At 42.1% G+C, this 60,948-nt stretch overlaps 5 protein-coding genes across 10 annotated transcripts in view; 4 read left to right on the top strand and 1 right to left on the bottom strand.

The window, feature by feature from the left end:
* The first annotated feature begins 986 nt into the window (after positions 1-986).
* ppm1kb (protein phosphatase, Mg2+/Mn2+ dependent 1Kb) lies at positions 987-7,209 on the top strand. The gene is made up of 7 exons (XM_072462568.1): positions 987-1,091; positions 2,051-2,557; positions 2,634-2,734; positions 4,156-4,321; positions 4,410-4,554; positions 4,721-4,855; positions 4,977-7,209. Exons 2-7 carry the CDS (start codon positions 2,103-2,105, stop codon positions 5,106-5,108), a joined length of 1,134 nt encoding a protein of 377 aa, XP_072318669.1. The 5' UTR covers positions 987-1,091; positions 2,051-2,102; the 3' UTR covers positions 5,109-7,209.
* A 610-nt stretch (positions 7,210-7,819) lies between these two features.
* abcg2d (ATP binding cassette subfamily G member 2 (JR blood group)) lies at positions 7,820-14,641 on the top strand. Its single transcript, XM_072462359.1, has 15 exons — positions 7,820-8,346; positions 9,149-9,208; positions 9,291-9,405; positions 10,042-10,194; positions 10,272-10,429; positions 10,530-10,681; positions 10,764-10,865; positions 10,937-11,187; positions 11,983-12,065; positions 12,475-12,564; positions 12,658-12,779; positions 12,871-13,025; positions 13,101-13,190; positions 13,845-13,951; positions 14,328-14,641. The coding sequence occupies exons 1-15, from the start codon at positions 8,108-8,110 to the stop codon at positions 14,473-14,475; spliced, it is 2,025 nt and encodes a 674-aa protein (XP_072318460.1). The 5' UTR covers positions 7,820-8,107; the 3' UTR covers positions 14,476-14,641.
* Positions 14,642-15,211: 570 nt separating this feature from the next.
* pkd2 (polycystic kidney disease 2) lies at positions 15,212-21,813 on the bottom strand. The gene is made up of 15 exons (XM_072462357.1): positions 21,036-21,813; positions 20,827-20,940; positions 20,396-20,529; positions 20,060-20,310; positions 19,755-19,979; positions 18,802-19,030; positions 18,551-18,721; positions 18,290-18,471; positions 18,085-18,205; positions 17,897-17,995; positions 16,968-17,089; positions 16,524-16,641; positions 16,262-16,425; positions 16,013-16,160; positions 15,212-15,430 (listed from the first exon to the last, which is right to left on the bottom strand). The coding sequence occupies exons 1-15, from the start codon at positions 21,448-21,450 to the stop codon at positions 15,224-15,226; spliced, it is 2,700 nt and encodes an 899-aa protein (XP_072318458.1). The 5' UTR covers positions 21,451-21,813; the 3' UTR covers positions 15,212-15,223.
* Positions 21,814-43,226: 21,413 nt separating this feature from the next.
* On the top strand, positions 43,227-49,508 carry g3bp2a (G3BP stress granule assembly factor 2a). Its single transcript, XM_072463976.1, is given in 12 exon segments — positions 43,227-43,493; positions 44,826-44,944; positions 45,027-45,108; positions 45,224-45,397; positions 45,596-45,686; positions 46,115-46,220; positions 46,293-46,473; positions 46,590-46,691; positions 46,797-46,899; positions 46,969-47,229; positions 47,551-47,669; positions 48,104-49,508. Coding segments are annotated over 11 exon segments (1,593 nt in total). The 5' UTR covers positions 43,227-43,493; positions 44,826-44,849; the 3' UTR covers positions 48,383-49,508.
* A 2,573-nt stretch (positions 49,509-52,081) lies between these two features.
* Positions 52,082-60,948, top strand: part of uso1 (USO1 vesicle transport factor) — an 11,813-nt gene continuing 2,946 nt past the window's right edge. For 2 of the 6 annotated variants that reach the window (XM_072463255.1, XM_072463258.1), the window contains exons 1-21: positions 52,082-52,324; positions 52,738-52,824; positions 53,338-53,402; positions 53,484-53,560; positions 53,712-53,723; positions 53,904-53,948; positions 54,510-54,610; positions 54,680-54,782; positions 54,868-54,923; positions 55,008-55,128; positions 55,203-55,381; positions 55,453-55,593; positions 56,110-56,198; positions 56,279-56,433; positions 56,892-57,097; positions 57,207-57,227; positions 58,956-59,066; positions 59,179-59,297; positions 59,814-59,995; positions 60,070-60,191; positions 60,545-60,683. In XM_072463255.1, the coding sequence (XP_072319356.1) occupies positions 52,259-52,324; positions 52,738-52,824; positions 53,338-53,402; positions 53,484-53,560; positions 53,712-53,723; positions 53,904-53,948; positions 54,510-54,610; positions 54,680-54,782; positions 54,868-54,923; positions 55,008-55,128; positions 55,203-55,381; positions 55,453-55,593; positions 56,110-56,198; positions 56,279-56,433; positions 56,892-57,097; positions 57,207-57,227; positions 58,956-59,066; positions 59,179-59,297; positions 59,814-59,995; positions 60,070-60,191; positions 60,545-60,683 (2,197 nt within the window). In that variant the 5' untranslated portion in view covers positions 52,082-52,258. The remainder of the gene's footprint in view (positions 52,325-52,737; positions 52,825-53,337; positions 53,403-53,483; positions 53,561-53,711; positions 53,724-53,903; positions 53,949-54,509; positions 54,611-54,679; positions 54,783-54,867; positions 54,924-55,007; positions 55,129-55,202; positions 55,382-55,452; positions 55,594-56,109; positions 56,199-56,278; positions 56,434-56,891; positions 57,098-57,206; positions 57,228-58,955; positions 59,067-59,178; positions 59,298-59,813; positions 59,996-60,069; positions 60,192-60,544; positions 60,684-60,948) is intronic. The other 4 variants (XM_072463256.1, XM_072463257.1, XM_072463259.1 and 1 more) reach the window with 4 other exon arrangements.

Here is a 60,948-nt window from a genome sequence, read left to right as displayed (position 1 = left end):
CAGACACACGTACACGCGTACACACATACATGCACAGACACAAACGTACACACAGACACACACAGACACACACAGACACACACACAGACACACACAGACACACGCACACAAACACAGACACACACGCAGACACACGCACACACACACAGACACACACACACACACAGACACACGCACACAGACACACACACAGACACACGCACACAAACACAGACACACACGCAGACACACGCACACACACACAGACACACACACACACACACAGACACACGCACACAGACACACACGCAGACACACGCACACACACACGCACACACACAGACACACGCACACACACACAGACACACACACACACACACACACAGACACACGCACACAAACACAGACACACACGCAGACACACGCACACACACACAGACACACACACACACACACACAGACACACACACACACACAGAGACACACTCACACACACACACGCAGACACACGCACACACACACACACACAGACACAGACACACTCACACACACAGACACACACACACACACACACAGACACACACACACAGACACACACACACACAGACACACGCACACAAACACAGACACACACGCAGACGCACACACACACGCACACACACTCACACGCACACACACAGACACACACACCCAAACAAACACACAGACACACACACACACACAGACACACGCACACAAACACAGACACACACGCAGACACACGCACGCACACTCACACGCACACACACAGACACACACACCCAAACACACACACACAGACACACACACACACGCACACACACTCACACGCACACACACACACACACACAGACACACACACACACGCACACACACTCACACGCACACACACAGACACACACACACACGCACACACACACACACAGACACACACACACACGCACACACACTCACACGCACACACACAGACACACACACCGTGCTGCCGAGAGACCGAGGGCGGTGGTTTCTGGAGGTTTGGTTCAGTCTATCGTCATCGGGTCCGCCTATCACACATTACACAGAATTTAGGGGTTTTACGGAATAGCTGAAAGGTAAAGTATAACTTTCTTGTCAAAATAAGATATTGGAGTAATAATTGTCCGAAGATTCGTGGGGAAAATAGCCAAATCTATTTCAGGCTAACCATAATAAACAACAGTGCTAGCTAGGCATTTGCTGCGCTAGCAGAAGGAAAACAGCGAGCTAATAATAAAAGCGTATCGTTTCAAGGTTCTGTTGGTTCTTGGATTTATTGTTTTTGTACACAGCGCATGAACTGTGCAAGTATTCCACTAATTAAACGATACGTTGCGGTGATTAACCCCATCGTCCTTTGCGTGTCAGTTAATTATGTTGCATCATACTTTTTGCATCTTATTTGTTGCAAAGGCTGTTCGCCTTTATTAAACGATATGTTTTGAGTACATATATAATATACTATATTCTTGTGCCTGTGGTACGCTTTGAATATGATGTAACTATGTTTACATATTATTTATAGCAACACTTGCATTACAAACCGTAGTTTATTTTATTGTACAGAATGCAATCAATGTTCCATTAAAATCTTTAGGATTTCGGTTCCACAATTATTGATTAATTGCATTATATTTGTATTGTAATCAATTTAAATTTATTTGTAAACCTATAGCACAATTCATTCTAAAAGCCGTTCAAATAGCTTTACAATTCACTTTAAACTATTAAATGGATTAGATCCGACTATTATTCAAAATCATAATACAAACAAGGAAAAGCATAATAATATAATACAAATTGCAGTTAAAACTCATTCAGTCATAACCTAAACTAAACATGACAAACATATTTTGCACCTGGATTTAAATATTGCCTCTTAGTTGCAGGATGACTCTTCATCCGTCTATATAACGTTACAGACATAAGTGTACTTATGGTAAATATTTCATTATCAGTTTACTGCTGCATTTATACAAAGGAATATGGTAAATAACTGGGGGATTTTGTCATGTGCTTGTCTCTGTTTCAACAGAAAACTCTACACTTCTTCCTCAAGCTTCTCCTTTGTTTGCACCAACAAGGTGATGTCCAGAGTCTGTCTTGCCCGTCTGGCCAGGTGTACCAGGCCTCATTGCCGCAGCAGGCTTTTGCAGATGGCACTGATCCAGAAGCCACTTCAGCAAGACCGTCAAATACAGAAGAGACTTTTTCATAGCTCTTCAGAGAGGCGTCCAAGTAGCACTCGCTTTGACCCGGACAGTAGTGGCAAACCCACTACATGGGATTCTTTTGGCATTTGGGACAATCGTATTGATGAACCTATTCTGCTGCCTCCTAGCATTCGCTATGGAAAGCCCATTCCCAAAGTGAGTTTGTCCAAAGTAGGCTGTGCTTCACTCATTGGTCAACGCAAAGAGAACGAAGATCGCTTCCAGGTCTCTCAAATGACTGACAACATTATGTACTTTGCTGTGTTTGATGGCCATGGAGGGCCTGAAGCAGCTGACTTCTGTGAGAAATACATGCAAACCTTTATCAAGTAAGAACTATTTTGTGTTAATTTAAGTCCCTGTGGCTCTAGTGTGAAAGTTTATGTTTTTGTTTGATTGTTTCAGGGACCGTGTGTCAGAAGAGGAGAATTTGGAATCAGTTTTAACTAAAGCTTTCCTTGAAATTGACAAAGCTTTTGCTAAGCACCTTCACTTCTTTCCCAATTGTAAGTTCTGCCATGTCATATGTATATATCATGTTTAATACATGCTAAAAGGCTTAAAGGTTACATTACTGTCTATAAATAGGCCCAGGAGTTCGCACTTGTGTTTTGCAGCTTTGCAGTGTTGAATACAACAAGAAGCAAGGGTGACAAAAAATATATATCAAGTGTTGATTATCAAAACAATTTTGTTTTGTATCATTGTATGATTAGTGGAAGTGGAAATGTAGAATGCATCAGTAGCGATCATAATATACACAGCATTCTGTGTTATTATTAAGATTATAAGAGTTATTTCTAAGTTATCTGTTTTTATTATTGTACTTCTGTGGCTAATCTGCTTCTGTGCCTAATCTGTTTTGCAACACCGGAATTCCCCTATTGGGACAAATAAAGGTTATTCTTATTCTAATGGATTTAGGACACCCACTTGGCACATAAACCATTAACTATGTGGGAATTTAAACCTGTTAAAAGTAAACACGCTTCCTTCAAATTGTCATCCTTGTTTGCATAAAAAAACTGCTACTTGTAGCTGTTGAAGTCCTAGTGAAGTGTTTTTAAGATAACTGAAGCAACTCTTTGATATCCTCTCTGTATTGACAGCTAGTGTACCTGTACGTGGCCCTTCGTTGGCCATGCTGTATGAAATGTCCCAATATGCCTGTGTGTGTGCATGTTATCTATGACAGTTGCTGAACCAGCTCAGAGCTGGAGGCCCTTGGCACCAATGTGGATGACGAGAGGCTAGATTTTGAAGGAGAGTCCAGCGGGTCCTAAATCCTGGACTACTGGAAGGTTCCCTATCTTTCTCTCAGTTCTATCTATCTTCCCTTTTCTTTTCTTCTCTCGCCAAGAGTATGCAAGCATCTTCAGAACCAGTGCATCAGTTTGATTATGTGTCATGTGTTAGTCTCAGAGCCAGTCCATGCCCTCTCTTATGGAATGGAGGTTTATCATTGTCTTTTACTCTAATGGTCCACTTTATAGTTTTATAGCTGCAAAGATTGTCTTGTAAGTTGTTAGACTTCTGCAACTATCATTCCAGCTTATCATTACGAAACGACAATAAACAATGTGCAATTAGTCCACACTAATAGTACGTTTATAGTAATTGTCACCGCTTCATCTTGTCTCACTTACCCAACATTTATTATTTTTTATTCCTTGAACAGTTCTACAGAATTTAAATACTATTTTAGCACTACATATATCACATCAATTGCCAGCTACATCGTGTGGAGATGTAGCCAATTATTTAACTGAAAGATTGCATGTTAAAGCGGCTGTTGTTGGCTAGCTCTTGTGTTCCCTCCCGCTCCTGTTTTGTGGATATGTGAGATTCACCATATGCTCCATTGAGCAACAACTCTTTGTTTAAATGTTTTGTGGTGCATTATTTGATTGTATAAATGTTTCTGTAGCCCCTGCCACAAATGCAGGCACCACAGCCACTGTGGCGCTGCTCAGGGACGGCATAGAGCTGGTGGTGGCCAGTGTGGGTGACAGCCGAGCCATGCTGTGTCGCCGGGGAAAGGTCCTGAAGCTCACAGATGACCACACCCCAGAGAGGAAGGACGAAAAGAGGAGGTAAACTGAAGTTACTTCACTTCCATTCAGTATGTATCCTGTTATTAACCATTAACATGTCCTTCTCTTATCATGTGTTTGCCAACAGAATAAAGATGAGCGGAGGTTTTATCACCTGGAACAGCCTGGGGCAGCCAAATGTCAATGGCAGGTTGGCAATGACCCGCAGTATTGGAGATTTTGACTTGAAGAACATGGGTGTGATTGCTGAACCTGATACCAAAAAGATAACCGTAAGTTATTTGTCATATTACTGCACTACACCACCTAATGGAGAAGAATAATAACTCAAAGAACTCAAAGAAAACATTACACATTACAGGAACATGTATACACATGAAAGTAAACATATCCAGTAAATGAGTCTGCTCATATCTTGCATAATATTTATTTCTTCAGCTGCACCACGTCCATGACACATTCTTGGCACTGACAACAGACGGCATCAACTTCATAATGAACAGCCAGGAAATCTGCAATGTCATCAACCAGTGCCACGACCCTAAAGAAGCTGCCCAGAGGATCTCAGAACAGGTTAGAATGACCCCGAGCCTCAACCCCAAATAATGTGAACTATGTAGCTGAATGACCAGTAGGGGGCAGTGAGGTGTAACACTGCAGTACCAGCTGACTGAAGTGGACGTTTCCCTTTCAGGCGTTGCAGTACGGCTCGGAGGACAACAGCACAATCATCGTGGTTCCCTTCGGCGCTTGGGGGAAGCACAAGAGCTCCGACTCCAGCTTCTCGTTCAGCCGCACCTTTGGGTCGAGCGGTCGCTGGGCGTAGCCCCCGGAAACTGACAGAAAGTGAGGTCCGTGGACCCGACAGTGTGTGCAATACTCAGTGGTGCTCTTTGTGCTCTATTCTAAAACGCGGTTTGCCCAAACAACAATATTTAAGGCTTTCTTGCATTTAGAGTAGCATGACGTGTATTAGTCTCTGTGTCGTGCGAGGCGGTGAAGTCATTATGTGCACTAAACGCTACATTCGTACGAAGTTTTATAGAATTATAAGCCAGCAATCTAATGAAAAGTTCCCTTATAGCAGTAACTCTGGGGTGAGAGAGCGACTTTAAACTACTGCCCACCATTTGTCATATTGTCTAAAGCTTTGAGTCAGTGGACGCGACGGGTATCATGGCAACGGAATATCTTGGGTACATTATTTCAAATTTGTCGGGTCTAAAATGATGTCAAACGTTCAAGTATCTTCCATTGAGATTTGCAGCTCGGCGTTAAAAAAGGGTTTTAGCGTTTATTTTGTCATTTTCTTTTTTCCCCGCGCACCCGCTGCTATTCTGCTAATTTACTTGAGCCAGCGGAAACTTTCTAACACCCCAATTGCACAAGTTTGATGGCCTCGGAAGTGCTCGCGAGTCTAAATGTTTTATATTTTGTATAACTGGAGCGTTTGTGAATTGTCGGACAAATCTGTATTTTTATTTTTGTGTCGTGCTTCGTGCAATTAAAGCCGTAACTATTCGTTTTGCCGTGACCACACTTAATAACGTTGCTATAGTACATTTTTCTAAATACGCGGCTAAATGGTATATCGAATTAAATCGTGGCAAATGTATTAATAGTTGCTGCTTTAACTTGTACTATCTGTAAATGTGAACATCAGTGCTATCTTTGTGAAGTGTTATCTTGAAGGCACTTGGAAACATAATGTAAAGAAATGTATAGAAGAGGTTTTATATATCGTTCTATTTATGTACATTGGAAAGCGCTCCGCTACGTAGATGTACCAATGGAAACGTGCCTGTGTTTGAGCTGCGTTTAACCCCTTTGTTGTATCGAGTCCTTTCTCATGTCGTTTGTGTGATTTAGAACCAAACGAAGCACTCTTAAAGCAGCACTTGTACGACATCGTGAATGTTCGGGCTGCGCATCAACAAATGTTTTCAAACGGCACTGTATCACTTGTAATAGTCTTTAAATGTATAGCTTTTAACAGTGTCTCGGAAAAAAGAACTACCGTATTTTCCGCACTATTAAGGCGCACTGGATTATAAGGCAGTGTCAATGGTCTATTTTCAATCATTTTAAATCCATATATAAGGCGCACTGTCAATGAATGGTCTATTTTCAATCATTTTAATCCATATAAGGCGCACGTCGTTATTTGAGAAAATTATAGGCTTTTAAGTGCACCATATAGTGTGAAAAATACGGTAGTTACACATTCCTAGTTACTTTTTAAAAATGTAATTAGTTCCTCTACTTCCAGAATGCAACTTATATACTTAAACTTTGGGATTGCTTTATTTTTTAATAGTGTATAAATCAATCAAATATGGCCTTTTAGAGTTTATTAATCACATTTAAAGGAGGTAAACAATAAAAATGAGTTACAATTCTGCTACAATCACTTTTAGTACATGCAGCGTGCCCTTGTTTAGCCTGTATTCTTACAGAGTAATGTTGTAAGTCTGGTCTCCCAAGTAACTTGAGTATTTTGTTAGTGACTTAATTACAAGTACCGAGTTAGTTACGGAGACTTGGTATTACCGAGTCACACCCAACACTGTTTTGAAACAATAATACTCCAAATTCAGACACTTCAAATCGCCTCAGACCAGATTACCATTAAATTTCAGGTACTATCATCAACCGTTTGAACAATTGTGTGTTTTGTAAGACTGTGCAGCCCGTTTGCTTCTCTGCCGTCCCAACTTTATCCTGCTTCTGTCACTCAAGCTCCACGTAATAATAATCTACAATCTACAATCACTCTTTCCTGTTTTGTTGCATAATCTCGTCCTCATGTCTGATTTTAAGCCTTTAGAATCCTCTGGTCTTGTCTGTATTCTTTCTTCGTGACTCTGTTGGTACATAGACCTTGGTTTTAAAGTATTTCTCACAATAAACATAAGCGTTAAATCAGATTGAGACGTGTCTGTGGGGATTTCTGGCTTTGCTCATATTGGACGTGTTAACTGGGCTGGATGTGCTGCATGTTCCCTCGGTAACACAAGGGTTAAACCTCTTGCCTCTTGCCTCAGTCCAGTGGGGCGGCCGCTTGGCGCTCGGCTGTGTGGTCAGGCACCTGTCTTCTCTGTCATGAACTGATGCTAGTCATTTGGGAGCAGCTTAAAGACGGCGAGACCGCTCCAGTCCTTTCAGTGTGTTTGCACCGGCGCTCTCGGCCTGGTAAGACCCATCATTTGACACATATTCTCTGTGATAATACTGTAGGATTACTTGTTTTCACTGTGGCAAAAACAAAACAAAAAATCTATTTGGCCAGTTTACAAAAAGCTTTTAAATGTTTGTTGCAAAGAAAGCGATGAATTTAATATAATCACCAGACAAAATGCGTTGGATGTTCAATTTTGAAAACAAATCCAGAGCTAAACTGTAAAACCGACCTGAAAAAAATTATATATATCAGCAAGCTTATTACAGAAGCATAATTTAAAATAATTGATCTTACTTTTGCATCACCACTGAACTGATCTTTTTAGTTTTGTTACATAAAATGATGGACAGTTTAATACACTGTGGGGGGTTTTCTTACTGTTTTTAGAGATATTTAGGTTCAAAAATTTGCGATCGTTACTGCCTATTTGCTGAATGTCTCTCTCTCCCCGTCTCATACTTAAGCTCTTCAATCCAATAAAACCTTAAAAAAACGGAACCACCTTTAAGTTTTTTTGTGTTTTTTTAATTCTTTCTGTACACAACAACAACAACAACAACAAAAAGAATCAGCAAAACTACTAACACAGCAGTATTTATTATATCATGTAGGTATCACTCTGTTTCTATTCATTCTCTATTGGAATGTGTAAGCTCTTCTGCAGAAACATGGAACGAGCCCATCACATAAACATTGCGATGGTGGAAGACGCGGGCACCAACGGGACGCGCCGCGGGCCAGAGGTGCGCGCGGCCGCAGAGAAGGACCAGAAGCCCCGAGGCTCCACCGTGAGCTTCCACCGCCTCCAGTACACGGTGCAGGGCAAGAGGGGCCCCCCGTGCGAGCGCAAGACCCCCGACCGACAGATCCTACTGGAGCTCAAGTCAGTCAAATACTCAACATCGCTTTAACGGGAATATAATACAGCATACTGCATTTATCTGTTTATGTTGTCATTTAAATATTGGTTGAAATGCATGAATTGTTGATTTAATTATTTAGTTTAGTCTTTATTTAAAGATTGGGTTAAGCACAATCCAAATCACTCATCTTTAAATGTGAGAGCCCAGGAGAAATGAAACAGATTACTACAAATAAACACCTGGATTGGTTTAAAATCCCAAAATAAGAACCAAATATTCGTCTCTGGTCATGACACACAGTCAGTTTCTTAACATAGACAACATACATGAAATAATTAATGAAAATAAACTGACTATTGATTAGACAGAAACTCTCCTTTGAATCTTTATTTTTATTCAATTTGAAATTAGTTTTATGTGATTGCTTTTTTCTATGGCCATTGTAGGCTACCATATTAGTGTAATATTGGAGTTTAAAAGTTTGCTTTAAAATAAATTGCAAAAATACTTTCAGTTTGATATGTCTTTATATGTATTTTATGTGTGTAATTTGTTGCATCATATGAAGTATTTTGGGGGGAAAAAAATATATAATTTGTAATGGAGAATGCTGAAATTATGATAAATGCTGAAAAAATATATAATAATAATATAGTAATAATATAATAATAATAATAATAATAATAGTTTAAAAAAAAGTTGTACTATGAAAATATACCACAAATCTTTCATAAAAATAATTATAATATAACATAACTCCTATGGGCTGTTTAAGTGAACCTCTACAATTTTCTCTGAGCACTAAATGTATTTGTTTTGCAGTGGGATAATGAAACCTGGTCTGAATGCGATCCTTGGTCCCACTGGCAGCGGCAAGTCTTCGTGAGTAGTCTGTGTTTCTCTAAAAGATCATTACCCTCATTTAAGCAGAAACAGCAGAGTACGTTTCTTGTTCCACTTTCAGATTCTTGGATATTTTAGCAGCAAGGAAAGATCCCGCTGGTCTCTCTGGAGAAGTTCTCATTGACGGAGCGCCTCAGCCTCCAGATTTTAAGTGTCTCTCTGGATATGTAGTGCAGGTGCTTCAACAATCACTCACCTACAGCTTATTATCTTTGAAAGCAAATAGTTTTGACATTTATTACCTTTTTTCCCCCTGTTTTTTCTTTAAATATTGTAAAGTGTGAGCTACTGTGTCCAAGTAATTTATTGTAATTGTGGTTTAATGAAGTTTGTTTCTAGATCTAAAGCAACTGGCATCGTTCGTAGACCTTTAATTTGACATGTTTTCTTTCTTCTTCTTTTTTTTGTGCTGTTTTTATTTTTTATTAGAACGTAGAACAAACAAAAAACAGAGCAACAACAGACAACACACACACACACAAAACACACAAAGAACGAGCTTGACCGGGAGAACATAGGGGGGGGGGAAGAAGAAGAAGAAGAAGAAGAAGAAGAAGAAGAAGAAGAAGAAGAAGAAGAAGAAGAAGAAGAAGAAGAAGAAGAAGAAGAAGAAGAAGAAGAAGAAGAAGAAGAAGAAGAAGAAGAAGAAGAAGAAGAAGAAGAAGAAGAAGAAGAAGAAGAAGAAGAAGAAGAAGAAGAAGAAGATAACGATGATAAAGAAGAGGATGATTAAGAAGAAGATCTGAATAATTGTCCCATTTTTTATTTTATTTGAGTTATTTTTAGTTTTGAGTTTTCCTCTTTTTCCACAGGAAGACGTTGTCATGGGCACCTTGACTGTGAAGGAGAACCTGCACTTTTCTGCCGCTCTAAGACTGCCCTCATCTGTCCCGCCGAGTGAGAAAGAGGCTCGGGTTAATCGCCTCGTCAGAGAATTAGGCCTCACAAAAGTCGCGGACACCATGGTGAATCTTACGGCTATTATCTTATTGTCGAGCCTGTGATGACCTGGATTTGTAAAAATGGATTGGTGATGTGGCAGGTGGGCAGTCCAATGACAAGGGGGATATCGGGAGGCGAGCGGAAGAGGACAAACATCGGCATGGAGCTGATCATTGACCCATCGGTGCTTTTTTTGGACGAACCGACCACTGGACTCGACGCCAGCACGGCCAACTCTGTCCTCCTGTTGCTCAAGAGGTAGCTCCCCTTTCAGACGAATATATTAAACGCATAAACAAATAATAAATAAATCAAATCATTGGGTTCGTGTAAAAATGTTTATTATGTCCTTTGGCAGAATGGCAAGTCACGGAAGGACCATAATCATGTCCATCCATCAGCCGCGCTACTCCATCTACAGGCTGTTTGACTCGCTCACGTTGTTGGTCGGTGGTAAAATGGTGTACCATGGACCTGCACCCAATGCCCTGGACTACTTTGCCAACATTGGTAATATGCAATCATGAATTGAATTGCTGTATAGGTTATTATCCGTTTTTTGTACGTTGATGAGGTAATGACATGTACATAGGATTCGCATGTGAGCCACACAATAACCCTGCTGACTTCTTCCTGGATGTTATAAACGGAGACTCCACAGCAACAGCGATGATAAAACTGCAAGGTTCTGAAGGTAATATTTCTTCAACATGTCAAATGTAATACTACGGCCTGTACATCTATGTGTACTTTGTGTGTGCACAGATTTGAACTTTGAAGAACTGAGCAGCCCAAGGCAGAGTATTGAGGATCACTTAGTTGAAGAATACAGGAACAGCTGCTATTTCAGCAACACACAGTGTGAACTTGAACACATTGACCAAGACAAAAACTGCATCGCACGACCATTATCGCACGCAATTACCTACAACAGCCCGTTCTTCCATCAGCTGCACTGGGTGTTGAAGAGGACCTTCCAAAACCTTCTGTTGAACCCTCAGACATCTGTGGCACAGGTAACACGCTTGGCTTAGTCATCCCCCTCAGTCACGTCCATTGTACTGACAATGACTTATGTAATTATACATGTATGTGCCAATCAAATTTGTTCCGAGAATGCGCAGAGGGATGCTATAGTTTTGAACACGTACACAGACAACAGGTCAAGGGTCAACACTTAATGCTCTCATTAGTCGTCTCATGGCGTCAAAATGCCGTCAGAAGTATCCTCACTTTAAGAATTATTAACAGCTAATTGGCCCTAGATAAGTCACAATAATCCTTCAAAAGTGGCTCCGGACGGCATGGGCGTCCTAATCGGCTTTGGTGACTGTTGTGACCTGCTCTTGCCTTTCTGCAGAGGATCTGCACTGATATCATATCTGGCCAAAGCCCCTTGGCCTCTCTGTGAGTTCATCACATGATGGCGCCATGACCTATCAGTGCAGTGGCCTGCTTTCACATGAGAAACCAGGGGGAATGAGGTGAAAAAGGCTCACCCTTATCAGCTTATCTCCCTCACCCTGGGAACTGCTTTGCTCTGTCATAATCTGTCAATTGTTGGGATTAGAACTCATATTGCGTTTTGTTTTTCTCACTCTTTCCCTCATTGCCTTTGACCACGTGCTCATGTTGTTCTATCTGATGAAGGGATTTGGGGACCAAGAATGATGCACACTTCCAGCCTCCAGTACTAATGACCATAAAGAAAAAAACGACTATAATAGAGGCACTGGAGTAGACAGAACTACAGTTTTAGTTCAAGATTTCTTTGATCTCAATTAATTTTTACATTTTTTCCCCTCCAACAGCTGACTGTCCACATTTTTCTTGCTTTAATTGTGGGAGCCATTTTCTACTCCGTCAAAAACGACCAGAGTGGGATCCAAAACAGGTACAAAGGTGGCTAAACCTTTTCACACATACAAAAGGGAATTAATCTCCCTATTCGTTTCCTAAATCCTGGCACGGAACAAATCTAACACAACAGAAACCGCTCTCCGTCTTGTGCACGCTTCAGTGAAATATAAGGCCTTAATGTCATTATGGTCAGTGCAAAGGCCGTATAGCAGACTCCAGTGTACGCAGCTTAAGTGTCTGCCGCCTCCCTATGGAGTCAAGGTCACGTATTTGGCCACAGCACAATCTCCTTACAGTGATAATCCTCTTAAGGTTCAAACAAATGTGATTTTATGAGTTAAATTTGGAGCACTTTTTGAGTTGTAATACGCTATTATGCATTTGTTACATTTAATTACGTAGCATTTCAGCAAAACATTGTCTAAAGCCGTCTACTCTTTTAGGATGGGTGCCCTATTCTTCATCACCACCAACCAGTGTTTCAGCACAGTGTCGGCAGCCGAGCTTTTCATCATTGAAAGGAAACTGTTTGTGTATGTTTAGTCCATTTATTTAAGTATTGTAGATCATTTTCATGTCATTTCAAGTGCTGTTTTTCATGTCGTCATTTCTTTCCGCATCGGCAGGCATGAGTACATTAGCGGGTACTACAGAGTGTCCGTCTACTTCCTGTCTAAGATCCTCGCTGATATACTCATACGCACTCTTACCTCTGTCGTCTTCAGCGGCATCGTGTACTTCATGATCGGTAAAGTCAACAGTGTATTCACCACGCCGTGGACAAAGACATCCGAGCTAACCAAAAGCAAATTAATGCTTGTGTGTATTGGTCATCTCAGGGTTAAAATGCACAGTAGAAGCCTTCCTGATCTTCACTCTGACTGTCACACTTGTGGCCTACACTGCCACGGCAATGACTTTGGCCATCGCAGCGGATCAGAGCGTGGTGGCTTTGGCAAACATCCTCATGACTATTACATTTGTCTTCATGATGGTAAAAGAGAGAGAGAAAAAAACATCAATGAAGACAAATTATTATTATTTTAGGTTCAATGTGTCTTGTTTGTAGATATTCTCTGGGCTCCTGGTGAACCTCCCGAGCGTCGTGGACTGGCTGTCTTGGCTCAAGTACTTCAGCATTCCTCGCTACGGGCTTGCTGTAAGTCATTAACATATTTTGTGGAATATTTATGAATTAGATTGTCTGTATTCTTCACAATATCTTTGTAATTCTGTTTTGTGTTATTGAGAAAGCCCTGAGAGGCTTCCCGCTGATTTGAGCTAGCAAGTAACCAAGAAACAAAAACAAAAAACAGTCAGATGGAAAAAAACATATACCGTATTTGTCGAGTATAAGTCGCATAAGCCATAAAATGCATGATAGAGAAGAAAAAAAAATATATAAGTTGCACTGGAGTATGAAATGCAGTTGCAAGTAGGAAAATAACAAATAATATCACATATAAGTCGCTCCGGAGTATAAGTATATAAGTATAAATATAAGTATAAGTCGCACCCCGGCCAAAATTATGAAAAAAGGTGCAACTTATAGTCTGGATAATACGGTATATGTTTTTGTTTCTGTTGGTGAGGCATTTTTTAAAGTGTTTTTTTACGCAATCAAAGTGAACATTGTGCATATTTTTCTTCTTTTTTTTTTTTTTTTCCTGCAAACTCAAATCAGAGGGGGGAATAATGTAACTTTGAAAAAGGATTGGGAACGTGCCTTCGTTTTTTTACGCTTTCTTCTCAGGGCTTCCGTATTTTCGGGGTCTTCTCTATGAATTAATAAGTATTTTTAATGTGCTTTTAGGCCTTAAAGGTCAATGAGTTTTTAGGTTTAAGATTCTGTGAAGAAGTTTTAATTGAAAGCATGGCAACCACCAGGATGAACTGCACCATGAGCACGAATGAACTGATGTGAGTGGTTCATTTCTGTATATTTGTACAGCATGTGTTTCATTTCAAATATTCTAGCAATTTCTGAAAGTTATTATAGATCCTTTAAAAATTTGCAATGGAGGCACTATTTATAAATAAATCAAATAAATAAATGAATAGATTAAGTGGAACATAATGCCTTTTCTATTCTGAAAATTGAAAGTTGTAGCTCATTTATGTTTATCTCTATTATTTCTTGAAAATGTGTTATGTTTACTTCACTTTGCCTCCAGTTGCCTTCATTCCAGAATTTTGAACATTCAGATGAGCATTTAAAAGGGTTCATAAACCTATTGACATTGTGATAACAAAAAACTTGACAAATGTTGATTCAGTATTTCTTTCCCTGTCGTAGGTGTACCGGTGAAGAATATTTGGATTACCTGGGTATAGAGTACACTCCCTGGGGACTGTGGAAGAATCACGTAGCTTTGATTATGTTGATGATAATATTTCTCATTATTACCTATTTAAAACTACGCAACATGAAAAAGTTGACTTAAACTTCATGAAGTCTAGGCTTGTGTAAGTGTATTGATTGAATCTTTTTTTATATCACTTTGAGCATTATTGAGCACTTAATTACTGACATGCATTTTACATAGTATTTACTATATAATTATGCTCTCATTAGATAATGTACAAATAAAGAACTGAACAAATTAAAATAATAGGTACTTTATTGGTGTAACAGATAAAAATGGAATGCATTATAAAAAATAAATTGAAAAATAAATGCATGGGTTTCCCATGAACACTATATGCACTCCAAATTGAAGTTTGTTTATCGTTACAATATGTATCACATATATGTAATAAGCTATAATAGAAGCTTAAATGGTGTACAGAAGGTGACAAACATGACTGACCGTGCTACACCTGTACCTAATGTAAGTTAAGGATAAAACAATGCATTAACAATCAAAAATGGCTTTTTGGTATTTGGTGGAATGCTCATGATTATGTGCAAATACAGTGAAAGCAGCTGAGCATGGGTTTGCTATGGTAAAGACTGCATAGTACTAAATATACAATAGCTTCATGATGCAGCATGTTAATCCTTCATATTTTCTTTTCTTTCTCTTTACTTCTCTGGAGAGACATACGTAAACACACATAGAGTGCAATGCAGTCTGAAGAGATTGAACAGAAATGCAGTTTCTTTCAATGAGCAACTGTGCAAAAGGTGATGCATGTGTCCCTCATTAATTCATACAGGAAAATGCTCAGTTTTTCCTCTTGAGCCAGCCTTCACACATGTCCACTGCTCAGGCTGCTCTCAGGCCCATCCATGGACAGAGAGGAAGAGGGGCGTGCCCGTGGGCCCACAGGTGTAGCGGGCTGGGCGTGGCTCACCTGTGAGGCCATGTCATCAGATTCCCAACGCTCCAGCTCGTCTCTCACCAGCCTCTCCATCTGTTCCCTGTGCCCTTCTGTGTCTCGTCCCAGCCGTTCATCCTGCCACACACAAGAACATGCGCACTCAGGACAGTATTTATGTTACGTGCCCTTACTTCTGCATAGTCTTTTATCATCATAAAGGGCACATATTATGCAAAATCAACTTTAATGAACTGTTAACCATGTTACAACGGTGTTTCCTCATCATTAGTTCCTGTACACTTGTTATTATTTCAAACATTAAGACTTCAGAGTGATTAATGTAGGTTCTAAAATGCCACAATCTGCTGCTTGTTACGCTTAAATGTCACTGTGCAGTTTTGGTAAATAGATCTGTTCCTATTATTGAGTCGTTTTAGAGCAATATTGCAGTTTACAGTGAAATACACATGTAAAATGATGATCTACTTATGCTATAGTTCAATCCATGGGTTTCAGAATTATGAGAAATAAGGACTTAGCGATTACCATTTTAAAACCACATAAATATTATGCCTTTTGAATGCCGAAAAAGTCCTCAAAATGTTGCATAGAACAGGAAGCTGAAACCCATGAATAATACTGTAGGAAAAAAGCATAATATGTCACCTTTATGCACCTTACCGGGGTGACACAACAAAAGAACCTACAAAGCCATACCTCCATAACCCCGTCCAGCAGTCTGCCGAGCACGTCTCTTCTTTTGAGCTTAGCCCTCTCCATGGTCTCTAGCTTCACTATCACAGCATCTATCTTCGACACAATGCTGCCAATGGAGTGCTCCATCCTGTCCACGCGCCTCACCAGCCTGAGAATGACAAGCAAACCGTGCGTTACTACTGTTTTAAATACACCACACGTTTATGTTGGAGTGCTTGAGAATTTATGTAAACGGGAGGAGCGCGTTACACTTGAAACTCCTCGTAGGACACGCCCCCAGAGCTGCTGCCGCGGCGACGTGAGCTGTGTCCGCTGTCCTCGTCGTCGTCCTCCTCCGAGTCGTCCTGTGTGCGGGGGAAGCTCCGCCCAGTGCTCGGCCTGCTCATCGAATTGCGCTCCAGATCCAAGTCCTCCTGCACACACGAGCACAGGCACGCTGAACATCGGGCCCCCCCCCCTTCAAACGCCGCGGGTCTTCGTGTCCTCTCTGTTTGTCCTTTCATCTACTCACCCTCTCCTTCTCGAGATCGTCCCTCATTTGTTGGTGTTCGTGCTCCGACAGCTCCTGGTCGCCATCTTGGTCGTACTTTGCAAAGATGGCCTGAATTTCTGCGTCTGTATGGCCCTTTCTGAAAAACAAAACAAAAACACTATGATACTACCGTATTTTCCGGACTATATGTCGCACCGGAGTATAAGTCGTACTAGCCTAAAAAATGCATAATAGAGAAGAAAAAACATATATAAGTCGCACTGGAGTATGAAATGCAGTTGCAAGTGTGAAAATAACCAATAATATCACATATAAGTCGCTCCGGAGTATAAGTCGCACCCCGGCCAAAACTATGAAAAAAGGTGCGACTTATAGTCCGGAAAATACGGTATTTGTAAAGCGCAATATACATACATTTTATTACTTTTAAAGCAGCTTTTTCTACACAATAAAACGGCTAACCCCTTCAGATCTTGACGGAGTTCGTCTAAGTTGAGCTTGCCCCCCGCTTGCCGCAGGCTGTCCGAGATATCATCCACGGTCGTCTTCTTGAGCCTCAGCTTCATCAGCGCTTTGTTACAGCCCTAGAAAACAAGGTCAAGTCAAATCTACAAATACGTAAGATACAATACAAACACGGTTCCACCTCTCCAAAGTTACACCACGACGGAGAAAGAACTGCCCAGGTTAGTCCCAGGTATTAGACAGTGGATAGTAATGTAACACTTGGATACCAACCGCCATAAAACACCAAAGAAGAAGAAGATAATTGAACATTACTACCAGAATAGTTCTCATCCAATAAAATGTCTAGGCCATAATTAGAAAGAAGAAAGAAAGAACAATTAAGGGCAGGAATATGGGATTATTTAAAGATCTAAAGGCATAGAGAAGGCATACAATGTATAAATAGTAATAATAGTAAATAATCTTCACACGTTCATCTTCAAGGAATATCAGCATTGCATTTGGTCCTGTTTTACTCTGTTTGCGTTAACGCTTATCCTGGTTTGGTACTGTTTTGAGTCCAGGTTAGTCCTAACAAAGACATGGTGTGAACAGAGTAACGTATTTTCCGGAGTATAAGTCGCAGAAGCCAAAAATTGCATAATAGAGAAGAAAAAAACATATATAAGTTGCACTGGAGTATGAAATGCGGTTGCAAGTGTGAAAATAACAAATAATATCAGATAAAAGTGGCTCCGGAGTATAAGTACAAGTATATTGTTATAGATATAAGTATAAATCGCACCCCGGCCAAAACTATGAAAAAGGAAAATACGGTACGCCTTAAAATAGAAGTACTGACGTTGCACTGTCCCGACGGGGAGGGGATTTGAGATTGAGACCGGAACAAAATATGAATACAGTCGTTTTAGAGGGGTTATCACCTTCTTAATGAGATCCGTCATTTCCATCTCAGACCTTTGCTGGGACATATCTGCCTTCACCTCCGAGTAGGTGTCATTGATGATGGCCAAGAACATATTCTGTAACAAAACAAAACGCACAACGCTTTAAAATGATTGTTGACACGCTACTGACAAGCAACTGACATGCTATTGGAATAAACTCTCACCAGGAGAATGAAGAAAATAAAAACTACGAAGGTGGTGAAATAGAGCGGTCCGAGCACTGGGTTTGCGTCCTCGATTTCTGAAAAGTCAAAGTCTCCCAAGATAATGCGGAACTGAGTAAAACTAAAGAGGAAAAAAAACGCTTCATTACTACTTCATAACGTACTAGCATGCACATAATGACATTGTCGAACGCAATATCCTTACATGCTGTCTTGAAATGTGCTAAAGTCACTGACATGCGTCCCAAACACCAAATAAGCCAGCTGCGCATAAGCCAAGAAGATGATGAAGAACATGATGGCAAACCCCACGAGGTCCTTGGCGCAGCGGGACACGGTCGTGGAAAGCTGGCTCATTGTTTTGTTGATGTTGATGAATTTAAAGAGCTGTTAAGAGTGGCATGATTTTGGAACGTACTGTATTCGAAAGACACACATGTCACAGCTAAAATGTAAATATTCATACCTTAACCCATGAGAAGAACACGATGACGGCCGCCACGTTGTTGTACTGAACCTGCAAGTCGGCCAAGGCCTCAAAACTGGGATGAGCGGTGTAGTTCTCCAGCAGGATCTTGAGAAGGTTTCCCCCCATGGCTGTTCTGGTTATGTTCATGATAATCGCAACGGCGCTTAACTAAAAGGCACACAAATTCAACTGAGTGAAACGATTACCGACGGCTGCGTGTGTGCGTTTTGGATTGTGACCGCACGAACCGTGACGATGAGAACGTCGAGGCAGTTCCACAGGCTTTTGAAGTAATGCAGCCGATGGATGCGGATCTCCAGTGCTTCTTCCACGACATAGTAAAGGATGAAGAGGCAGAAGGCGATCTCGCAGACGCACACGAAACAGTCCCAGCTCGACACGTAGCGGATCAAACGCACTGTCTGGAACTGCCAAGAGGTCATGACCCCGCCCGTGGCAGGGAACTCCACCAGCAACCTGAGGAGAAAGAACATACGATGTATCCTTAGCACAAATTACTGCTTTTAAAAATGTGTTTTCGGGTTTTGACGGATTGAATTTGTGAAAACACTGCAAGAAATGGAAGGCAAGAAGCAGCTCTAACCACTGAGCTTCACATTGGCGCAAACTACTTGCCTGACCAGCCATTCCCAACACGTTTCAACAAAACCTGAGGGTCTGGGGCTCGACCGCAGAATTTCAATTTCTAGGGCGGAGTTTAGTGAGACAGAACCAATCACATAAACCCAGAAGTGACACAAAAACGCTTAACCGGATATTACGTAGCCCATGTCAACAAGGCGTGTTCCATGTTATCCGTCCCCGAACGCAGTAAATGTCTCCTGAATCGCGATGACGCCCTTCGTATAACCGCATCTAACACACGTTCATCATGGCGAGTAGAGCGGACTTTCCTGATTGTTCAAAAAGCGAGAGCAGAAGTAAACACTCGGTCACGAGCCGGGTCCGCCATCTTGTCATGTTTTGGAACAGGGGTGTGACGCGTTAAAACCTCCGCCTGGGATTGGATCGAGAGATTATGGTCCGACGACTTCATTGGCTCTGACTCGGATTCCAGACCCTTACGCATTCGAACAGAATGTGGACGGGGCTGGCGAGTCAGGCAAGCAAACTACTTCATAATGACGAGCGGGATTTTTGACACGTTTGAAATATACAACCTGAACTACATGGCTCTGACCTGATGATGCAGAAGAGATTGATGTTGCCATTGTAGACGGAAAAGTCGAGAAATACCGCTCGGGTGCCTCTGTCCAGCCACGAGTTCTGTTTCAAATATCGCAACTGGTGTGACGATTCCCCTTTGGTCCGTGAAAGGTCTTGGTAGTATCCTCCACCTCCGTATTTTGACACTTGGCCCCAGTGACTGCTGCTGTTCAGGTCACTTTCTGTCATGTACACGAACCTGAAAACGGCAAAACAAAACGTAATTGGTAGAAATCGACAAAACAAATGATGCAACAGTTGAAATATTCAAACGCATACGCCGTTCCATTTTTGGGGCCAAACGGGGCCGTGTCCTCGTTGTATACGGTGTACATATCGTAGCAGTCCTGCACTATCTCTCGCAGGTCCTCGTGGACGAAGCAGGACTCGTTGCGCACTTTGACCTGTCTGAGTCGGGGGACGCCGAGGAGGAGATTCTCGTAGTAAATAAGGCTCTGATTGGACGACAGGCTTTTGTTATTGTACCACACATCCCAGTACATGCCGTTCAGAAAGGGTCCTTCTGTGAACTGAAATTTGAGAAAAACAGAATTGCTTTTCTGACGGATAAATTACTTTTTTTTGGGATGAATTACTTCTGTGCAGCATTTATACCTTCCAGAAATCCTCCATGGTGGAAAGACTTCTGAATGTTGCAGGATCGCCAACAGACAGTGGTGTGTCCAGGAAAAGTTGAGACATGACTTTGGTGTAATAGTACATATTGGCGCTCACCATCCCATACGTCACTGTAGAACGACATCAAGCGTAAATGTGTAACTGTGTAGCGAGAGGGTAGAATGTTTATACCATTTTCTTTTGGTTTGAAAAAGTAAGGTACTGGAAATAACATTTAATTGGAAACCATTTCCTGATCCACCCCAAACCACAATTAGGCATGATTCAATGCAGCTTAAAACAGAAATATCGCTGGCAGTTTTTGCTCTCATTTTGTCATATTTATATAGTAATAGCGTATATTCCTACGTTTATAAACATGGCATAATACTTTGCAATAAAAATAGCTCATTAATGAGTTTACTTACAGATACAAAGAGTGATGAGGAATGCAATATAAGTAAGCATTTCCCTTAAGATGTTCCACAGATATCTTTCCCTGCTACTGTCACTGTCTTCCATCAACTCCGTGCCCCACAAAACTGAAAGTGCACAAAGTAAAGAGTGAAACAATACTTACTATAATAATACTAATACTATAGTACATGTCTTGATGATAGTACTTGTATGACATTACCTCTGATCTTATGGAGTATTCTCTTCATGCAGCTGGGGTGTCTGTCCTGCTGCTGGCTGTCCACTGTGGGAGTGGGGTACATGGCTCCCCGGGGCATGTGTCCACTTCCCCCGGCAGTGAAGCTGCCCAGGCCGCTGCTGCAGCTGCTGCTGGAGGCCGTGGAGGCAGACCGAGCCCCGGGACTCGATGGAGGCCAGTCCGCTTTCATAATCTCGTCCTCTGGCTCAAAGCCCGGGTTGTCCCGGCTCCATGCCTGTCTGGACGGTGGTGATGGGGTTCCTATCGCTCCTCCGAGTCCCAGATCTTGATGCTGGATGTTCTCCATCTCTATCCCTTCATTAGAGTCCGGGTTGTGTGGAGACCTGGCCGCTTGGCTTTGCGGAGATGGTTGCGGTCTAACTCTGGATGAACTCATAGTTCAAACGTCTGATTTTAGCCTTACCCAAAATAAAAGCGCTTTAAAGCATTTTAATTTGTTTCAGGCTAGTTGTTTTAGTAAAAGTTCACTACACGGACTGTTAAAAAGCGTTCTTCTAAATGCGATGCGCTGCTCCTGAATCCAGCAGAACCTCAGCTCTCACAAAGTCACAAAACATCCTGGCGTCCAGACAAAGCGGCTTCTGTGAGGATTTGACCGAATAAACAGTGACAACACTCGATGGCTCACATTTTCTACGCAAAAGTTAAAGTTTCCTCTTTCGCAGTCGGAGAAAGTTAGTGTTCCAGCTGCAAGACAGCCATCTTGTTCTTGAACTGTTCCCCCAAAACTCAGACTTTCATTTGAAGGGCTCAGGTTTCACTGGTGATGGCGCCGTGGTGAGAGCCACTGGAAACATCAGGGAACATCAGGAAACATCATGGAAACATCAGGAAACATCATGGAAACATCATCGAAAGTATCCTCCGTGGATGGATCAAGATAACTTACAACTTTGGGGAAAAGTTGCTATAATATTTTTTTTTTAATGTACTTGGTAAATTGGAAATGGAATGTAAATCGGTCTCAATTTAGATTCATTTAACGTAAATTAGGTCTTGAAGTTAACCATATTATTTCAATAGCACATTCCTTGCTATCAAATACAATTAGAATGAACATTTAGGTTTTACATTTAGGCAGTATTACACAACCTCGTGTTTTGGTCAGTGGTTGCTATGACAACATATGATGACAACAGTCAGGGTTGCCAGCACAGCATGAGCCTCTGTTTAGAGCAGGGGTGGGCAATTGTTTTCCTCCGAGGGCGATATTCGAATCCAGGCAAGTGGCGGAGGGCCGGCCCGTGATCATTGGTGTGAAAAAAATAAGATATATATATATATATATATATATATATATATATATATAAAATATATAAGATATATATATCTTAATATATTAAATATTAAATAAGATATCACTTTTCTGTCAAATATAGACTATTGAATCTGTTATTTAATTAATTTCATGTCATCTTTATTAAGGATACAAGTGCAGACAGATGTTACAGACAGTTAAAAAATAGAAACTAAAATCTTTCTGGGGGCCGGATTAAACATGCCGAGGGCCACATCTTGCCCCTGGGGCCACAAATGCCCGGGTCTGGTTTAGACAGTTTGGGCCTACTGCTCGGTTATTCAGCATGAACAAACAAAAAAACATTGTGGCTTTATGTTTTGTTGCTTGATAATTGAACAATGAATGTTCATGTTGATGTCCCTTCCCAGTGAGCTTTCTCAGATAAATCTGGCCAGGTCAGGTTTTCTGCTGTGACCCGAGTCTAAATGGCAGTCTGCATTCCTGCTCTTCTGAGATGGAAGCACGGGTTCTTCTGAAATAGATTTCAGGCTTTGAAAATTATTTACAAAGAAGTTTTGGTCTGGAATCCAATCCAACCCAGTCGCTCCAATTTCCAAAGGGAGTGATTCGCCCTCAGAGGCGACTGTTGTTGTGATTTTGGGCCTTACAAAAATAAATTGATTTGATTACAAAAATAAATTGATGAGTGATTGACAGGCGAATTAACCAATCAGACAAATGCATTGTCCGTTCGTGTCTAAACAAACATGGAGGCTTATGAGGAACAAATACGAATAACCAGGGGCGGCTGGTGGTGCAAAATATAGGGGGCGCTATTTGACATAACCGTGTTTTTGTTTTTCTTGTGTCCAAAATTGAATATTTTACATTGATTGTATAAATATATATTAAACACACATTTACAACAGAATTAATTAAGTAAACACACTTTATTTCCACTTTTGATAATGATAATATAACAACTTAGAGGTGCATACCATTTGTGAGAAAATACATTTGACACTTTATAGAATATCAGATTGTAAAGAGCAAAACAAACATCTCAGTGATACGGTAACTGATAGTGCATATTAGCAATTACAACAGTTACAAGTAGTATACACGGAAAACAAGGCGTGTGGCACTTCTACGTATGGCGCACATCAGAATCAGAATCAGAAAGGGTTTATTGCCATTGTCAATGAACAAAATTCACAAACATAGGAACTTGTCTTGGTGATTCAGTGGAACATAAAACAATACATCTGTGTCTCCAGCGTAAACAGCGTAGCTCCGTGGCGTATACACTACGCTGAAATGGGCGATGAAGAAATCGCCCTTTTCAGACAGTTTTACTATAGCTTTTCCCATAGTTCATTTTGCTCGGAATGTGACGGGCTAAAGATTCCCATTACTTTTCTATGAGGCTCAGGAGTGATTTTCAAACAGCCCCACACCGTACGTAGAAAAGAGACGTACGCAGCACAAAGTATCTATCCTGTATATATATATATATATATATATATATATATATATATATATAGTTTTAGACAAAACAATTGTTGAATACCGTTTGACATAATTGGCTGATTGCCAGGGGGGGCGGCGCCCCATCACCCTTAATGGACAAGCCGCCACTGTGATTAACAATTGAAAACAAAATATCATGGCCTATCTTTTGATTGCAAAAAAAGTTCTCAAAATGCATAGGTATCACAGGAAACTGAAACCTATTAATAGTATAGATTATTGGTTCACAAAGTGGGGGTTGGGACCCTAAAATTACGTAACTGTATTCTATTCTTCTAAATTTCTTTTAAACAGTATGTTTTTGTTGAATTGGGTCAGTTAACTACTTAAAAATATACAAATGTTGTTGTTGTCTTATGGCGGTTGGCATCCAAGTGTTGCATTACCGCCAGACTTTATTCCTTAGACTTTGTCCTAGTCCTAAAAGTTCTTCTTCCAGTGCTTTGACAAAGCCCAAGAGGTCATGAGATGTCTCAGACTCTGTCGTAGTCCGTAAAAGTACTCCTTCCATTGCTTTGGTGTTACAAAGCCCGTGAAGTCATGATATGTCTTTGTGACTTGTCGTAGAATAGTTAGGCCCGAGCGCCACAAGCTGGCGAGAGGCCTATTAGTCTCGTAAGGCCGTGCGAAGCACGGCTGCGAAAGTGCGCACGTAGTGCGCACGAAATCGAGCGCGAAGCGCTCGCCCACTTCCAAACACTCACTAACGCACTCCTCCACTCATGCACGCCCCGTGCATGCTAATTAGTTGTAGGAAAATGAAACATTACCGTTGTAAACGGGCGAAGCTCGTGCAAAAGTTTGCACTAAACGAGCACTTTACATTCCCCATCTCTTGCATGTTCCGTGCATATAAGCATGTAATGCAAAAATTGAACATTATTACTGTATAGAGGGCCAAAAACACAAAGTGGGCGGAGCCCACTCAAAATTATCGAAAGTACCCGTCAGTGACCAGGGACCCACACCATGAGGTAGGAAAGCGCGAGCGCTTTCCGAAAATGTATAGTTTATGATATTTGAAAAATGGGAAACATTGTTTTCGCATCGGAATATTATTCTTTCTTCTTCTTCTCGGGACCAACCCCCCCATTTTTCACCCAGTGAACATTGACGAAAAGTCAAAAAAATTTGCACACCTCTAAAAATCGTGCCTCTCTACATTCTGGCTATTTCCCTTTTCTAAAATAAAAAAAAATTGGCGCGTCAGCGCCCCCAAATGTACCAAAAATGCATTGAGGGATGGGAAATGACCCAAAAAAAATCTGATCGTAGAATCATGAAATTTGGCGCAGAGGTAGATGGTGACAAGAGAAGTAAAAAATATTATTACGGCAACGCCGTCTGCCCAACCAAATGTCGGCCATATTGCTTCAAAAATGGCTAAACATGACTTCGGAGTTTTTCCAAACGTCGTACTTTTACGAACTCCTCCCAGGGCGTTGGCCCTAAAAAGCTGAAATTTGGTGAAAATGCTACTGAGGAGTGGAACATCAAAAGTTATCCAAATTACATTGATACCTCTCACGGTCTCTGTGCGGCGAAGCCGCAAACTGTAGCTAGAATTTCAGAAATCTCCCATATGTAAAATTTCTGCCGTTTGCGCAGATAAAGTCAGAATTGCGTCAAATTAGAATCAGTTGTTAAACTCTTTGCCCTAAACCTACTTGAAGTGAAATAAATTTATTTGGCGCCACAGCGCCCCCTACAGATTTTATATGGAGGTTGAATGTTTAGTTTTGCGAAATTATCTGAAATTTGACACACAACTCAATTTTGGCATCCCCATCAAAAAAGTCAATGAGACCCATGTCATAATTGTTATGGCGTTGCCGTAGCGATGACCAAAACCTCCCATGTTATTCCAATGGGGAAATCGCCAGAACATGTTTACACTTTAGACTTTCTGTCATGGAATTAGACATACACCGATGCTATTCCTTAACACATAGAGAACACAATTCAACCTAGAATATGAAACGACACAGAAACATCAGACATTTGTGTGGCATGCATGGGAGAAAACGCGGGGACTGTGTCAGCCAGGCCGTTGTAAGGAGCCTGGCTGACCCTCCTGCGTCTCACCCCCGCGTCTCACACCGTTTTTTCCCATGCTGGTTGGTTTTATTAGATATTCTGGAATAGGCGGGTCACATTTCTCATTGGTCAGCCTCACATCAAGGCACTTGGTATTTTTCCGTAGAGATAAAGCCTTGGGTAAACATTACCCAGACTCCTCTGGGTTATCACCCCCCCTAGGGTAAACATCCTTTGGCCCATCTTTACGACCCCTTCACAAACAAATGCTGTCACACACCCGTTCTTCTCTTAGACTAATGATGCAGATAAAATATCACTATTATGCAGATAAAATACATCACAGAAATATAATCATATATTCACATTTTATCACATTTCCCTCCTGTTTATCAAAGCATTAGTCTACTATATCATGTGCCAAACACATTACTCATTTCAGTTTTCAACATGTCTTTCATATTGTTGTTAAAATGACACTTTTACACACAAAAAATAATGCACATTTCTCAAACATTGAACACACTTCTTTTCTCTCGGCCCACAACATTTCTACTGCATTACTGTCCTAAATTTTTAGTCAGATTGGTCAATCTCTGTAATTTGACAAACAGACAATTTATCTTGTCTATAATTTGGTGCGGTGTGATGGGAAATATAGAAGTACAAGCGGAAAGACCACGCTGCTCTGTGGTCAGTCAGTTTGACTCGTCAGGGACCTCTGGACACCCCAATAGAATCAAATACGTAGTATCAGGTGCTACTGGGACCAGATTGTCCACTAACCTCTCGACCTTGACCCTGCGGTATGGTTCTGGGTGATGCTGGTCTTTGTTATGACCATGGCTGGCCACAAAAGGGATACATAGGCACAACGTCCCACAAGTGTCCCCACATCACCATACGTCCTCTCTTGGTTTCTTAAGAGACCTTCTCCCGCTGCTCGCTTCGCTCACACCTATGACACATATGAACTGGTACATTTCCCATCTCAATTCATAATCTCATTAACATTACATGTAGTTATGTTGTAGCAGATAAAAAAGAACTCTCTTAGTTAGTGCAAACAACTGTGGCTGTATAATATGCCATTGTGTTTCTTCAGCCTCTGTCATGTCAATTATACATTGTACATTATTACACATCATGCATTTCATAACCTTTCAAGTTGATCACTTATTTTCTTCCCTCTATTCCAGGTCTGTGTATGTTTCATTTCCCGGTAAACACAGTTGTGTATGTTGATCGATTGTCCCGATTGTCCCGATTGTCCCGATTGTCCGGTGCATAATACAGGTGTTCAGCACCCATATTACCGTCATCACTTGATGATGATAACTGTTGATTCTTTTTCCACAGAGTATGGTACTCTGCGCACCGTAGCCTCTGTCTCTCGTTCATCGTAGCAGAGTATCGTACTCTACCGTAGACTCTGGACAAAACTCATACAAACGAAGTCCTGCGTCTGCGATGTTATGGATCTGCCGCTGTGTTGTCCAGACATTTCTCTCACTTTCCCATGAGAGCACCCATGTTCTCGTCCTCCCCTGGTCGGTGTGAGGACGACACGGTGTGGCTCCGTCCACTTTGCTCCGTCCACTTGGATCGTCTCTGTAAACACCACATCTCCAACACGTTCTGCTGTGGTGATAAACAAAGTCTTTTCGACAATTCAGTGTATTTCAAACAGTTTTCTTGTTTACAATTTTTTTTTTAGTAATTATTGATTCGGAATATTTGTTTACACGTACATATCCCTCCTTTTTGAGATATGGAATTCCCATTTCTCAAACTTCTACACAATTCTACATTTAACCAAAATTAAATACTCCAGATAGTTTACAACGATGTAATCAAGGAAGAGATGGAATTGCGTCTGTCACTCCACTCCGCAATGGCACCTCTTGACCTTTCACAGTTCAGTGGTCACATCCCTGGCTGAGCCCCCCCTTCCACGGCGCTGGGCTCCCACCCTGTGTGTCTGTAATCCGACACTGCCTCTGCGATCTGTAACTTGTAAATCTGTTTTACCACCATTTGTTTCAAACTCCAAATGTTTAAAAATCTAAATGTTTCAAACTCTAAAAGTTTCAAACTCTAAAAATCTGGTGTCCACGTGTGCGCGCGTATGTATGTATGTATGTATGTATGTGCAATACAAATACATCAAACAATAATAATTATCTCAATAATTCCCCCGTTGAGCTGGCCATAAGGGTCAGTTCACAACTTAGAATTCTTCATCATAATTAACAATTTCACATCTCCTCTGTGGGTGTGGCCTGAATAAAATCACACATCTAATGTAATATGTGCTAATCTTCTATATGTGCTTCAGGTGAGTTTCAAACTCAATCTCTCACACCTGCTCATGTGGTGCTTTACAACATTGTGTATTAGTTTGTTCTAGCAAGTCTATATGTGTATAAAAATCAAAATGATTCTAAACCTTCCCCTGGTTATAGTTTTCACTATCTCCAGGTAATCTGCGGGTCTCGTAAAATTTATTCTACTCCCCCCAGGCCCTTCCTGTAGTCTAACCCCTCTTGGCTCCGACCTGAGTCCTATAATGTTTAAGTCCTGTTATCACTGGTTTTCATAACTTCTATAGCGTCTAAATTTAGATGATATTGTCTTATTTAAATCTATTCAATTCTTGATTGAATCTCCACAATCCTTCAGGTATTTACTTTAGAATGTCAAATTCTTTCCCTGTTAATGTTAACTCTTCTCCTTATTACCCATCACGTCAACCCTCCCCCTGAGGTGGTGTTGCTCTTAATTGTCACTGTGATACGTAAAGATAACGACATCTGCTCCATCCTGAGTCCTCCAGATTCTTTGCCAGTCAATAGCCCCTTTTATCTCTGGCTATCTTCATGACTTGGTGTCCTGTTGTCTTTAGTTAATAAACACATGTATGTCCCATGTCCCCCCACTTCTGCGTAAATTGCCCTAGTTAATGACCCATTCATGTCTTTCCTGGGAGGGCATTGGACGTCACTATTTAACTTATTCCCTCACTTACGTCTACATGCAATACGAGGTTTCCTCATGATAATACAAATAAATAAGTTACTGATATAACTTTTACTATCACTTTACTTACTACTCATTCTATGTCCAAAAACTTCAGTAGTCACTCATTTAACCATATTATCACTTCCAGGCCTGTGCCTGTATTTGATTCTAAATTCAAAAACCCTTCTGTCTTTTCGTCCTGTACTTTCATCTAGTCATGCATTAAGTCCAAAAAGATAATTTTCGTCAAGTCCAAAAATAAAACAAAACAAAACAAAACGTAGGTTTGTTCTGTGCACACAAAAAACACGATACCGTAAAAACACGACTTTTGTCTTCTATGTCGGGGACAGGAAGTGTCCTGTCTGTGATCACATTCCCCAAAAAATTGGCCATCTATAAAAATCTGAATTAATCTTCATCTCTTATCAAGTTTAATACAATCTTTATAATTGATTGTTCAATCAAACAATCAAACAAAACCCTTAAAATTTGTTCTACAGAGCTCTCAAATACTAAAATTTAAAACCAGCTGAGTTTAGTTTTACTTATTTCATCAGTTCAGAGCGTCCTCTGAACTGCTTTCCCACCATTCTCCTGCCTTGTTGACCCCCCTTATCTCCCCCTCTCTGCCACGTCATCTGAGCACGCTGGAAGTCTCCCTCCAAAATCCTCTTATGACTTTTCCTTTGTCTTTTTACAGTTTGGGGTGATAATTTTGGCATTATGTGGTCTCGGTCGTCTGAGAGAAATGCTACTTCCTTTACAGTCACGGTTAATGTCAAGCTTCTAGAGAAATTCCTTATTAGATTCCTCCGGACATAAACGTGGTGTTTAAGATTCACCCGTGACTGCAAATTTTAGATCTCTCAGAATAACGCCTTGTGACCCTTGTATGATTAATTGTGATTCTCACTTAGTGTTAGTTAATCACTTATTAATCCTCATTCACACATTCACACTTCTCTCTTACTTACTTCGCTCGTGCACAGCGCTTACATTCACTCATCTTTATGTCAGTAATAACTCGTACATAAGGCTTCATAATTTTTTTTCGGTGAGAAACTTAACTCGTGGTGAGCAATTTAACTCCTTTATGTGTGAAACTTATCTTCACAAAGCTAACCAATATTTTTCTTTTTAATAAGTAAATATTAAACTCCTGTATCTTATTTAATGAGTAAATATTAAACTCCTGTATTTTTTGTCAAATGAGAAATATTAAACTCCTGTATTTTTTGTCAAATGAGAAATATTAAACTCCTGTATTTTTTGTCAATGAGAAATATTAAACTCCTGTATTTTTGACTGAGAAATATTAAACTCCTGTATTTTTTGACTGAGAAATATTAAACTCCTGTATTTTTGACTGAGAAATATTAAACTCCTGTATTTTCTGTCTGAGAAATATTAAACTCCTGTATTTTTTGTCAATGAGAAATATTAAACTCCTGTATTTTTTGACTGAGAAATATTAAACTCCTGTATTTTTGACTGAGAAATATTAAACTCCTCTTTATGCGAGTAACTAAACTCCTGCACAAAGCCTATGCATAAAACGTTTCATGGCTAAGTCTTTCACACACAAAATTTTGTCTGACCTTCTTTGTCGCCTGTGTTCTCCTGCTGCTTCGAAACGACGCGCTCTCCTCGCGGAGACTGAGGTGCGATGGGCGGCCACGGGAAAAGTGGACTTCCTTTAGCTATGCACAGACTTCACCGATTCACCCGTCAATCTCCGCGAAGGGGCTGCTTGTCATCCGGCTCGAAGGACCAGAAAATGTCATGGAATTAGACATACACCGATGCTATTCCTTAACACATAGAGAACACAATTCAACCTAGAATATGAAACGACACAGAAACATCAGACATTTGTGTGGCATGCATGGGAGAAAACGCGGGGACTGTGTCAGCCAGGCCGTTGTAAGGAGCCTGGCTGACCCTCCTGCGTCTCACCCCCGCGTCTCACACCGTTTTTTCCCATGCTGGTTGGTTTTATTAGATATTCTGGAATAGGCGGGTCACATTTCTCATTGGTCAGCCTCACATCAAGGCACTTGGTATTTTTCCGTAGAGATAAAGCCTTGGGTAAACATTACCCAGACTCCTCTGGGATATCACCCCCCCCTAGGGTAAACATCCTTTGGCCCATCTTTACGACCCCTTCACAAACAAATGCTGTCACACACCCGTTCTTCTCTTAGACTAATGATGCAGATAAAATATCACTATTATGCAGATAAAATACATCACAGAAATATAATCATATATTCACATTTTATCACACTTTCACAAACTCCTCCCAGGGCGTTAGCCCTATTAACCTGAAATTTGGTGAGACTCATCTTCAGTGGTGGACCATCAAAAGGTATCCACATTTTTATTCAAAGAGTCACGGTGTCTGTGCGGCAAAGCCGCACATTTTGCCAAGAATTCAAAATAAAATTGCTTTTTGATGGTAAAACAAAGGGGAGAAGATGTGACAGCGTCACAGATTCAGCAGTAGGCGTAATAAAAGGACAATTGGGGCGCGTTAGCGCCCCCTCCTCTTGCGGCGTGGCGGCCGCGTAGCGAGGGCCGATCATTGCCGCTTGCGGCTATATTTGTCGTTGTTGTTGTTGTTTTATGGCAGTTTGTTGTTGTTGTTGTTGTTGTTGTTGTTTTATGGCGGTTGGCATCCGAGTGTTGCATTACCGCCAGACTTTATTCCTTAGACTTTGTCGGTTGGGTTGTTGTTGTTGTTGTTGTTGTTCCATGGCGGTTGGCATCCGAGTGTTGCATCACCGCCAGACTTCACTCCTCAGACGTTTCGTAGTCCTCAGACTCTGTCGTAGTCCGTAAAAGTACTCCTCCCATTGCTTTGGCGTACAAAGCCCATGAGGTCATGATGTGTTTTTGTGACTAGAATAGTTGTTGTGTCAGAGACCAACCGGCTTTATTCCAGGGAGACTCCTCCCCACCTTCCTCGCCCTCCTCGACGTTCGGTTAGAAGTCCTTCTTCCATCACTTTGGCGTTTCTAGGCCCACGAAGTCCAAGCGCGTTAGGACATCCTCTTGCTCCTCATCCTCGGCTCAGTCTCCAACACCCCCCACCTCTATAAACGTTTACCCAGCCCTGTGCTACATAATTAAGCAACCACAGCCTGACACAAACCCTGTGACTGGATCGCCAGAACGTTCCGCAGATTGAACTCCCGCCCATTATTCTGAAACCACAAGGCCAACCCGGCCCTTTCCCTATCATAAGCCTCACAGCAAATCAGCACATGCTCGACAGTCTCTGGCACCTGACAGTGACCACACAGACCGGTCGGATGTTTGCCTATCCTACTCAGTGACCAATTGAGTCCAGTATGGCCAATCCTCATGCGGGCGAAGGCCCTTTCCTCCCACGCGTTCCTGCCCATAGACCCGCAAGGACCCACACTACCCTGTATGTGATAGAGATGCCGTCCAGTAACACAGTGGCTCCAAAATTCCTGCCAAAGGCCGACCACATGACTCTTGATAACGGGCTTGATTTCAGACTTGCCCAACTCAACCGCCGCGTCCAAGTGTTGCAGTACCACCAGACTTTATTCTTTCGACTTCATCTTTCAGAGTGTCCTTCTTTGATGTTCGGCGCTTCCGCCGCACAGCTTTATTCTTTAGGCTTCATTCTTTAGGCTTTGATATTTCCACTGATGTCACTGCTTGGTAGCCGTGCATCTACGAGACTGGGCGAGGATAGGAGACCGTTTTATGGCGGTTGGTAAGCGTGGAGGAGCAGCCTTTTCTGCCTGCACGTGCCCGGAAACGTAAAAAGTCCCTTAGCTCGTCCGAGGGTTCTGGGAATGAGCAGCAGGATGAGGCTGAAGCTATTGATATCCGGGGTGAGAGCAGAGACTGTAAGGTGATCATAAAGCTTGCACAGGATAGTGCATCCTTTAAGGAGTTGAATTCAGTGGCATTGTCAAAGAGCCTAACTGTAGCTGTGGGAGTGATCAAGAGTGCGAGTGTCCGTAGAGATGGCTCGCTGCTGGTCGTGTGCAAGGACGCGGCTCAGCAACGGAAGGCGATTGGAACTAAACGTCTGGGTGGAAAGGACATTCTTGTGTCTGATGCTGAAAGAAACACGGTCAGAGGGGTTATCGTAGGTGTCCCTACGGCGACGTCTGTGGATGAAGTTAAGGAGAATTTGACTGGAGTTACGGTGGTGGACGCTAGGCGTTTGAAGGTGACCCGGTTTGGGGTAAGATGTGACAGCTTGTCGGTAATGGTAACACTTGAAGGGAGGTGCCTGCCTAGTAAGGTGTTCATTGGGTACATGTGCTATAGCGTCAGGCCATATGTTCCGCCGCCCCTGCGTTGCTTTAAGTGCCAGCGCTTTGGGCATATTGCAGCGGTCTGTAGAGGGAAGCAAAGATGTGGTAAATGTGCAGGAGACCACGAGTATGGGAAGTGTGACGTGGGTGCAAAACTGAAGTGCTGTAACTGTGGGGAAGAACATAGCTCTGCCTTCGGGGGATGCAGGTTTAGCAAAAGAGCTGCTGAGGTGCAGAAAATAAAGGTCTCTCAAGGTATATCCTATGCAGATGCAGTCAAGAAAGTTTCAAGTAACGAGTTTAGAGTAAATACAGAGAGGGGAGCCAGCGCTGCCCCCAGCCAGGGCGAAATGAGAAAGGCCAGCGTGGCTCCCAAGAAGTGTGAAGGTTTCAAGAGTGGAGGTCCCAAGTGTGCAGGTTCCAGAATTAATGAGAATACCCTGGTTGTGGATAGAGAGGATTTTGTACTCTTTATGGTGGATGTTGTAAACTGTGCTGCTCAGACTCAAAGCAGAACTGAAAGGATCAGGATCATTGCTAAAGCTGCAGGGAGATTCCTTGGAACAAAGGAGCTTGATTGGGCAGATATAGAAAACAGGCTAAAGGCGCTAAATGGGAGTCGGAGTGATGGGGGTCTGCTTGTGGGGAGTCAGAGTGATCAGAGTGACGAGATGGGGGTGGGGGTGGTCTCCTGTCCTCGTCCAGTCTCGTAGACGCACGGCTACCAAGCAGCGACATCAGTGGAAATATTAAAGCCTATAGAATGAAGCCTAAAGAATAAAGCTGTACGGTGGAAGCACCGAACGTCAAAGAAGGAGAGGAAGATGAAGAAGAGTCTCCCTGGAATAAAGCCGGTCGGTCTCTGAAACAACAACAACTATTCTAGTCACAAAGACATATCATGACCTCATGGGCTTTGTAACACCAAAGCAATGGAAGGAGTACTTTTACGGGGGATGGAAGACGTTCTGGACGGCGTGGAGGAGCAACCTTTTCTGCCTGCACGTGCCCGGAAACGTAAAAAGTCCCTTAGCTCGTCCGAGGGTTCTGGGAATGAGCAGCAGGATGAGGCTGAAGCTATTGATATCCGGGGTGAGAGCAGAGACTGTAAGGTGATCATAAAGCTTGCACAGGATAGTGCATCCTTTAAGGAGTGGAATTCAGTGGCATTGTCAAAGAGCCTAACTGTAGCTGTGGGAGTGATCAAGAGTGCGAGTGTCCTTAGAGATGGCTCGCTGCTGGTCGTGTGCAAGGACGCGGCTCAGCAACGGAAGGCGATTGGAACTAAACGTCTGGGTGGAAAGGACATTCTTGTGTCTGATGCTGAAAGAAACACGGTCAGAGGAGTTATCGTAGGTGTCCCTACGGCGACGTCTGTGGATGAAGTTAAGGAGAATTTGACTGGAGTTACGGTGGTGGCCGCTAAGCGTTTGAAGGTGACCCGGTTTGGGGAAAGATGTGACAGCTTGTCGGTAATGGTAACACTTGAAGGGAGGTGCCTGCCTAGTAAGGTGTTCATTGGGTACATGTGCTATAGCGTCAGGCCATATGTTCCGCCGCCCCTGCGTTGCTTTAAGTGCCAGCGCTTTGGGCATATTGCAGCGGTCTGTAGAGGGAAGCAAAGTTGTGGTAAATGTGCAGGAGACCACGAGTATGGGAAGTGTGACATGGGTGCAAAACTGAAGTGCTGTAACTGTGGGGAAGAACATAGCTCTGCCTACGGGGGATGCAGGTTTAGCAAAAGAGCTGCTGAGGTGCAGAAAATAAAGGTCTCTCAAGGTATATCCTATGCAGATGCAGTCAAGAAAGTTTCAAGTAACGAGTTTAGAGTAAATACAGAGAGAGGAGCCAGCGCTGCTCCCAGCCAGGGCGAAATGAGAAAGGCCAGCGTGGCTCCCAAGAAGTGTGAAGGTTTCAAGAGTGGAGGTCCCAAGTGTGCAGGTTCCAGAATTAATGAGAATACCCTGGTTGTGGATAGAGAGGATTTTGTACTCTTTATGGTGGATGTTGTAAACTGTGCTGCTCAGACTCAAAGCAGAACTGAAAGGATCAGGATCATTGCTAAAGCTGCAGGGAGATTCCTTGGAACAAAGGAGCTTGATTGGGCAGATATAGAAAACAGGCTAAAGGCGCTAAATGGGGGTCGGAGTGATGGGGGTTTGCTTGTGGGGAGTCAGAGTGATCAGAGTGACGAGATGGGGGTGGGGGTGGTCTCCTGTCCTCGTCCAGTCTCGTAGACGCACGGCTACCAAGCAGCGACATCTGTGGACATATTAAAGCCTATAGAATGAAGCCTAAAGAATAAAGCTGTACGGTGGAAGCACCGAACGTCAAAGAAGGAGAGGAAGATGAAGAAGAGTCTCCCTGGAATAAAGCCGGTTGTTGTTGTTGTTGTTGTTGTTGTTTTATGGCGGTTGGCATCCGAGTGTTGCATTACCGCCAGACTTTAATCCTCAGACGTTTCGTAGTCCTCAGACTCTGTCGTAGTCCGTAAAAGTACTCCTCCCATTGCTTTGGCGTACAAAGCCCATGAGGTCATGATGTGTTTTTGTGACTAGAATAGTTGTTGTGTCAGAGACCAACCGGCTTTATTCCAGGGAGACTCTTCTTCACCTTCCTCGCCCTCTTTGACGTTCGGTTAGAAGTCCTTCTTCCATCACTTTGGCGTTTCTAGGCCCACGAAGTCCAAGCGCGTTAGAACATCCTCTTGCTCCTCATCCTCGGCTCAGTCTCCAACACCCCCCACCTCTATAAACGTTTACCCAGCCCTGTGCTACATAAGTAAGCAACCACAGCCTGACACAAACCCTGTGACTGGATCGCCAGAACGTTCCGCAGATTGAACTCCCGCCCATTATTCCGAAACCACAAGGCCAACCCGGCCCTTTCCCTATCATAAGCCTCACAGCAAATCAGCACATGCTCGACAGTCTCTGAAACAACAACAACTATTCTAGTCACAAAGACATATCATGACCTCATGGGCTTTGTAACACCAAAGCAATGGAAGGAGTACTTTTACGGACTACGACAGAGTCTGAGGACTACGACAAAGTCTGAGGAATAAAGTCTGGCGGTAATGCAACACTTGGATGCCAACCGCCATAAAACAACAACAACAACAACAACGGACTACGACAGAGTCTGAGGACTACGACAAAGTCTGAGGAATAAAGTCTGGCGGTAATGCAACACTTGGATGCCAACCGCCATAAAACAACAACAACAACAACAACAACAACTATTCTAGTCACAAAGACATATCATGACCTCATGGGCTTTGTAACACCAAAGCAATGGAAGGAGTACTTTTACGGACTACGACAGAGTCTGAGGACTACGACAAAGTCTGAGGAATAAAGTCTGGCGGTAATGCAACACTTGGATGCCAACCGCCATAAAACAACAACAACAACAACAACAACGGACTACGACAGTCTGAGGACTACGAAAAGTCTGAGGAATAAAGTCTGGCGGTAATGCAACAATTGGATGCCAACCGCCATAAAACAACAACAACAACAACAACAACAACAACAATGACAAAGGCATCTCATGACCTCTTGGGCTTTGTTGTTGGAAGAACAACTTTTAGGACTACGACAAAGTCTGGGGAATAAAGTCTGGCGGTAATGCAACACTCGGCTGTCGACTGCCATAAAACAATAACAACAGCAACAACAACAGTCTAAGGAATAAAGTCTGGCGGTAATGCAACACTCGGATGCCAACCGCCATAAAACAACAACAACAACAACAACAACAACATTACCACCAGACTTTATTCTTTAGACCCGTCGTCTTCTTCTTCTGCTACAAATAAACCTTATTTGTGAAAAGAATGTGTGCGCATTCGATTCCTTTCAGCTTTGATCCCATAGGCTAGGAAGAAAATAAAACACCAAAGAAGAGAGGGAAGAGGAGGATCTCATGTGCTTTGAACTCGTGGGCTTTGAAACACCAATAGAAGAAGAAGAAACCTGAAGAACGTAGTCTAAAAGATAAAGTCCAAAGAATAAAGTCTGGCAGTGATGTAACACTTGGATACTAGCCGCCATAAACCACCACGAGTCAGCACCATAGGAGAAAGCAGTCTGTACGTGACGGCCGTGGACTGGTGGACCTGCAGTGGTAAAAGTGATCCACAGTAACAAGAAGTAAGTTGAGTGCGGTTTCTTCTTAAAATGCTGTATTTACAGCAGTGAAGCGCCAATTCTGCCCTGTCCAAGAGGCTGTGGGGGCGTGGATACTTTTTATTATCCCTCAAGGGGGGCTCGCCAGAAAAAGTTGGAGAAGCTCTGGTACAGTCCATAGGACGGGCCTGCATTGAAAATCATCTTCATATTTATCAGTAAATTAATATATTTTAATATATTTGTTGTAGCCTAGTGCACATTTGTGTCACTTCCAGCCTTGGGTCTGATGTGGGCGGGCTATGTGTGACGCACTTCTTCTTTGGTGTTTCATGGCGGTTGGTATCCAAGTGTTACACGTTACATTACCGCCATCCACATGCTTTCGCGGTGATGTCATACAGCCGGGACTTCCCCATAGCGGCCATTTTAAAAGGGGCACGCGATATATACAAACCAACACGACTGCATCCTTTTCTACGGCATAATGAGCTATGAATACTTTGATTCTTTAGACGATAACGGCAATCTAAGGTACACGACAAAGCTATCATTCCTTGGTCAGTCAACAGAGCAATGTCCTAACAGAACGCAGGTTTTTGGCCTCATATTTCCTGGATTTCATATGTAGTAGACGTGCTGTTGTGCCCCTTTCAAAATGGCGGACTCGTTTGCCACTGCACAAGTTCCCGGATACTCTTGATAATTTGTTTCCCTGTCATTTAGACGTTGGACAGTAGACGTTAGACTGCTGCTGAGTGTACGCCGCTGATTGGTCACTAGGCCGATTGCAGGGGTACAACAATAAACAACAATAAGCCACAAAACCTTCAATCTCTGGTTTACAGCACAGTTCATAGTATAGTGAGTTGGATAAAAAACGATTTAACCATCAGTTCTGGCCTCAATTCGACTGGACGCTATACTCTCTTCTTCTTTTTTGGTGTTTTATGGCGGTTGGTATCCAAGTGTTACATTACCGCCACCTACTGTAGTTCTTCATCTCAGACTTAAGACTTGACTCAGATGAGAAATGCGGTTATAGACAGGGCGTCATCACCATTTTGCGACACTTAGTAGCCGTTTACGGAAGCTTTTTTTCATTGCATTACAGTCTGGGTTAACCCTAACCCCCCCTAACCCTAACCCTAACCCACAAGATAAGATAGCTTTTATTTGTCCACACAATGGAGAAATTTCGTGGTTGCAACGCAAGTAGATACAGAAGTAAAAGAACAGATAACTTATAGAAAGCTTTAAAAAAACACTCTTAATAGAAAAAAACTCTTATAAACAAAATTCTTAATAAGGAATAGAAAGAATTTTTTTTAAAATAACATAAGACAAAAATAATAATAATAGTGGCAAAGGTAAACACTCTTGTTTACTCTTATTTACAGCAGTTATATGCACATGAATATGACATTTCACCCTGGAGAGACTTGCAAAGTTTATTTGGACCTCAGACCCCGGTGGAAGGCGTAGCGATCATGGGCACTCCATGATCTGATTGAATTAGATACCTTCCCCCCGGAGCCTGGAGACTGGTGGTGGTAGATGTGGAGAGAAGGTAGAGAGAATAATAGATGTAGAGGAGGAGCTGGGGAGGTGGTGGGTCGCAGATACGGTTTGAAGCGGCCGAGCCATCAGCCTGAGCGCTTAAATGCCACCGCCTGTGCGTTGATTGGAGCAGGGAGGAGTGACTGAGAGCATTGATTGGGGATGAGGAGCAGGTGTAGGGGCCATGACACAGCTGTCCCCCGTCGTTTCACCATCCTTCTTGGCCGGGAAAAACTGCATAACCTCTTTGGGATAAGCGCAGAAACCTGGAAGAGTCCATGGTGAAGTGAGGAATCTGACTCTCACAGACAGACAGGCGGACGCCCGCTTGAGTGCGATGATGGCGCTGGGGAGAGGGGTCCTTCCATGGAGGCCGACGCAGATTTAGGTTAGGTCTTCCAGGTGAACTTACGCAGGCTTCATTATTGCATATGAGTATTGCACATGAATATGACATTATTGCATATGAATATTGCACATGAATATGACATTATTGCGTATGATTAAGTCAGTATTGCACATGATTATGTCAGCCCTAACCCCTACCCCAAACCCCTAAGTTTTTGTAGTGGTTAGGAGACGAGGGGAAAAAATGTAAATGTTTGCTCACCTGATCCGGCCATTATTTTCTTCTTTAATAATTACAATGAATGAGGAAAGTTAGGTTTACTTCGTCTGGTTAAAACTAGTTTATGCCATGGCTGTGTATTAGCAAGAGTGTAGCAAACTCATCCCAAAACAAACTAGACTGTGCAATCTATAAGTTTAAAAAGTTTAAACCCGAAATAAACGTGGATTCGAGCGGGAGTTGAACCCAAGATCTCCTGCACCCCAAGCCCTGTCTCTAACTGCAAGTGTTTATTTACCACCACCCACTGTAGTTGTACGTCTTCAAAAAATGTGTTATATGCTATACCATAAAAAAAGGATAAGAGAAACAGAGAGAAAGAGAGAAAGGAAGAGAGAGCCATTGTTGAATCTAACTTTTGGTCTTGCTTTGCTACTGACTGCTTTTTTGATATCTTACTTAAAGCAATACGAAAAGTATGCTTGTGCGTTCGATTGCTGAAGTGCTGTAACTGTGGGGAAGAGCATAGCTCTGCCTATGGGGGATGCGTATTTAGCAAAAGGACTGCTGAGGTGCAGAAAATTAAAGACTCTCAAGGCATATCCTATGCGGATGCAGTCAAGAAAGTGTCAAGTAAAGAGGTGAAATTAGAGCGATGCCTGCGCTGCTCACAGCCAGAGCAAAGTGAGAGAAGCCAGCGTTGCTCCCAAGTATGAAGGTTCCAAGAGTGGAGGTTCCAAGAATGGAGATTGTTGTTGTTGTTGTTGTTTTATGGCGGTTGGCATCCGAGTGTTGCATTATCGCCAGACTTTATTCCTCAGACGTTTCGTAGTTGTTGTTGTTGTTGTTGTTTTATGGCAGTTGGCATCCAATTGTTGCATTACCGCCAGACTTTATTCCTCAGACTTTTCGTAGTCCTCAGACTGTCGTAGTCCGTAAAAGTACTCCTTCCATTGCTTTGGTGTTACAAAGCTCATGAGGTCATGACATGTCGGTAATGCAACAATTGGATGCCAACCGCCATAAAACAACAACAACAACATGTCTTTGTGACTAGAATAGTTGTTGTTTCAGAGACCAACCGGCTTTATTCCAGGGAGACTCTTCTTCATCTTCCTCTCCTTCTTTGACGTTCGGTGCTTCCACCGTACAGCTTTATTCTTTAGGCTTCATTCTATAGGCTTTAATATTTCCACTGATGTCGCCGCTTGGTAGCTGTGCGTCTACGAGACTGGACGAGGACAGGAGACCACCCCCACCCCCATCTCGTCACTCTGATCCCTCTGACTCCCCACAAGCAGACCCCCATCACTCCGACTCCCATTTTGTGCCTTTAGCCTGTTTTCTATATCTGCCCAATCAAGCTCCTTTGTTCCAAGGAATCTCCCTGCAGCTTTAGCAATGATCCTGATCCTTTCAGTTCTGCTTTGAGTCTGAGCAGCACAGTTTACAACATCCACCATAAAGAGTACAAAATCCTCTCTATCCACAACCAGGGTATTCTCATTAATTCTGGAACCTGCACACTTGGGACCTCCACTCTTGAAACCTTCACACTGCTTGGGAGCCACGCTGGCCTTTCTCATTTCGCCCTGGCTGGGAGCAGCGCTGGCTCCTCTCTCTGTATTTACTCTAAACTCGTTACTTGAAACTTTCTTGACTGCATCTGCATAGGATATACCTTGAGAGACCTTTATTTTATGCACCTCAGCAGCTCTTTTGCTAAACCTGCATCCCCCGTAGGCAGAGCTATGTTCTTCCCCACAGTTACAGCACTTCAGTTTTGCTCCTACGTCACACTTCCCATACTCGTGATCTCCTGCACATTTACCACATCTTTGCCTCCCTCTACAGACCGCTGCAATATGCCCAAAGCGCTGGCACTTAAAGCAACGCAGGGGCGGTGGAACATATGGCCTAACGTCATGGCACATGAACCCAATGAACACCTTACTAGGCAGGCACCTCCCTTCAAGTGTTACCATTACCGACAAGCTGTCACATCTTACCCCAGACCGGGTCACCTTCAACCGCCTAGCGTCCACCACCGTAGCTCCAGTCAAATTCTCCTTAACTTCATCCACAGACGTCGCCGTAGGGACACCTACGATAACTCCTCTGACCGTGTTTCTTTCAGCATCAGACACAAGAATGTCCTTTCCACCCAGACGTTTAGTTCCAATCGCCTTCCGTTGCTGAGCCGCGTCCTTGCACACGACCAGCAGCGAGCCATCTCTAAGGACACTCGCACTCTTGATCACTCCCACAGCTACAGTTAGGCTCTTTGACAATGCCACTGAATTCCACTCCTTAAAGGATGCACTATCCTGTGCAAGCTTTATGATCACCTTACAGTCTCTGCTCTCACCCCGGATATCAGTAGCTTCAGCCTCATCCTGCTGCTCATTCCCAGAACCCTCGGACGAGCTAAGGGACTTTTTAAGTTTCCGGGCACGTGCAGCCAGAAAAGGCTGCTCCTCCACGCTGTCCAGAACGTCTTCGACCACCGATCCACTCTCCTCCGCCATCTCCCGTCTCTCCAGACCGGAGACTAGCTCTTCTTCTTCTTCTTCCAGAATTACTGAGGATACCTTGGTTGTGGATAGAAAGGATTTTGTACTCTTTATGGTGGATATTATAAACTGTGCTGCTCAAACTCAAAAGAGAACTGAAAGGATCAGGATCATTGCTAAAGCTGCAGGAAGATTCCTTTGAACTGATTGGGCAGAAATAGAAAACTCGCTAAAGGCTCTAAATGGGAGTCAGAGTAAAGGAAGTCTACTTTTGGAGAATCAGAGTAATCAAAGTAAAGAAATGGAGGTAGGGGCGTTGCTGGTCTCCTGTCCACAGCAGATGCACTACGACAATGACGGAAGTAACCCCAGAAATCACAATTACACTGGGTGGATGCACGGGAAGGAGGAAGAAGAGGAAGAAGAAGAAGAAGAAGAAGAGGGGCGAGAGAAAGTGAAGACGACAAAACACCAAAGAAGAGGAGGAAGAAGATGGGGAGGAGGAAGGAGAAGAGGATCTCATGTGTTTGGAATTCGTAGGCTTGGAACTCATGTGCTTTGAATGTGTGGGCTTTGAACAGAAGAATGAAGTCTAAAGAAGAAGAGTCAGCTTTGCAGTAAAGTCTAAAGAATAAAGTCTGGCGCTAATGTAACGCTTGGATACCAGCCGCCATAAAACACCATTGAGGAGAGTCTGAGGGACTACGACAAAGTCTGAGTCCCCATGTGGGACAATAAAGGAATATCTTATCTTATCTTATCTTAAAGTCTGGCGGTAATGCAACACTTGGATGCCAACCGCCATAAAACAACAACAACAACAACAACAACCATTGAGGAAGAAGTAAGCACCATAGAGAAAGCAGTCTGTACGTGACGGCCGTGGACTGGTGGACCTGCAGTGGTAAAAGTGATCCACAGTATTAAGAAGTCATTTGAGTGCGTCTTCTTCTTAAAATGCCGTATTTACAGCAGTGAAGCGCCAATTCTGCCCTGTCCAAGAGGCTGTGAGGTTGTGGATACTTTTCCCCATGTGTGGACAATAAAGGCATATCTTATCTTTATTTTAACTCTCAAGGGGCGCGCGCCAGAAAAGTTTGAAAAGCTCTGGTACAGTCCATAGGACAGGCCTGCACTGAAAATCATATTTCTAATTATCAGTAAATAAATATATTTTAACATATTTGTTATAGCCTAGTGCACATTTGTGTCACTTCCAGCCTTGGGTCTGATGTGGGCGGGCTATGTGTGACGCACTACTTCCGACTGCTGAGTGTACGCCGCTGATTGGTCACTGGGCTGTGTTGGGGGTTCCTGCCCGGGATTGCAGGGGTACAACAATAAGCCACAAAACCTTCAATCTCTGGTTTACAGCACAGTTCATAAAGTATAGTGAGTTGGAAACACCAGCTTTCTTACCTGGGTTAAATTTTAATTCAGGACCGATCAGATCCCAATACCAGTTATTTATTATAAACACATCTGTCTACATAGATAGGTCCCTAACAAGGTAAGTTAGCCTTCCGCTTTGCTGTAGTAAACGGCACAATAAAATGCTCAAAATGAAACCATCCGGCTGACAAGCTAACGCTAACTAGCTTTTTCTAATGTTAGCTTCATTGTGTCATGAAAACTACGACAATTACACAGTCAATCTGTTATTATTTTCCATTGGCTGACATCTTTGTATTTATTTTCATAAATAGTTGATTTATTTGAGATTGCCGCAATTGAAACGCAATGTTACTGTTCTTTGTTATGTTTTAGCAACATAAAAACTTAGTTCTGTGACATATCTGGGTGTTGATTGACGTAAATTGTGTTGTGATGCTCCAAAACAAAACTCATTGTTTTAGTTTACTCGTAGTGCATTCACAATCCTCTTTATTGACTGAAATGTGCTTTGACAGTGCGACAGTTCAGCCACTGTTTTTGCAACTGACTCTTGAATCAATTTAATTCACATTTGTTTCACGTAACAACCACGGGATTGTTACTTCATCAAACGTTTCAGAATGATTGGTCTTGGGTACGATCGTTACCATTGAGCAATTGGTTGTAAAACCTGACACCCGGCTTTACTAAAACTGCGACGCCACAAGTCAGGCTAAGGCTAACAGTGAGGTTAGCTCAGGGTTAGCTCTGTGGCAGCGGCGGTGTGGAAAACCAGGCTGTGCTTTCATGTGTGCCGAGGCCACACCGGCACATTAGCTCTGTAAGGCACTCAGGACAATATTACTTACTAGAATTTGATTCAATGGACTCAAGTTTAGTCCACAGTGTTGACAAAGTGTTCAGTTGTAAATTGTGAATGTAATGTCATTTTTCATGTCGGCGCTAATCAACACGAGCTGGTGATGTCCAAATGTTGTTAGCATTAGACAGGCCTTTTATACAGTAGGCCTGACGTGTAGGCGCTGTAAACATGTGCAATACAGAGCAGCGTGGCATTATCTTAGTTGTTAGTTTGATTTCGTGTCCAAGTCTTTGCTCAGTGTTTTATTGTGGTCGGTTTCTCTTTGTCCTGCAGGATGCATGGCAGTTGTGGCGTAGTTGAATGATGGCTTGTGTTAGCAGGACACCAAACAGCTCTTGTTATAGCACAAAGAAAGTAGTCTGCACCTGCTTTAGAGCATAAGGTTATACCACTCAATTTGAAGTGACATGCAATATATATTTCAACCAGACACTAGGTGAATATATAGTTTTTAGTTCTGTTAAATGGTTTGTTTTTACTGGTGGTTGGTATAAACCTGGGTTAGGTCCGTTCTACCCAAGCTTTACAAGTGGTCTCTTACAGATGTGTTCGTTTATTTTAATACAGTTTTGTTATATTTTACAGCACTTAATATTGTTTACCAAAGAAATGGTGATGGAGAAGCCAAGTCCCCTGCTTGTAGGGCGGGAGTTTGTGAGGCAGTATTACACACTGTTAAACAAGGCGCCCGACTTCCTGCACAGGTAAAATACCATCACACATATATGCAGAGTTTTCTTCTGAACATCATAATGTACCCACTCAATGCTGCCTTATTTTATCTAGATTTTATGGCCGTAATTCTTCCTATGTGCATGGAGGCCTGGATCCCAGTGGAAAGCTGGCAGAAGCAGTGTATGGACAAGCTGTAAGTTTCACACAAAATTAATTTATTCAGTGATTACTGATACTATATATTTATATATTAGACTAGATCTTGATTTTTGATCAAAGTGAACAATATTTTGCTATTTTCATGGTAGGAAATCCACAAGAAGGTGATGTCCCTGCAGTTCAGTGAATGCCACACAAAGATCAGGCATGTGGATGCTCATGCCACACTGAGTGACGGGGTGGTGGTGCAGGTGCTTGGGGAACTGTCCAACAATGGCCAGCCCATGAGGAAGTTCATGCAGACATTCGTCCTGGCTCCAGAGGTGAGTGAAGGGAACGGAACATAACAAAACCTAGCACTTTTTTCTGTTTATTTTCGATTCATTTTGACAATTTTATAATTAAGGCACGAGAAAAGTCTGCTCTATATAGCAGCATGTGTCAAAGCTGTTATGTTTTTTTTTTTCAAAACAATAAAATGTAGTTATTTTCTATAAATTGTAATACTGTTTTTCCTTCAGGGTTCAGTGGCAAACAAGTTCTATGTCCACAATGACATCTTCCGGTATGAGGATGAGGTGTTTGGAGATTCTGAGGCAGAGCTTGATGAAGGTATGTAACTTTGTTTTCACAAGTCATAAAATAAGATAAACCTTTAATATCCACACAAGGGGAAATTTCGTTGTTACAACGCAGTAGAACAGGAGGAAAGGACAGATTTATAGGAAGTTTCAAAACACACTCTTAATAGAACTCTTATGAACAAAACAAAAAACTCTTAACAAAACTCCTCTCCTATCTTAACAGGGAATGGAGGGGGGAAATAAAATGAAATAGATAATAAAAATACAAAATAAAGATAAAAATCAGATAATAATAATATAATAGAATAAAATAAAGTAAAAATAACTAGCACAAGACTAGGTAATACTATTAGCAGGTAAGTAAACCGTATAAAAAACAAAATAGAACACTCTTAATGGATGTCATTCATTTTAGTGAGGTCATAACCAGTATATTTTTCCAAATGTGACCATTAGAATCTGAAGAAGAGGTTGAAGAAGAGCCAGAGGAGAGAGCACCATCTCCTGAGCCTCTTCAGGAGAGCCCAAACAGCAGTACCTATTACGAACCTCACCCCGTCATGTAAGCAGAAAGCTCTTCTATTAAGCTTGGTGTTTAAGTTTCTTCTTGAACACAAAACTTCTGTATCTGCAGTAATGGTGTGGAGGAACCCATGGAGGAGCCAACTGCAGAACCTGAGCCCGAGCCTGAGCCTGAGCCTAAAGCAGAGGAGACAAAAGCTGAAGCTGATGAGAAGGTTTTGGATGAGCTGGAGGAAAAGGCTCCTTCACCAGCCCCTGTGGAGTCCCCCCCTCACACCCAGGAACCACCCAAAGTAAGACTTCCTTTGCCTTTCAAAAGGACGGCGCTCTGAAAAATCTTCAACGTCAGCATAAACTGCTCTTCTGATGCTTCATTTAAGTTTCAACTTCATGTTGTTACATTTTCAAGGCTTTCTCCTGGGCTTCAGTTACCAGTAAGAACTTGCCTCCTACCGGACCAGTCGCCAACTCTGGAATCTCCCCACATGTTGTCAAAGCTCCAAGCTCACAGGTAAACAACCAATAATTTTCACATTTCAACAATATGACTTAAAAATGCTTGCAAACGTCCATAAGTTTAATGCCAAATTAAGCTTTGCGTTCTTTTCTCACAAAGCCACGACTTGAGGCCAAACAAGAGAGCCAATCTGCCCCTCTTCGACCAAGAGACCAGCGCACACGTGACAGACCAACCTTCACGTCTCGTGGTCCCAGGCCAGGTAATGCAGCAAACAGTCTCATCTTGACAGACACTTGGCCTTTGCTTGATCATGTATTTTGTTGTTTAGATGGTGTTGTGTCATCTGACTCTCAACCAGGAAAACCACACTTGAGCTTCGTAAACAAAGGTAGTGTCTTTGAGTGAAAGTTGAATATTTTTCTGTGCAACTATTGTAATTAACATTTGTGTTCTGTTGCTGGTGGTCGAGGGGAAGACTCTGGTGAAATGGACAATAGACGAATGGTGCGATACCCAGACAGCCACCAGCTTTTTGTTGGGAATCTCCCACATGACATCGATGAAAGTGAACTGAAGGATTTCTTCCTGAGTAAGTTATCTCAACAAGCTGTATAATTGGGGATGGGTACTGTTAAGGAGTTATCAATCACACTCCTACTGCCTATTATATTATTTAATACTCTTCTCGGTACAATAAAGTAAAACTCGAAGCTCTACAATTGTATGTTTTATTTCATTTCAATAATCTCTCTTTGAAGCATTTATCGACAAACATTATTAGAGCTTACTGATCCAGTTGACCGCTATGATGTGGGACTGGTGCTGCTACGGTTTTTGTTACCCATGCCCAAATATGGTAAAGCATGTTTGATTAATGAAGTTCTTAGAGTATGTATGTCGTCTCTTGCAGCATATGGAAATGTTGTGGAACTGCGAATCAACACGAAGGGCGTGGGTGGAAAGCTGCCCAACTTTGGATTTGTGGTTTTTGATGACTCTGAACCGGTGCAAAGAATCCTTGGGGCCAAGGTAGAAGGGGCATGTATTGACTTTTCATTATCCATTTCATTATCCATTTCAGTATACATTTCAGTATACATTTCATTATCCGTTCCATTATCCGTTCCATTATCCATTTCAGTCATCGGGTGGTGGCGTTGTGCGTATCACCTGTCAATTCAGTCTTGATTTAGTTATATTGTTGACCTGTTCTCTTTTAAAGGGGCTGTAAACAAAGAATGTGGATCAATAATACAAAAACAAAATGGAAAAGTCACACTATTCCATATTATAATTGTTCAGCAATTCATTTATTTTACCAGACGGATCCGCGTAACGCTAAACATGCACGTAGGTTTAGTTGAATTCATCTACATTAAAACAACATTACATTAAGTAAAAACAAACAAAAGGCGTTTTCAATAGAATATTTGCATTGTAATAACGTTTTGCTCTTCTTGCAGCCGATCATGTTCCGGGGCGATGTGCGTCTGAACGTGGAGGAGAAGAAGACCAGGGCGGTGCGGGAGAGGGAGACCCGCGGCGACGACCGGAGGGACATGAGGCGCAGCGACCGTGGCCCCGGAGCTTCTCGAGGCGTCGCCGGGAGCGGGATGGTGCGGGAGCGCGACAGCCGGGGACCAGCTCCTCGAGGAGGCCTGGCCCCCAAACCAGGGATGGGAGGCTCCGGCAGAGGCTCCGGGGGGCAGAGCGACGGGCGCTTCGCCACCCAGCGGCGTTAGGACTACCTGCCGCGCGGAAGTAGTGCCATGTTCTTCACTCTCAGTCGTTCTCAATAACGAAAAGAAATCTTCATGTACAAACGTATATATTTGTTTCTGTTTTTTTTTTTTTTTTTTTTACGTTTTTTGTTCCCTCCTTGCTATGGAATGTGACACAACCCGTCAACTATTGTTTGTCAAATAGACGAAACAAAAAAAGCAAACACAATTTTTTGCTTTAGTTGTGAGCTGAGCATCCTTGTCAGGTATCTCAAGAATTTCACAAACTTTTAATTTGTAAATTTGTGGACGAGGCAAACCAACCAGGAGTTCTGCCACATTAGAAGGGACTGATCAAACTTGTACCTCCTGATAATTCAGCCCATTTGGATAAGAGATTATATGCCTATATCTGTCTGGGGGCGCTGCTTCACAAAATCCCACTATTGCACATTTTCTATGGTAGTTCTCTGGCCTCTTGTCAGAAAAGAGTGAGATGCAAAAATTGTGCAGCTCTGGGGAAAAATCTCGCCTTTTTTGTTTTTTCCTTATGAGAGACCACTGCTTGAAAATTGCATAAGGCACTCATCATTATGCACTAATGGGTACTTTTTTGTCGTATTACATTGACATCTGTGGAACGCAGCTGGAGGGACGCATTCGTCTCTAAACATACGACTTACTGGGGCAGACCTCATTCGCAGCCCGCCTGCTGTGACCAATGTACTTTTCACACTTTGGCCCAAAAGTACACATTCTCTGCTGGATGGACAAGATCACAAGCAAATTTACTGCATATTTTGTTCTCTCATTTGTACCTGAATAAAAGCCCAGATTCTGGACTTTCACCAAATGTTTGGGGAATGGACTGTGTATAAACAAAGTGTACAATGTCAAGTAGTGGTAAGGACGGTGGCTTTTTTGTTCTCCCTCCTGACCAGCTAGAAGGCAAAACGGACGGTCGGACGGACGACGGCAGCCGCCTCTTCCCTCTCTTCATTCCTCCGTAACTTTTAAGTGCAGAGAAAAAGAATAAATGTACAGTAACGAAACAAAAAATAATTATAGTTTACTCTACGCTTCTTGATTTCTTTGTAAGTTTTACATCTGTTGACTTGATAAAAGCATGATGGTGCCTTCTCTTTCACCCTTTCGAGTCTTACTACAGCTCTGCAGCTCAAGGCTCGCTCGCCTGCAGCTCAAGGCTCGCTCGCCTCCTAATATTGAGCTGCTCATTTTGAACTATTACTGGGAGCAGACGGGGAAAAGAAATCCTCAGTATTCGCCAGATTTAAGTTGGTCTGTTTGTTTTTCTTTCCAGGTGCATATTTCATGTTTCATACTGTTTTACTACCTAAGATAATCTGCTGTGATTTTTGTACATTTGTTTTGTACGGTGTCTTTTCTGGGTTTTGTAGAGACGATAGGTGCCTCACGTTCAGTTTTGTTAAAATGGTCTCGAGGGTTCAGAGCTCACAAAAAAGGTACATAAAGACAGTGACTCTCGACTCCGTCGTCGTTGGTTTTGACACGGTGAATCTGGATCCAGAAGTGCAATGTTCTCGACCCCCCCGATGCATGCTTTTCTTTTATTACGGCACTTCAGCTAAATCGCAGGATGTACAATGTCCAAGTTTTTGAGCCAGGGACCTAATCAATGTCCCAGTTATCGACGGCAAGTAATTTTGTAATAGTTCATGGATATGTATTTTCATATGCTGTTCATTGCGCTTTGTTTTGTCCCCTCTATTTAGGCAAGTATCATTTGTTTGCCAAAGTTGAAGTCCACTGACCACTTGGTAGGGAGGGAAGGCCTCGGTCGCAGATGAAAACAAACACTTTGTTGTCTTGCACTGAAATGGTTTGTGGATGTAGCATTATTTTCTGGACAGATTCACTCATGAGGTCTTCCTTGTCTGGTGGTATTGCACTATTGCCAACATAACTGGGACAATCTTACCCGTTTCTCGATACTGCCTTTCCAAAAAGAATACTCAAGCGTCATCATTCGGTCTCGACACGGTTCGCTCACCCAAGCAGAGTCTCGGTAGTTATGAAGTATTTTTTGAATGAACGTTTCGATTTTAAATTTACCACTGTATAATAGGACTGTTGCCTCAAATACTTAAAGCCTTTGCTCCTTGAATCCTGAAAGGAAAAATACCCTTTACCCTATTTGTATGCAGTGGGCACTCGGAATCCTACTTTAAACAGTAATTGGAGTGTAAAGTGTGGTGAAGAAGAGCCATCATGCTTTAATGCTAATCTGTGCTTTACATTGTACTGGTGGTAAAAAAAAGCAGACATTTGAGCATATACTGTATATTTTTCATATTATTCAAATGTGATTTACTGACCATCTTCCTCAAAAACATTTATAGATATTTTCTCAAGTTGAAAATGCAGTACACACAGTCTACATTGTGACTCATTCCAGTCCTTTAGAGTAAAACAAAGTACCTTGAAAGCGTGTTCATAAACAGTTGGCAGCCATTTTAATGAACTGTGTTTAGCCTTTACTTGTTGCGCGTGCAAAACTTGCGGGTGGAGAATTATTATTTGTTGAGTTTTATTTTGATTTTCTTTTCCATTTTGAATGTGTTGGACTTAACAAACAATAAACTACTGATATCATTACCACTTATACCGCTTGTCATGTTTACACTGGAGGCGACTTATTACCGGTATGTTAAATAATGCCTGAAATGTAAGAAGAATTGTTGGGGAATGGTCCATATCTGCCCACAATCACATCAAAATATTTGGGAATTTCAGAATCAGAAAAAGGTTTATTGCCATTGTCAGTGAATAAAAACAAGATTCACATACTAGGAACTTTCTTCAGTGAAAAGGTGCAACATGAAACAAATATAATGGCAATATATATATAAAGAATAACAATAATGCATGGATTATTTTATTTTATTTTCCTTCTCAAAACTCACTATTATTCGAGAAGTATTGAGTTTAAAATTCTGAAGTTGTGGCACAAGGAACAATTCGATTTTCAAAATTTCTAGTGAATTTTATATAATTTGTTTGCTCTGAGATATCACCATGATTGTATTACATTTTTTTTTAATTAAAATATATATACTAACCTGACAAACCATATGAAAATGTCTTTCTACATTTCAGTTCAAAACATGAATGGAATAGAAAGTATAAAGTCCTGCGCTTAAATGTATTGAAGTGAAAGTAAAAAGTATCAACTCTAAAAATGACTTGTGGAGTACAGATACCGGAAAATAACTTACTTTTGTTACTTTTCACCACGGTCAATAGAATATAATATTTATTTTGATACAACTATTTAGATCTTTATCATTTGCATACATTTTACTTTCATTTGAGTATTTTCCACATTTGTTTGTAAATGTAAACATTAATTGTCCTTGCTAAGTGCAGAACCATGAGTCTTATTAGTACAGAACAGGTGTGAACCAGAGATTAGGCCTGGTACACACGTCAGATTTGTTTACATTAATGCTATTTCAATAATCAGATAATACAAGTTGCGTTGGATATGTTATTTTGGTATGCTAATTTACACTCTTATGATCTACGCGGGTTTGTTTTGGTCATGTTTAGCGCTTGTGTAACTACGTTTTTATTGCTTTATTCTTTATTCCTTCAATGATCAACAACAGCACTTGCCCTTTAAATACCCGGACCACGATCAGCCACGTAGCGCCACGTCTGAGCGCATGCGCAGTGCCTGGTCATCCATGAGTTTCCGGGGTATTCCAGGCAGTGTACACAGTAAAAAACAGCATTGTGTGCCCCCTTTTCCTCCGCTTTCGCACATTTATCCAACAAACGACACCGTTACAAATAAGTGTCTCTGGAAAAGAAGTGGGCTAATCGGAGTACGGGCCTCGCGGGACGTCTGGAAGGATGAATTTCTTCAGAGGGGTGATGGGTGGGCAGGCAGCCGGGCCGCAGCCGTCGGGAGCCGAGACGGTGAGGAGCCAGCTCGGCTAGTCCGGGCTCGCGTCGGCTAGCTTTGTTTTGCACCCGTGGAAGAGGAATCTGACCGCGCTTGCACCACGCCACACGTCACGATCACTCCATTATCCACGTTCGACCACATGCTACCACCGTAACGTATATTCAGACGCCACACCGTTGCCATTTAAATGACATCTGTTAGCATTAGCTCAGGAAAACGTTATTAGCAAACCCTGCCATCTGTCAAAGTGTGTGCTGGCTGTCACTGTGAGCAGCACCGTGGGACTGCTTGTCATTCATTTATTTGGGCAGGTCCCGGTGAGCTTTGAGTGGTAACCATGCACCTGTTACTAAGTGAAGCACTGGGCTCTCGTTTGCTGTACGAACAGAAGGTTTAAAAGCAGCGTGTAATCCTTGTGTTGTAGATTCAGAAATTGTGTGACCGTGTGGCCTCGTCCACACTGCTGGATGACCGCAGAGATGCTGTCAGAGCCCTCAAGTCCCTGTCTAAGGTAAACGTGTGTGTTTCATTGTGACTAACTGATGGCAAAAACGTATTTCATCTATATTTAGTCAGACGATATGCAAACAATGCATCAGGAATGTCTTGGTTGAAGTTAAAGTATCAAATGAGACACGAACGAACCAAAATAAGGGCAGAAATATCACTGTATGTCCCTGTGTGTGAGATTACACTAGAAATGTCTCTTTTAAGCAAATTTCTAAAGGGTTTAAATGATAGACTATACACTTAACCCTAATTTAGCACATCTCTGAAATAATTGTGTTATTAGTGTTATTATCTATGTTTCAATATATCTCCCATCTCTGTTTAATACATAATTTTACATTTTAGTGGCTGCCTTGACAGGTTTGTAGCGTTATATTTTAAAGCGGCTTCAGTGCATTGACTTGCCATAGATCAATAATGCTGATCAGGGCTTTACTCCTCCTCGTTTTGCCTCGAGGCAATTTCGTTATTGACGTAAAGGAGTGAATCAACGTTGTTTTTGCTCGTCTTCTAGAAATACCGTATGGAAGTCGGAACACAGGCCATGGACCATTTGATCAATATCTTACAAACTGACAGGTCTGTGCCTCTCTGTCGTCGGCATGACAAACGTGTTCACAGCACCAACGGCTGACATACTTTTGTATTCAAACAAAACAGGTCGGACTCTGAAATTGTCGGCTACGCTCTGGACACGTTGTACAACCTAATTTGCAACGATGAAGAGGAAGAGCAAGGTAAATGATTTAGTGTGATACAACCTGTTTATCCAAGTTCTTCTTCCCTTGTTTGTTTTTTCCTGGTTGCATGTAAATTTAGACGTAACAAACGCAGAGCTGTAAATTCAAAGATTCTCATGTTCTTTCTTTTCCATGTTAAACGCTACAGATGAATCAGAAGGTAATGATCTTATGATCTTGCATGATGCCACTATCACCAGCATTACTAATGGGTTCTTTAGTTTTTGCAAGCGGCACAATCATTGCACTGCTCGCTAAAAGTGTATACAGTATAATACGCTTTTACAATTGTTTTAAAGATGTAGTTCACGCTGTACACTTGCCTCCCGTGCATTTGCAGACGCAGTTTCCCCTAAGCCTAAGCAAAAGACTGTGCCCACGCCTGGTTAGTATGGGCTGCAATCTGTGTGTCGGTTCTAATTCTGCTTCAGGGCTAACTTCACTAATGTGGGAATCCGTTTGCAGTTTACTAATCGCTGTGTATTGCCAAAACCTAACATTTTAACTCTATAATGTTGTAACTACTCTGTGTAACACTGGTGTTTTCTGGTATCTATAGAATCCGAAATGTGTCTAAAAAGTAAGCAGTGTTTGTATATTTTATTTTATATTTCCTTATCCTTACTAGGTGAAATATGATGAGTTTTCCTTCCCTCACTCAATAGTGTTTTATAGTTGATAGACTTTTAGTAGTTAAATTTCTTAGGTATTTCTCTTTGTTTGAAGCGATGTTCATAAAATCATGTCATTCTACTGTTTTATAAGAATGATGAAATTGCCTGGTTAATGAATTGATTATTATGTATCGTAGGCACACAATGCTGCTGTATATTAAGGTGATTGATATGAACAGAGCTTCGTGTTTCACTTCGTCTTTCTACAAGTTTGATGTCCACTTCACGTCTTCTCGTTTTGACTCTGACGCAGACGTTAATGTCATTCGCAGATGAAAGTGCGCAGAAGCAGGCTGATGACTTGGGCGCACAGTTCACAGAGAAGTTCATCGAGGATCCCGAGCACCTCACCCTGATTCTCGCGCTGTTGGAGGTATACAAATGTGCGCCTTTGTGCTGCTATTTACATTTGCACATGTATTTGTAATGGTTTGATCTGTAGGAGTTCGACTTCCACGTCCGTTGGCCCGGAGTCAAGCTGTTGACGGCTTTACTAAAGAACCAGGGTCCTCAGGTGCAGGGTGTCATTCTCGTCAGTCCCATGGGTGAGCCTTGCACACTGTATCACACAGGAACACTGCTGAACACTGCTGTATGTGAACCTGCTTCATTGACACTGTTTTTCTCCAGGTGTCTCTAGACTAATGGATTTACTGGCTGATTCCAGAGAAATTATAAGAAATGATGTGAGCTTTTCGTTTCCTTCCTTCTAGAGACATAGTTTACTGAAATAACTGAGTACATCATGAATATTTATGTGTTTCCAACAGGGTTTACTACTTCTTCAACACCTGACTAAGAGCAATGCTGCCATACAGAAAATAGTAGCCTTTGAAAATGCCTTTGAGCGCCTTTTAGACATCATCACTGACGAGGGCAGCAGTGATGGAGGTACTAATCACAGCCTTTTTCAATGATTCTTCAAGATTAGCGGCATGTTATATTTTTGTTTATGCTGTTTGAAGGAATCGTGGTTGAGGACTGTCTTCTGCTCTTGCTGAACCTGCTCAAAAACAATAGCTCCAATCAGAACTTCTTTAAGGAGGGCTCATACATCCAGAGAATGAAGCCCTGGTTTGAGGTCGGCGACGATAATGCCGGTTGGTCTGCGCAGAAAGTAACTAATCTGCACCTTATGCTTCAGGTAATACACACCCACATTAACTTGACACTGATGGATATATCACAAGCGATCTAAAATGATTTCCTCTGCAGCTTGTGCGGGTTTTAGTGTCTCCGGTGAACTCTCCCGGAGCCACGACAAGCTGTCAGAAGGCTATGTACACGTGCGGTCTGCTGCAGCAGTTGTGCACCATCCTCATGGCAACCGGGGTCCCTGCCGACATCCTCACTGAGGTAAACGACTCACACACGGACAAACGCCACTGGATACGACCACATGCACACCAAAATCTGATTACCGTATTATCCGGACTATACGTTTTTTTTTCCATAGTTTTGGCCGGGGTGCAACTTATATTTTATACCTATATACTCTGGAGCGACTTATGTGCTGCTATTTGTTATTTTCACACTTGCAACCGCATTTCATACTCCTGTGCGACTTACATATGTTTTTTTCTTCTCTTATGCGTTTTTTGGCTGGTGCTTGTGCGACTTATACTCCAGTGCAACTTATAGTCTGGAAAATACGGTATTATCTGATTTCTGGACCTTTAAGTTTATCTAAAAGACACGCAAACCACAAAAACCTGTGTGTGTAATTATCATGATCAGAAAGAAGTCGGATTTTCTTTTTTAAACTTCAAAAATCTGGTAGAGATTTTGTGTGCGCATGCAATCGCTGCCACTGATGGAAAAAACAACAACAACACACATTTCTGACTTGTGTTTCCTTTTGTAATTTTTAAGACCATTAACACTGTGTCAGAAGTTATAAGGGGTAACCAAGTCAACCAGGACTACTTTGCTTCTGTTAACGCACCCTCAAACCCCCCAAGGTACGTCAGACATAGTTCTTTGGCAAAACTGTTGAAAACGTTTAATCATTAATATCTCTGCCTTTCCAACTCGTCCTCAGACCAGCCATTGTGGTGTTGCTCATGTCCATGGTGAACGAGCGACAGCCGTTTGTGCTGCGCTGTGCTGTCCTCTACTGTTTCCAGTGTTTCCTGTACAAAAACCAAAAAGGCCAGGGAGAGATTGTAGCTACACTCCTTCCATCCACTATTGATGGTAAGCTAGATTGACCCGTCTGAAGCTCAACCGGGACGCGTCTGCCAACCCTTTTTATGTGACGTAGAAATGTATTAGGATCATGTGTGTAGGGATGTTTTTAAAAAAAAAATTGGGATTATTCAAGTCATAATTTAAACATACAAATAAAAAAAAATATTATCGTGGCCATTTTAGAAGGAAAATTAAGTATTTTTGCTCAATATCTCGTCCAAAAAATAGACGTAAATACCAAAATTCATTAGAGCGGGCAGTTTTAGTCAAATCTTTATTTAGTCTTTCAGAAAGTAAAATTTCGTAAAGCCAGTCACAAACTTGAGGAACAGCAACACGAGAATTAAAGAAGATTAAAGATTTCTCTGTTGTTTGGTCACAGTTTCAATGTTTTTTCTCACTGACTTTGGACACCGTGACATCCCTTCATGTTTGTAATGCGCGTTGTCGCTTTCTCTTCTCAGCTAATTCCATTTCAGCCGGCCAGCTGCTGTGCGGGGGCCTGTTCTCGGCGGACTCCCTGTCGAACTGGTGCGCGGCTGTGGCCCTGGCTCACGCGCTGCAGGAGAACCTCACGCAGAAGGAGCAGCTGCTGAGGGTTCAACTGGCCACGAGCTTGGGCAAGCCCCCCGTGTCTCTGCTGCAACAGTGCACCAACATCTTGTCCCAGGTAAGCAGCGCCATGATGAAGGGGCGGGGCTGAGGCAGGCTGAGGGGAGGGGTCCGCAGACATTTGTTCAACAGTGATTGGAGCCCTGTTGCGTTATTGTGGTTTTCAGGGTGATAAGATCGCCAGACAGGTGAGTAATGCGTGTAATGAGTGTTTGTGTGTTTGGGTGGCGACTCCCGCTTGGCGTTAGTTATTATGGTGTCCTTCTGACCCAGCTTTCAAAGGGTTTCCTCTGATGTTTTAACCCTTATTTGTTCCTAATCCTTCACTATGACCCTACGCTCTTCTTCTCCCTCTTGGGGTTTATGCAGATACATTATTCTGTTATTTTAGGGGTTCATAACCCATCTCTTGGCTATAACTTTGAAGTGTTTGCTGTGAATCTCAACTTAACTTGGAGGTTAATCAGTTAATCAGAATTTGATTCTGATTAACTAATTCACTTTTTCTGTGGTATTGATGCTTTTATACAACGGATCAATGTAACTCACTTTTTCAATTCTAAGCTATAATATGCTCAAATATTCATTTGGGAACAAGAATACATTGTTGAGGAGACTACTCAACATTTACTCTCTAACATCACAAATATGTGTGTTATGCCAGAGAACTACCAAAGGTATTTCAGCAAGAACAAAAAGGAAGTCCCCTAATTCTTGTATAGTTTGTGAAAATGCTTCTTCTTGCAACATTAAACCTAATCAACATGGACCTTTTAGGTTTCATTGTTCCTCTGATCAGTGTGTATTTGTGTATTTGATTGGTTTGAATTTGGGTTTAATCTTTGTCCAAGTAAACGGGAAATGTCTTGTGTAGAATGGACAACTTTTGGAAGGCTAGACAGATTCAAACTAGTTTTTGTCTACCATACACTGTACTACTGTCTGTTTGAGTGGCTAAACCTTTGCCTTTTTATAATATAGTTCCTCTTAATGCTCCACAAGTTTAAAGTTGTTCCTGTTTTGGGGGAATGTCTGATGCTGCCTCGTCGCGCTGGTTTGACGTGTACATTATCAGCTGTAGTTTTTCAGTTAATCATTAGAACATATACAAGCACAATCATGCTAATTATGTACATGTATTTATGATAATATACAGGTTTTAGTACGTGTAGATATCGTTGATGGTTGTTTGATGAAATGTCATTATTTTCTTCTTGTTTCTGTCACTGTTGCATTCTGTCACATTTGGAGACAAAGTCTCAAAAGGTGATTCATTCCCAGTCATTGCAATTGGAATGCAGATGAAATTAGCCACAAACAGGACTTTATGAGTATTTAACATGCGTTTGCTGCTGGAGCACTAAAGGATTGCAAAGCATGTTGTGCATTATATTTGCACCTGCTTCACTGCTGTGGACCTGCTGCATTTACATCTTTCAGCGCCTTTCCAAGCTCCATGAAATGGTTACAATATTTATCACAATTAACATGGAGCCATTTAGACCAAAAACCTTGGCAATATCTCTTTTTCATGGAATTGCATGGATAAATGTGTATTTATTATTTGAGAATTCTTGCTTTGCATGAGCTGTTGTATAAATATGACGAATTGTTAGTACAACCGAGTTAAAATGTTTTTCAGGCCGTGCTCTTTTAGTTTTTTTCTTGCTTTGATGAAATACAGCTCAAATAAATGCATGCATATTCTGCTTGTAACAATAACTAACAATTTGAACATGTTTTAGTCTATAATGTTAACAATTTGAAAGCTCGTTTTAGGAAACTTTCTACAGGTCTAAAGTTCTACATGTCCTGATAATGCCACGCACTAAAATCAAACCTATTCTGACCATGAGGTTTTAAATGCACTTGTGTCCCTCTCATAATGTACCTGTGTTGCTCTGTGTCTTCCTCAGGGCAGTAAAGTGCAGACCAGAGTGGGCCTCCTCATGCTGCTCTGCACGTGGATCAGCAACTGTCCCATCGCCGTCACACACTTTCTACACAACCAGGAAAACGTTCCTTTCGTATCCTTACAGACTGACGTTTCCACCTTTTAAACACTAGATACTGTACCGTATAAGCTGCTCTCATGACACACCCCTGCTACGTTTGATCCTTTATTCGTGAACGAAACAGCTGACGGCACAGATCTCAGAGAACCTGGGAGAGGACGAACGGCTCGTGCAGGGTTTGTGTGCGCTGCTTCTCGGCATCTGCATCTACTACAACGACAACTCGCTGGAGAACTACACAAAGTAAGTGCACACCCGCTCATTGACTGGAAAGGGCTGTGAATCACCCTAAGTTTGTGTTTGACGATAGCAGTACCGTATTTTCTGGACTATAAGGCGCACTTAAAAGCCTTACATTTTCCCCAAAAACAACAGTGCGCTTTATAATCCAGTGCACCTTATATATGGATGAATTAATATTTCGCAGCAACTTCCAAAAGATTACTATGAAAAGCTGGCCACTTTCCGTGCATACTGCATTATTAAAGTTCAACTCACTGACTTATCTGACTGTTTTGTTTCACTTAATGCGTCTTATAGTCCGGTGTGCTTTATATATGAAAAATGATCAAAAATAGACCATTCATTGACTGTGCACCTTTATAATCCAGTGTGCCTTACAGTGTGGAAAATACGGTACATGCCAGAATCTGAGAATGATCAGACTATGGGGGGGCTTTTGAAACATTTATTTTTGTTTTTAATTTTTTTTTATTGACAATTATGTTAATGCAAGTGCAATTGTGATTTGTTATACAGAGAGAAGTTAAAGCATTTGATAGAAAAGAGGATCGGAAAGGAGAACTTTGTGGAGAAACTGGGCTTCATCACAAAACATGAGCTGTACTCGCGGGCGGCGCAAAAACCCCAGCCAGTGTTTCCCTCCCCAGAGCAAATGCTGTTCGACCACGAGTTCACCAAACTAGTCAAAGATCTGGAGGGTCAGGATTATGTCTATTTCCGGCATTAACTTAACGTGCCGATCGGAGCCTTCTAACCCCTCCGTTGTGTTCAGGCATGATCACGAAGGCCGTCCACAAATCCAGTGAAGATGAGAAAAAGGAAGAGGAAGTGAAGAAAACGTTAGAACAGCATGACAACATTGTGACCCAGTACAAAGAGCTGATTAGAGAACAGGTAAACGCCAAGAACAATAGAAATTATGCAGATGACGTCAACAGCTTTCAAACCGTAGCACACGGTCGAATAACAAAATATAGAAGTTGACAACTCTGCTAACTGTTTCACTCCGTTGACTGCTGACACCTAAAAACAGGAACGCGAGTAAACAACAAGCTAGCTTTTGTTGATCATCAAATCGACAGCATGGAAACGGGAAGTAATTATGAGCGAGGCAATAGCGTAAGGGGCAAAAATACAACTAAAGCAGCACATTTCGTCCTGCCGCTCATGAAAATGGCGTCGGTGCATAACCTCTACAAGTACTGGCACGTATTTTCAGTTTGTAATTGATTTAATTGTGGTCTCAGGATGCTGAGATCCAGAAGCTGAAGGAACAGGTCGCCTCGGTGTCGACGCAGAACGAGCAGCTGCAGACCACGACCACACAGCAGCTCTCCCAGATCCAACAGCATAAAGACCAGTACAACATCCTCAAGCTTAAATTAGGTTTGTCCCCCATTGCAACTACAGCTACTACTCCCGTATTTTCCGCACTATAAGGCGCACTTAAAAGCCTTTAATTTTCTCAAAAAACCACAGTGCGCCTTATAAACCAGTGCACCTTTTATATATGGATTAATTCTGGTTGTGCTTACTGACCTCGAAGCAAATTTGTGTGACACACGTTTTGTTTCGCTTAATGTGCCTTATAGTCCACAGGCCTTATATATGGAAAATGAGTCGAAAATAGACCATCCATTGAAAGTGCGCC

The sequence above is a fragment of the Eucyclogobius newberryi genome, unplaced genomic scaffold (assembly GCF_026437365.1).
Source record: "Eucyclogobius newberryi isolate DKJ021-1_F unplaced genomic scaffold, fEucNew1.0.hap1 SCAF_4, whole genome shotgun sequence".
Lineage (NCBI taxonomy): Eukaryota > Metazoa > Chordata > Actinopteri > Gobiiformes > Gobiidae > Eucyclogobius > Eucyclogobius newberryi.
The sequence above is the reverse complement of the archived record's forward strand: the minus strand, read 5'-3'. Positions and strand labels throughout refer to the sequence as shown.

Bases quoted from the DNA above. Each gene is read 5' to 3' on its own strand.
- ppm1kb (XM_072462568.1), top strand. From the start codon at position 2,103: ATGTCCAGAGTCTGTCTTGCCCGTCTGGCCAGGTGTACCAGGCCTCAT. The intron at 2,735-4,155 runs GTAAGTTCTGCC...ATGTTTCTGTAG, and splicing joins CCTTCACTTCTTTCCCAATT to CCCCTGCCACAAATGCAGGC. The intron at 4,322-4,409 runs GTAAACTGAAGT...GTTTGCCAACAG, and splicing joins AGGAAGGACGAAAAGAGGAG to AATAAAGATGAGCGGAGGTT.
- abcg2d (XM_072462359.1), top strand. From the start codon at position 8,108: ATGTGTAAGCTCTTCTGCAGAAACATGGAACGAGCCCATCACATAAAC. The intron at 9,209-9,290 runs GTGAGTAGTCTG...TTCCACTTTCAG, and splicing joins ACTGGCAGCGGCAAGTCTTC to ATTCTTGGATATTTTAGCAG. The intron at 12,066-12,474 runs GTACAAAGGTGG...CTACTCTTTTAG, and splicing joins CAGAGTGGGATCCAAAACAG to GATGGGTGCCCTATTCTTCA.
- pkd2 (XM_072462357.1), bottom strand. From the start codon at position 21,450: ATGAGTTCATCCAGAGTTAGACCGCAACCATCTCCGCAAAGCCAAGCG. The intron at 19,031-19,754 runs GTCAGAGCCATG...CTTTCTCCTCAG, and splicing joins AATCTCTTCTGCATCATCAG to GTTGCTGGTGGAGTTCCCTG. The intron at 18,722-18,801 runs GTTCGTGCGGTC...TGTGCCTTTTAG, and splicing joins TCGACGTTCTCATCGTCACG to TTAAGCGCCGTTGCGATTAT.